Source organism: Medicago sativa, chromosome 1 (genome assembly GCF_051527215.1).
Source record: "Medicago sativa cultivar Bolivia chromosome 1, Bolivia_mono, whole genome shotgun sequence".
Classification (NCBI taxonomy): domain Eukaryota; kingdom Viridiplantae; phylum Streptophyta; class Magnoliopsida; order Fabales; family Fabaceae; genus Medicago; species Medicago sativa.
Window position 1 is genome coordinate 2,500,032 of NC_140749.1, and position 72,089 is coordinate 2,572,120.

At 33.2% G+C, this 72,089-nt stretch overlaps 5 protein-coding genes, 1 long non-coding RNA gene and 1 other non-coding gene across 7 annotated transcripts; 4 read left to right on the plus strand and 3 right to left on the minus strand.

Moving 5' to 3' along the window:
- The first annotated feature begins 7,357 nt into the window (after positions 1-7,357).
- On the plus strand, positions 7,358-12,891 carry LOC146951697 (la-related protein 1C-like). The gene is made up of 6 exons (XM_085754286.1): positions 7,358-8,234; positions 9,120-9,660; positions 9,747-9,891; positions 9,979-10,069; positions 12,048-12,119; positions 12,241-12,891. Exons 1-6 carry the CDS (start codon positions 7,665-7,667, stop codon positions 12,445-12,447), a joined length of 1,626 nt encoding a protein of 541 aa, XP_085610412.1. The 5' UTR covers positions 7,358-7,664; the 3' UTR covers positions 12,448-12,891.
- A 4,445-nt stretch (positions 12,892-17,336) lies between these two features.
- On the minus strand, positions 17,337-19,416 carry LOC146951698 (GDSL esterase/lipase At1g23500-like). Its single transcript, XM_085754295.1, has 5 exons — positions 19,112-19,416; positions 18,635-18,765; positions 18,299-18,529; positions 17,853-18,108; positions 17,337-17,726 (listed from the first exon to the last, which is right to left on the minus strand). The coding sequence occupies exons 1-5, from the start codon at positions 19,368-19,370 to the stop codon at positions 17,476-17,478; spliced, it is 1,128 nt and encodes a 375-aa protein (XP_085610421.1). The 5' UTR covers positions 19,371-19,416; the 3' UTR covers positions 17,337-17,475.
- Positions 19,417-29,262: 9,846 nt separating this feature from the next.
- LOC146951699 (uncharacterized) lies at positions 29,263-31,987 on the plus strand. The gene is made up of 2 exons (XR_015032087.1): positions 29,263-30,754; positions 30,820-31,987. It is a non-coding gene; the product is annotated as an uncharacterized LOC146951699 (long non-coding RNA).
- Positions 31,988-32,135: 148 nt separating this feature from the next.
- Positions 32,136-37,468, minus strand: LOC146951700 (F-box/FBD/LRR-repeat protein At3g14710-like). The gene is made up of 4 exons (XM_085754304.1): positions 37,145-37,468; positions 36,174-37,055; positions 35,783-35,908; positions 32,136-32,675 (listed from the first exon to the last, which is right to left on the minus strand). The coding sequence occupies exons 1-4, from the start codon at positions 37,463-37,465 to the stop codon at positions 32,400-32,402; spliced, it is 1,605 nt and encodes a 534-aa protein (XP_085610430.1). The 5' UTR covers positions 37,466-37,468; the 3' UTR covers positions 32,136-32,399.
- An 11,344-nt stretch (positions 37,469-48,812) lies between these two features.
- On the plus strand, positions 48,813-49,815 carry LOC146951701 (uncharacterized). The gene has a single exon (XM_085749910.1). It carries the CDS (start codon positions 48,934-48,936, stop codon positions 49,603-49,605), a length of 672 nt encoding a protein of 223 aa, XP_085606036.1. The 5' UTR covers positions 48,813-48,933; the 3' UTR covers positions 49,606-49,815.
- A 1,590-nt stretch (positions 49,816-51,405) lies between these two features.
- On the minus strand, positions 51,406-56,251 carry LOC146951702 (GDSL esterase/lipase EXL3-like). The gene is made up of 5 exons (XM_085754318.1): positions 55,918-56,251; positions 53,125-53,255; positions 52,734-52,964; positions 52,181-52,436; positions 51,406-51,821 (listed from the first exon to the last, which is right to left on the minus strand). The coding sequence occupies exons 1-5, from the start codon at positions 56,192-56,194 to the stop codon at positions 51,631-51,633; spliced, it is 1,086 nt and encodes a 361-aa protein (XP_085610444.1). The 5' UTR covers positions 56,195-56,251; the 3' UTR covers positions 51,406-51,630.
- Positions 56,252-70,768: 14,517 nt separating this feature from the next.
- LOC146951703 (small nucleolar RNA R71) lies at positions 70,769-70,876 on the plus strand. Its single transcript, XR_015025213.1, has one exon. It is a non-coding gene; the product is annotated as a small nucleolar RNA R71 (small nucleolar RNA).
- The last annotated feature ends 1,213 nt before the right edge of the window (positions 70,877-72,089 follow it).

A 72,089-nucleotide genomic window follows, 5' to 3' on the forward strand; every position in this document is an offset into this window, starting at 1 on the left:
TCACTATATGGCTTGAAACAAGCTCCCAGAGCTTGGTATGATAGACTAAGTAATTTCTTAATCAAAAATGATTTTAAGAGAGGACAGGTTGACACTACACTCTTCAGAAGGACCCTTGGGAAAGATATTCTTGTTGTGCAAATATATGTTGATGATATAATATTTGGTTCTACTAATGCATCTCTTTGCAAGGAATTTTCTGAGTTAATGCAGGATGAATTTGAAATGAGCATGATGGGAGAGCTGAAGTTCTTCCTTGGCATTCAAATCAATCAATGCAAAGATGGAGTCTATGTTCATCAATCAAAGTACACAAAGGAGCTTCTGAAGAAGTTCAAACTTGAAGATTGTAAAGTGATGAACACTCCAATGCATCCTACGTGCAACCTGAGCAAAGAAGATGAAGGAGCTAAAGTAGATCAGAAGCTGTATAGAGGTATGATTGGTTCTTTGTTATACCTCACTGCATCTAGGCCAGATATTTTATTCAGTGTATGCTTGTGTGCAAGATTCCAATCAGATCCTAGAGAATCTCATATGACTGCTGTCAAGAGAATCTTCAGGTATTTGAAGGGAACAACTAATCTTGGACTCCTTTATAGGAAATCCTTAGATTATAAGCTAATTGGATTCTGTGATGCTGATTATGCTGGTGATAGGATTGAAAGAAAATCAACCAGTGGCAATTGTCAATTTCTGGGTGATAATCTTATATCCTGGGCTAGCAAAAGACAAACAACTATTGCTATGTCTACAGCAGAAGCAGAATACATTTCAGCTGCAAGTTGTTGTACACAACTACTTTGGATGAAACATCAGTTGGAAGATTATCAGATAACTGCTAACAGTATTCCCATTTATTGTGATAATACTGCTGCTATTTGTTTGTCTAAAAATCCAATTTTGCATTCAAGAGCTAAGCACATTGAAATCAAACACCATTTTATCAGAGATTATGTTCAAAAAGGAATTTTAGATATACAATTCATTGATACTGAAAATCAATGGGCTGATATATTTACTAAGCCTTTAACTGTTGAAAGATTTGATTTTATAAAGAAAAATTTGAACATGCACTTCGTGTCTGATTAAATGTTTGCTTGCTCCTGAATAGGATTTTAGGTTCTGAAGTTAGTTCAGAAGCGGTAGTCCATCAGAAGCTCTTTATTGAGGTTCTGAGGAAAACTCGCTTCTGATGATGACATCAGCATCTGAAGTCCAGAAGCTGGATTTGTTGCTTCTGAATAGTTGAATTAGTGGAAACGTTGGGAGTTACTTTTTAAAGTAACTTCTGGCCCACTAACTTGGTAGTTACTCTGTGAACTTCTTACGTGGCCTGTATGTGTTGGTGTATAACTAAAAGGGCAATGATGATTTTAAAGCTTTGAAAGTACTTTTCACGCGCCCCCAATTTTGTCATTAATGTTATGTTTGTTTGTCTCTTTTGAATTGCAATCGTTTTACTTTTAACACTTTGTCAATTCACACACTACTCACTCACAACAAACACATTTGCTCTCAAACCTTTTGCGAAGTAAGCGCATTCCCTCAACCTTAGAACCCTAAAATCTTCATCTTCTTCAAATCTTCGTCAATCATCAAAATGGCATCATCAAGCTCAAAAGTTTCAGAATCTACATCAAACAAGCAAAGCGTATCAGAATCTGGGTCCATCTACAAAGAAAAGACTATGGATATTCCATGGGAATCCTTGATAGTCCAAATAGAGTCACCAGTGGATTTTACTTCACTCAAGAAGTACGAAGTAAACATGGAAGGTTTAATAGAAACACAGGAGCTGTCTGAGTATTTCAGTATGCTAAATGGGCCAACTTATGTGAATTTGGTCAAGGACTTTTGGTTAAAAGCTGAAGTGTACAATGAAAAGCCTGCAAAAGTCGTAAGCAAACAGGCTGGGTCAAAGAAAGGGAAAATGGTTATGGATATGAATCCTACATCTTTTGACAGCTTAGAAATAAGGTCTGAAGTGATGGGCATTCCAATAACCATCACTGAAGAAGTTATAGCTAAAGCTTGTAAAAGGCATGCAGAGGGAAGATTCCAAGAAATAGTCAAGAAGGACGATGTCCTGCTACAAGGTTACTTCAACACTCTTTTGGGTGGGAAGAAAGATGCAAAGCCTTCTGAAATGGAGATTCACAACAGGATGTTGGTGAAATTCAGTAATGATTGCTTCTTTCAAAGAGCAGGAGGATCTGACCAACCCAACAATCAACAGAAGCTGGCAATCTACTTCATGGCTATTTTGGAAAAGATAAACTTCCCAAGATATGTAATGGATCATCTCTGCTGGGCCATAAACGAAAGTATTACAAGAGGAAGAAAACAAGTACCCTATGGAAGATTGCTGTCTGAAATCTTTCATCAAGGAAGGGTGCTGGAGTTCTTAAAAAGGACAAGGAGTGCTTCTGATAGTTGTTTCGAAGTCTCTACTGCTGAAAGGACTATCAGTAGCAGGAGCTTACACTCTATGAAGTTCTTCAAAGAAGCCCCTAAAGATGAAAAATGGTTAGAGATGACCACTGCTGAAACTGAGATAATCAGGGACTTTCCTCACATCTTTAAGGAAAGTGACTCTGACTTTCTAGTTCAATCAGTAGCTGAGTACGTCTTGGAGGAAGCTGCTCACGCTAAAGGGAAAGGCAAGAAGGCCAAGGCAGTTGCTGTGTCAGAAGCTGCTGCTTCTGATGCACCTAAAGGGAAGAGGACCAGAACTAGTTCTGAATCAGAAGCTGCTCCTACTAAAGGAAAGAAGGCCAGAACTAGTACTGAGTCAGAAGCTGCTAAACCTGTTTCTATTAATGAAAAAGGAAAGATGCAGAAGGTTGGTGCTGCTTCTATTCCACAGAAGAGGAGAAAAGGTAAGGCAGACTTAGTAATCACTCAAGAGCAGCTGGATGAAGCTCTTGAAGAAATAGAGAAAGAGGAGGCTGATCCCAAGCTGAAGAAGAAGAAGGCTCCCCTTCAACTTGTGAGTCCTATGGTTGAGATGACTCAAATAAGGAAAAGGATGGCTGATGAACGTGCTGCTGATCTTATATCAGAAAGAAAGGATCAAAAAGCTCAATACATTCATCAAAGAGATGAAAAGCTCAAGGCTTTGGGATTGGAGGACTGTGATAGGTTCTACAAAGATAAACTGGCTGAAGTAAGAGCCATTGCTGGTAAACCTACTAAAGACAATGAAGAAGACGATATGATGCTTGTCTTTGAAAATGCTCCAGAAGAAGGAACTTCAGAAGCAGTTTCTCAATCTGCTGATCCACAAAAGATCACTTCTGAAGCTGGCCTTGCAGATCAGGTAATCCAGATTCCAGTCACCCCTATCCCCATCTCACCCTCTTCATCATCAGTACCTGAACCAATAGAAGACACTTCTGTCTTAGACAATCTTGCTCTCCACTACTCAGGTGAGTTACCCATAGACAAAGCCTCAGAAATAGCCTCTGAAACAACTCCAGAAGCAACTGCTTCTGAAAATGTTGTTTCAGAAAACCCCCATCAACAAACACCTGAACCACATAAACCCACAACACCCCCTCAATCACCAATAGCTATCATTGACCCCCAACTCAACAATCAAACAACAACTTCACCACATCAACCATCAACTGAAACTGAACTTCAATCTTTACCTGAACACTCTCCTGAACCAACTCCCATGGATGTTGACATCTCTCTAGTCAATGTTCAAGCCTCAACCTCCACCTCACACATTGATTCTGACCAGCCCTCATCTTCTAACACACAAACACACCTTACCACTCCAGCTCCTAACCCTATTCAAGATTTAGAAATCAGTGATTCTGATCTTGAAATCCTTGAACATCCACCCACAAACATCCTGGAATCTGGATATATCAATTCTGAGCTTCTGACAATCTTGAGTCAGATGCACAATCTGGTGGATCAAAGAAGGACAATTGATCTCACAGGTGCATATGAAGACTCCTGGGCATCTCTTCAGAACCGGGCAACTGAGCTAATTGAAAGCATAAGGGCCAAATGCATCAGAGTCAAGCAAGCTTCAGTCAGAAGGGTAATGGAGCATGTGAATCAGAGTCTGAGAGTAAGAAGCTCTACACTGCTCCTGGCAAACCAGCCTTTCTTCTTTGAAACAGATTACTTGACCAGAGAAGCAAGGTTGTGTAAGCTTCTGAAGAAACAGATGGCACAACAGCAGCAAGAAGCCAAAGAAAGGGAACAAGCTCTTCTTCAGAGGCAACAACAACTTGAAGAATTGTTGAAGAAGAAGATTGAAGAAATGGAAGAGATGAAGAAACAACAACAAACCAACCCTTAGTTGCACACCCTTGTGTTTTTCTTTGTTTGTTGTTTGTTTTTAAAATTTCTTAGTCCTTGCTTCTGAAATCATCTTGTCTTATTTCTTTTGCTTACTGATTCTGACTGTTTAGCTGCTTCTGACAATTGAATATACATGATTTTTGCTCTGATTTATTTAGTTCATTGCTTAGTATACTCTCTCACGTTTGAGTTTTTCTCATATCTTTTTGTCTTTTGTGCTTAGATTTATTTTAATTTTTTTTGATAATGACAAAAGGGGGAGTATATGTGACTAGTATTTAAAGGCTCTGAGCCCCATTAATGGCATTTGAAATTTTTGAAAAACTTCTATCTTTTTACCTTATTGGTATAAGCTATGAATGAACGAAGGAGTATCAAAATTCAAGTAAAGTTAATTGAACCATTCTTCTTATCTATAAGTAAATTCTTTCATTGATTCAGTTTTGGTTTTAAGCTCTGATAATAATTATTGCGCGCAAAATGAATTTAATTAACCTGGATAGAACTTAGGGGGAGCTTACAAACCTCACCTTAAAGACTATCAGACTCAGGGGGAGTTTGAGCTTACAAACCTCAGATTCTGAGCTTACAAACCTCAGAACCTCAAAGTCAACTTGTTAATTAGATTAACAACAATTGATCAATTTTAAATACTTTTGTTTGTCATCATCAAAAAGGGGGAGATTGTTGGAACAAAATGTGTTTAACAATAAACCTTAAAGAGTTTTGATGATAACAAGGTATTAAAAATTGTAAATTGGACTAGCTAATATTTGTTCAAGTGTACAGGACCATAATTATAAAGTTACATCATCATTGGTTCTAAATGAGCAAATAAAGAGCTATGGAAACAACAAAAATTTGAAGCTTAAGCGCTCCTGAAGTCAAGCTGCTCCTGAAGAAAAAGCGCTCCTGAAGTCAAGCCGCTCCTGAAGTAAGCTGCTCCTGAAGAATAGTGTTTCTGAAGACAAGAGGTCCAGAAGCCACAATATCAGAAGCCGCATCATCAGAAGCTGCAGAAGTCATCTCATCAGAAGCTGAACCATCAGAAGCTGCATCATCAGAAGCTGCCTCATCAGAAGCCATTTCACCAGAAGCTGAGTATCAACTGGATTTGCAAAGAATCAAGAATTGAAGAATTATCAATGCAAAAGCTGTCTATTGGATTCGAAAACACAAACAAAGGATTAGTGGAATTTGCAACGGTCATTTCAAAGATGTTTGAAGGCGTGTGTTTGCAATTTGGACGAAAGCGTTGACATTGTACTTTGTACGAATTGTACAACCACGTTCTCCACTACTCTGTTTTGTGTCTGCGCTTCAAGACAAGAAAACAGCTCCAGAATACGGTCTCGCCTGCATAGATGTTCCTTTGGATAAGGAATGGATTTCAAATTTGTTCTTCATAGGACAACAACCAAATCAGGCAAAAGATCATTGGTGAAAGATCAAGCTTCAACAACGACTCTTTGGTGTGCTGGCAATTTCACAACGTCTCTTTCACACCTCTATATAAAGGAGTGAAGACCTAGAGAATTGGTAATGCAAGAACGCTGAACGAAAGACTCACAAAGATTTTCACAAGTACCAAACCTCTGCTGAAATTGTTCTGCATTCACTTAGAATTTCTGTGTCTCAAAGTCATATCTTAGAAATTCTTAAGTCCATTGAGTCTGTATCTGATTTGTATTGTGAGCACCTCTGATTGTATATCAAGTGTTCAACCTTAAACAATTTTCTGTGTAATTTTGTTTAATTAGGAAGTCTCTTGCAGTTGTGCTTGAGCAGGAAGTCTCTTGATTGTGTTCTTGAGCAAAGGAAGTCTCTTGCTTGTGTGCTTGAGCATTGGAAGTCTCTTGCTTGTGTGCTTGAGCATTTGTAATCAGATATTACTCATAGTGAAATCTCCTTGGAAGTGCAAGGGGGACTGGACTACTTCCGGATTGTGGAAGGAACCAGTATAATTGCTTTGTGTCGTTCTTCTTCTCTCTCTCTGATTTTTTCCGCTGCATTTAGATTCTGATCATCACTTCAGAAGCTGTCTCACTTAGCTTCTGATCAGTGTATTCAGTTATTTAGAGAAACGAAGAATTTTTTTTTCAAAACACAATTCAACCCCCCTTCTTGTGTTTTTCTCACCTTCAAAATGTTGTTGATATATTTATGTTAAATAAAATAGGGTTAATTAAGTTTTTAGTCCCTATAAATATTCACAGTTTTGTTTTTAGTCCCTATAAAATAAAATCACACTTTTTAGTCTCTGTGACATTTTCCTTAAGCATTTTAGGGACCAAAAATGTTGATGGAAATTTTTTATAGGGACTAAAATGCTAATGGAAAAATTTTATAGGGACTAAAAATGCTGATGGAAAATTTTATAAGGACTAAAAAGTGTGATTTTATTTTATAGGGACTAAAAACAAAATTTTGAATATTTACAGGGACCATTTACTTAATTAACCCAATAAAATATTGGTTTTTAAAAATAGAAAAAATAATAAAAATATTGAGAATGAATGTGGAAGTGACACGTGACATAAAAAACCTTACTTTATATATATACTATTGATTGATACTATTGATTGATTGATTGATTGATTGATACTATTGATTGATACTTTATATATATACTTTGTTGAGATATTTATGTTAAATAAAATATTGGTTTTTAAAAATAGAAAAAATAATAAAAATATTGAGAATGAATGTGGAAGTGACACGTGGCATAAAAAACTTTATTTTATATATATACTATTGATTCTTTTATTAGCTCAATCTCATTTCTTTTGACTAAAACTTTTCAAACTTTGACCGATACTTCTTACTAAAGAAAAAAAAAAACCTTGACTGATACAAAATAAATTCCTAAATGAATTTTACTCAAATAAATCCTAAATTAATAATAAACGAAAAAAACATTTTTCCAAAAAAAATAATAAAAGAAATGAAAACATTTATTTACATTTTTATATAACTAATTAAAAAATGAAATAAATCTCTAACTAGAAAAAGAGTAACAAAGTAGGTTTATGTGGTAAAAGACGAGAAGAAACAACAGCGGCGAGAGAGAGGAGCGAGAGGAGAGAGGAGAGAGGAGCGAGAGAGGTCGCAAAATTTTTGTTTAGAGAAAGGGTTTCATCTCTAACTAGAATCATCACATTAATTCTAATTCTAGTTCTAGTTGGAGAATAACCCAAATTCATTCTTATAATTTATCATTCTTTTCTTTTTTCATTTTATTTTTTATTTATTCATTCGTGCTTTTGATTCTATACTAATCAATTTCATCATTTTTTTTTTTGTTGGTGTTTTTGGTTCAAAACCCTAATTATCAATCAATGGTTACCACTCAAAATAATCACTCTCCGACGAGTGTTCCGTCACCGGCGCCGCCGTCTGCTGAAACTAACAACCCTAATTTCATTCGAAAAACCCTCCCTTCACCGTGGGCTCAAGTCGTACGCGGCGGCTCCGGCTGCGATACAGAATCTCAATCACAATCACCCACCGGAATTCATCAATCACTTCCGTCGTCATCATCGTCTTCCTCCTCCTCCTCTCTCACTATGGCCGACCAACCTCCGCCGTCTGATGATTCTCCAAAAGCCGTAGTGGTATCTTCTTCTCCGAAGGCGGTAGTGGTATCTTCTCCGCTTCCGGCTCCGGTGGAGAAGAATTCGAGTACAATAGCTTCAGATGGTGGCAATGCAGGTGGTTCTAAGAAACCTGCATGGAACAAACAACCCTTGAACGGCGTCGTTGTTGAAATTGGTCCTGTCATGGGTGCTGAATCGTGGCCTGCTTTGTCTGAATCCGCCAAAATTCCTGGTAAATTGCCACCTGAATTGTCTTCATCGAAGATTACACCTGTTGCTGCTGCTGCTGATGGATCACCTTCCACTTCTCAGGTTTTGTTCTATTACTTTCCCTAATTTTCTGAAAATGATTTTTTTTCCAGGTATGTTCTCTGTTTACTTTCTAGAGATTAATGAATTGGATCGAAATATGGTTTATGAATTGAATGAAGCAATGATAGATACACTGACATGACACTGAAAACCATGTCGAAACTAGTAATTAAAAAAAAAAAAAGTTCAATTGAACGTAGTTTCGTTAGAGTAATTTGATTAATGTTACTGACTCCCCTTTGTAGGTTAAAGCTTGTTGTTATTGTATTATCTTTGTTTACTTTGTTGTTTTTTATTTTTTTCATTTGAGGTATAAAGTGATTGTAAGAGGAATCCTCTCTGTTGTGTTGCTAAGTCCAGGAAGGAATATAATTGTTGTTGATGTAAATGTTGTTTGTGTTGAATTCGGTATACTGAGAATCCTGTATATGGTAGCATATAGAGGTGTATCGATATGATTGAACATTATAAACGTGGATATGAGAGATATGATAATATTTTATAATTCTGTTATGATTTGTTATGCATAGCACTTATGATGAACCCAGTGTTGTTAATCGTGGATCACAGAAAATAGCAGTTTGTTAATATTCTGCTATGCACTCTAGCTGCTCTATGACGGTATTTTGTACTAAATAGCTTATTGTGGAAAAATAGTGGTTTGTTCAAATTCCGCTATGCCATAGGGCTATAGTGCCACTGTTTAGCAACATTACTTGAGCCCTAGTTGATGATGACAAAACTCTATTTCTGTTTTTGGATTTATATCCAGTATTAGGCTATTGTCAAACAGGGTATGTCTTTGCGAGGAAGAATTTTATATCAACTTTAGTGTGGTAAATGGCGAGTCTTATATGCTTGCATGACCTTTCTATTGTTTTGTAGGGGCCTATAATTTCACACACTCCTCAGAGACAAGGTACTAGTAACACAAAATCTAGTTCTATGGCAAACAATAATGTGCCCAATAGACCAAGACCTATGAGGCGCATAGGTGGCAGTAATATTGGGCCTGGTCCTGCTCAGAGCAGCTTATCCAACCCTCCTACTCCTCCACCACTGCCTCCCTATCCTGTATATCAGCTCCCTCCAGCAGTTAGCTACCCGAATATGGTGCCAAGCATCCCTGACTCTTCTCCAAGAGATCATCACCGGAACAATAATTGGGATGCAAGACCATTTGTAGGGGGTTCCTCTCGCAGGGGTCATTTTGGGTCCCATCCACGAGGAGATGGTTCCTATCATCAGAATAGTTATAGTAGCAGGCGTGATCATGATCGTGGAAATTACGCAAACACTAGAGATGCTCACGCACCCCAACCAAGGATGCCTCCCAGAGGAATATTGAGGCACCCACCACCTAGTACTGCTGCATTTTTGGGTCCTCAAACCATTGGACCCTTCCCAGCCCCTGTTGCTTATCCAGGTTAGTATGCGTCTCTTATTCATCAATTCTGTTTATACGAAATTTAATATTACTAATCCTCATTTTCTGTCATTTTGTCATTTTAGATTTTTATTACTTTCCAACAGTGCCGTTGGATCCCTTTAGGGGTATGCCAGTCTTTCCCCACATGCCTTCTCCTGCAACATTCTTCCCTGCTGCAGAATCTTCTTTGTCCAATGTGATAGTCAACCAGATTGATTATTATTTTAGGTAGTTTTAATATGTTTCTGTTCTTTTTGTTTATCAATAATGTTTGACAGTTGAATTCTGTATTAATTGCTGATTTATTTTTGACAGTGATATTAATTTAGCGAATGATGAGTTTTTAAAGTCCAATATGGATGAAGAGGGTTGGGTTCCAATTACCTTGATAGCAAACTTCCCTCGAGTAAGTTAAATTTACTTTGATTAATCGCTAATATTTTCGCTAGAGCCTTTGAATATGTTATACTTAATGGTTGTTTTTAGTTAATCTTTGATTTGCACCGGTCATTTATTGACAAATCTTTGTTCATATTGATTTTCAGCAATGATGAATTTATACTTACAAAGTTAATCTGAAGCTTACTATCTATATGTAGTTTTACTTTTATTGATTAGATGGATTTTACCTTATACATTATACATTAGAGAGTTGGGGTAACACCTTTAGTAGAAAAGATGGTGGAAACTAGGCCTAGGTGGATTTGGCATGTAGAGAGAAGACTTGTGGATTTGGTAGTAAGGACAAATCATTAGAGATAGAGGAAGACCTAGAAAAACTATAAGAGAAACTATCAATAAAGATCTAGGGATTAATGAGTTGGATAGGAACATAGTATTTGATGGAACATTATGACGTTGTTTGATCCATGTATCTGATCCCACTTGGTGGGATAAGGCTCGGTTGTTGTTGTTGTTGTTTTTGTTGTGCCTTATACACATGGAGTTATGTTTTGTTTTTCTTCTTATAAATGACCTAGCATTTTTCTTGCATTATAATCACACACACCATCAATTTTGGCAGGCATGCTGATGTTTGTTTATTGTTTTTTCAAGAAAAAGAAAGGACACATACAAGAGTTCAAAATTTAGAGATATTAGTTTACAGTATCATCAAGAAAAACAAAGGAAAGCTACTTCTTAGAGTGTATAATGGTACAATCAGGAGATAAATAAGATAACGTCCATCAAATAATTATAAAGTTTTTTAATGGTTGCTAGTAGAAATCAGGGAGTGAAATTTAGATGTGATACTCCCTCTGGTCCTATTTATAAGAAACATTTGACTTGTTTGATTCATTGCATAAATGATGTATTTGGTCTATATTCTAGACAAGATACATTAATTGCAAAATGAATCTAAAAAGTCAACTTTTTCTTATAAATAAGACCGAATGGAGTATTCTATAGCTTGACCACTTCTTCCTTTCTATATGTTCACCAAAATTGTTCTAGGATTCTATTTTAAATTGTTTACTACTGACTATATTATTAACTAACGGAAATCAGTGGGTTTTCCGGGTATTGAATATCGGCGGTTCACTAACCTAACATATGGTTAAGTGCTCTGAGTGGTTTGGGGGGATTGATGACAAAAAAAAACAGTTGTTAGATAAGAACAATTATTAAGGTGAACCTTAACATCTATTTTCATGATTTTTTTTTTTTTATAAATTTATGATAAGCTTTTCAATTATATTGTATGCTGTCAATGGTGTGATGTGATGAAAATGGAACTTTAATGAAATCACCTGGCTAATGTTTTGTTTCTCCTCCTCTTTTGCAATTTTGAATATTGTGAGTAAATTCTTTATCACTTATGCCCCAATTAATACTGTTTATTGTTACTATTCCCATGTACTTGATTATATTTTTTGACTCCTTTTAATGAGAGATGTTAGTAGAAAGACTTGTTACTGAATGTCGTTACAGACATGTTAATTGTGCAACACTTTCAATGGATAGATACAATCTTGGATTAATATTTAGTGCATGACAATTGGAGGTTGAAGACAACATTTATTTTTTGATATAAATGAAATGTGTTATTGTTCCTCTATATGCATGGATGTGAGGCAGTTTGAATTGAAAAATAAATTGAATTTTGTCCTTTTGAAAAGCTGTTCTTTAACAAAACTTTCCTCACACCTGAGTTGTCATGCTCTTAAATCAATATGAATCTCTATAGCACTGCTTCTACTTGTGATACAAGAGGTGTTAGAGGATATACTAGGTTATGAAGTTATCAGTGAGCATTTCATACTGATTTGATTTTGTAATGTGGAAATCAAGTTTTTATGTTTGACATGTGTTCATTTTTCAAAATGCTTAGCAGTAGCAGCACACTGAGTTTTGCTTTTGTTTTATGGAATATCTCTTTGAAGGTTAAAAATTTGACAAGCAATATTCAGTTGATACTTGATTCGATGAGAAATTCAAATGTTGTGGATGTCCAGGTGAGTTTTCAATAGCATTGTGTCACTTTCATGTTATGCTAGCACATTCTGTACATATATCGCTACAATTCACTATATCTATCATATATTTGCTTATTTCTCTATGTTAACTTTGTTGCAGGGTGACAAGTTGAGGAGGCGTAATTGGATGGACTCTGCTAAAGTTCAAGCTGATTCTGGTTCGGTTTCACCAGTTGAATCAAGGGGCAATAGCTTCACTGCTGATTTTCAAACTATTACTTTGGATAAAATAACTAAAGATGAAGGCGAGTCTTCCCGTCAGCCTCAACTCACAAATGGTAGTGATGTTGCCAGTAACATCAATTAAGCTGGTAACATCAATTAAAACTGTAATGGCATTGTCTAGCTTACATGAGTTATTGGCCTCATCTGCTGAGAATTTTAGTGATATGATCCATCTTTTTTATTCTTTTCTTTGGAGGGGAAGGGAGTAAAGGCTGTAACGGTCACTCGATTTTGACAACAATTTTAAATTAAGTAGTGCAAACAAATAAAAATTATCAATTATTACGAACGGTTAGAGATAAAAAGAGTTTAATGGGAATTTAGACATAAACTTGAGTTTTGACTGAGTCGGATCTTATGAGATCATTGGTTTGTATAGGTTATATTTATTGTGGATTTTTTCTTTCTTATTTTTAGATGGTTTGTGGTGGAATATGCTAGTTAAGTCACTTTTTTTGGTGGATGAATTGAATTTTTGATGTTGTATTGGAAATTTTGTTCTCATTGAATGGAGTGTTGTATGGCATATGATTGATGGTTTTTTTGTGTGTAGGTTCTACTCTACATTTTATTTTGTAATTGTTTTCTTTTTTAAAAAGGATTGTTGAATTTTCAATTTTCGTTTTCTGTTTACTATATCCTAGGTTGTAGTTTGACATTTTCTAGATTGTAAATCTTGGGTATTGGTGCTGCTTATTGGTGAAAAATGGTTTTTAAGCACCTCAAAATTGCTCACTTTGCCGAAAATAGTCGGTCGGGAGTTATGGTCTTAGCCACTTTGAGGTGCTGCTTAAAGAGCAATGTGTCTATTGACTGGCTCCAAAGTTCTGTTAACTGTAGTGTTTTTGTTGGATTGTTCTGTTAACTGTAGTGTTTTTGTTGGATTACTGCAATTCAAATATTTATTTTTTATGTAATATTGTTAAACATTTCTTTATACCAAATACATTCAAGTAATTATTTTTATAATTATAACTAAACATATCCTTCGAAAAAAATCTGAACACTATAATCTTCCTAAAAAAACCAAAAACAATATTGCTCAAAAACAAAAACAAAAAAACCACACACAATATAATCCCCCTAAAAAAACTAAACACAATATATTTGTTTCTGTTTAAACTGTTTTTCTAGAACTGGTATTGTTTATAGGTGGCTTCTAGATAGGGGTGGGCAAAAAGTTATCAACTGAATTGTTACATAAAAGTCATGAACCGAGCTGAGCTGCTATTGAACCGAACCTTTTTGAAAAAAACAAAAACTGAACTGGAACCCAAATTGAACCTTTTTGAAAAAAAACAAAAACTGAATTGGAACCCAAATTGAACCTTTTTGAAAAAAACAAAAACTGAACTGGAACCCAAATTGAACCAGTTTTAGCTTCACAGAATTGCTTCATCATTCAAAAACCAGTTCCGCAATTGAACCAAAGCCGGTCTCGTTCTCGATCACAATCTCCACTGAATTACTTCATCATTCAAAAAACGTATTTTGTTCCTTCAATTGCCATTGTTTTCATCTTCAACAACCATATCGAGTTTCCACCATCGCCTCTTCCGCTGTAACGATGCTGATCTCAATATTTAAAATTCAATTGAATGACCTCCAATTGTGAAGAACAGCAATAGATGAATCATCACTGTGAAACGATTGAAGATTTGCAGTTTCAATTTCTCTCACCACAAGCTCCCAATGCAACCTAGACTTCATCTTCTTCGTATTTGTATCCTTTTAGTTTCAATTGAATATGTGTTTCATTTGTATCCTTGTAGTTTCAATTGAATATGTGTTTGATTTCTCCAATTCTACTTTTTCAACTTTGAATCTTAGCTTTCTCATATCAGATGATTTGGAGATGGTCCAATTCATTTTTTTTTTAAAACGAAATAGTTCACCAGTTTAAGAACCAGTTCGGTTTGGTTCTAACGAACTGTCAAACAGTTTAGTTCGGTTCGGACACAGTTTTGGGTCTGAAAAGAACTTTGCCCATCCATACTTCTAGAGTGTTGACTTAATTAAGTTCTTCATTGGTGTGTGTGTATTGTTTTTGACCAATAAAAAGAATAAAATGAAGTTGTTACCAAAATTGTCTTAAATGATTGTTCAGATAACACTACTCTTGAATTAAATAGATAATTCTGATTTGTTAAAAACTAAAAGAGAGAACATCTACAATTACTCACACTAAATCTTGTCTCTTGTACTGTTCCTATTCTTCCCCTCTTTCATAATTTTTTTTCTGAACTTTTTGTTCTATTGTTCATACTCTTCACCCTCTTCTTCATCAATGACTCAGATTTATCTCAACCTTTATCAAATAGAAATTCATATGCAATCACAAGTATCTCCGTGTCAATATTTTCCTCATCACCAACCACATGCTCGTTTCTGCATCATGCCTCTCCAAGAATATGTGTACAATTTTTTTCCTTCCAAAGGATATGATAAATAAAATAGACCAACAAATATAGATTTTCTAAAAATAAATAAATATAGACGTGCAATCATATAACACCACACATATATTTAAGTATGTATTTTAGAAAATAATAATATGATACGATACTATTGTGAAGTATTGCGTATTGAATGACATTCTAAAGATTTTTTTTTTTTACAAAATCTAAAATTTTTTATATTATCAATACATAGAAAAAAATTTTTCCTGTCAAAATTAGTATAATTAATTTCATTATATATATATATAGGGGTTTGCTAGAACACACCCACTAGTTTTTATGTGGGAGTGTTTTAGCAAGTAAATAACTAAAAAGTTGTTAAATACACCCTAAGGTGTATGTTGCTATAACACACCTTCTAACAAAAACAAGTGGGTGTGTTCTAGCAAATCCTATAGGCATTTGCTAGAACACACCCACTAGTTTTTATGTGGGAGTGTTTTAGCAAGTAAATAACTAAAAAGTGGTTAATTACACCCTAGGGTGTAGCTTTGCTAAAACACTCCCACATAAAAACTAGTGGGTGTGTTCTAGCAAACCCCTATATATATATATATATATATATATATATATATATATATATATATATATATATATATATATATATATACATATATATATATATATATATTGTGTGGTAAACAAAATATTATTCAAAAAAAATATTATAAAATTGTATAGTATATAATGTATAGTATTACCTAATAAAATGATTGTTTTATCTTTTACACAAAAATATAGTATATTTTTTTAAACAACAAAAATATAGTATATAAGATGCTAGATTGTTCCTCACAAAGCGCGAAACTTGTTGTGGCGGATATGTCGGGGTTGTATTCCAACTTGGTCTAAATTGATCCAGAGTCATGTGCCATGTACAAATAGATGTCTGTGGTGTGATGGTGAGGAGGAAACAGATTGGCATGCTTTTTTTTTTTGAAGGAGATTGGCATGCTTTTGTTGGTTGTGATGTAGCTAGGGAGAGTTGGTTTTCTTCCGGACTTTCTGATGTGTTGTTACCGCGACTAAGCTTATTTCAGTCTATGTCAGAGCTTATTTTTTATATTTGTCGCAAGGAGAGTGCTGATATGGGTGGTTGTGTCACGGTTCTGTTATGGCAGTTATGGGCAGTTAGGAATGATGTTGTTTGGAACTCTAGTCGTGATACACCGTTGGGAATTGGGAGGTTGGCGTTGAGCAACTGGTAGCAATGGAAACTTGCCCAAGAAATGAACAGTCCGGGGAGGAGTGCAGCTCCTCCCTTGCCCGCGCAAATTCGATGGGAAAAGCCCAATCATGGATGGTTGAAGTGTAATGTTGATATTGCGTTCCATAGGTCCGAAGGGATTTCGACTACACGTTGTTGCTTTAGAAATGTTGAAGGGGTGTTTGTTGCTAGCCATTCGACGCGTAAATCTGCTCTTATATCAGTCCTTGAAGGTGAGGCAATGGAGTTGCAGGAAGCAATTCAAGTTGCAATTGCAAAAGGATGGGATAAGGTCGTATTTGAGACGGACTCTCGTACTCTAGTGGATCGAATTTCAGACCGAAGTAGTGGTATATCAGAGTTTAATGTTATAGTCTCTTCTATTAAGTTAAACGTTTATGCTAGCTTTATTTTCCAACTTTGAGGTAAAGTTTGTCAGGCGTCAAGCGAGCATGGCTGCTCATAAGATTGCTAGTCGCCATGTTTTTGAGATTTGTCCTCCTTGTATTGAATCTTTTTTAATTAATGATATCAGTTAAGTTTGCATTGGTAAAAAAAAAAGATATTAGATTGTGTTAACCATTCAGCTCCCTAGAGAATATAATGTCTCCTAAAAAAATAATAAAATGTGTACTATTATATAATCATATTAAAATTTAATTATCTGGTGTGCATACCATAAAAAAATATAAACATATACGTCAAGTTATTTTTTATCTTGAAATGGTCAACATTAATTTTCTTTTATGAGGATGGTCAATGTTAGTTATATCATACCATCTAGATATTTTGTTACCAAAACAAATACCATCCAGATATTTAGGTACATATGGATTTTAGTCTTTAATTTTATTAAGTATGACTTTTGATTTTGTCCGAATACTTTTGTTCTTACTCTCATACCTTAAAAATATTTTTAAGTATAGTACCCGACAACAATTATTTGAACATCCATATAATTTTTGTATATTCAGTTATTTTCAAGTAATTTAAATTTTGCATTAATTGTCTTATGATACCCGTATCCGTTTTTTAAGTATATCAAAGAATTATATATACTTTTTGTTTTCTTTTTGCAATCAATAGATCGTGTTGCTTCCTTCAAAAAAAATAGATCGTGTTGCTTATTAAAAAAAATTGAAATTTATCATATTATACAAGCCAAATAAATTAATTGTTTTTGACAATAATAAAAAAGTGGATTTAATATAATTTTTTTTTTGAAGGATTTAATATAAATAGCGAGTTATTATTTTATGGGCCAAGAATTTGCGACCGGTAAATAACAAGGAAGGAAAGAAAAGATAAGTAGTAACACATTTCATTGAATAAGATAACAGTTACAAACCAATTGTCCATTTCATTGAATTTGATCTTCTTTTTTATGACGCAAATTCATTGAATTTGTTTGGATAAACAATTAATAATCCATTTGACAAATTATTTAATAATTAAAACTAAGAGTTGATACATTGAAAGGATGAAGAGTTTGGGAAATGTTGTAACTATTAAGATCGTAGTTGTGAGTTTGAAGTACTTGACCAAGAGTGGCTTGATAAGCTCTCTCTGAAGGATGAGCAACATCCCAGAAAAAGTAGGATGCAGGACTTGGACATTGGATCGTTAACATGTTGCATGAAGGTCCCATTTCAAATGTTCCAGTTCCACAACACCCGGTCCACACATTTACAAACCCTAAAAATTAATATATATCATCGTTTATTAATATGCGCAAATATATAATTCTAACAATATATACCAACATTGTCAGTTAAAAAAATATAAAATAATTAATTGAATTTGCGAGTGAGTAAATCAAACCTGATTGGAAAGGATTTTGTATGAGACGAAGCATAGGAGTATAGACATCAACAAATCTAAGATCATAATCAGGAAGGGAGCCTTTAACAGTTGCAAGCCCCTGCTCTAACATGTTATTGTATTGTGTTGCTAACCCATTCTCAAAATCTACACAAACCCTTAATGGTCCTCCCATTGTAGATCTAGCTGCAGGTAAGCACCCTAATGGAAGTGTACTTAGAACCCACACATGTCGTGCTCCCAATTGATATAGACTCTATAATTATTAACAATCAAAGAATATATGTTAGTTAATAAATTTATAATTGAATGAATAAGTGTAAAGCGTGATATTGCAAACTCAAAGACATAGATCAATATTATTATTATTTTTTTATAGGAAGAGTTGTAAAAAGATAATTAATATCAAACAATTAATTTTGGATGAGAAATTGATAAAAACAAACCTTGACGAAACTTTGCCCGGCCGTAACCAACATATTGGAATATAAATTGAAAGGCATAAGGTGCCTTATAGTAAAGGAATAAGCGAATGCAACATCATTGTTTCCTGATGATATTATAAACAATGCTTTAGATATGATATCAGCTGCTCTTTCATTTCCAACAATTCCTCTCAATTTTGTTATGTATTGTTGGAAATTGCTTAGTTGTTGGCCCATTGTCAAAACTCCTCCCTGTAGTGTGTACATAATATTCATTATAATTAAATTATTGATTTGATAATATGTATTTATATATTTATACGTACAATATTGATAGTAGTCTATTTGTATATGTACCTGTGAGGTTGCTGTCAAATCGTCAAACCCTGATCCACCTGATGCAAAGCATACCCCGGTAACAAGGTCTTGTGATGTTAAAGATGGGTTCAGGAATGCTGGCAATGTGTCTTTCACTCCCAATGCCGACGCTACACACAAATTAAACACATTAATTCTAATCATAACACTTCATTTTAAATTTTAATTAGTGACTAATGGGTTAGTTAGCTCTTTATTTTAATAGGTTTTAAGTAAATCAATCGCTAACTGAGTTAGTGACCGACTTTATTATTAGTGTTTATTTATTTATGTATGGTATATGTGATGCAACAAAAGAAAGGAGTAAATCCTTGACCAGAAAAAAGAAAAAAAGAAATGAGTAAACTAGTTTCATTGCATTTACATGCATGGCCAAACTAAATGATGATTAATCATAACAAAATTAAATTAAAATCATGATTAGTTATAAAATGAATTATTAATGTTAAGACTTACTTATCAAATCTGATAGAACTCTGCCGTTACCGAATCTTCCGGTGGCCTTTCCTCCATAGTAATCCCTTCCATAGGGAGGAAAATTACACTTGGATAAAGTTAAAAGGTTGTTATTATTTCCTGTGTCAAAGATTGAGTCCCCAAATGCAAACACTGCAGGAAATGCTGCATTGGTAGTTTGTGCAATTGCAATATTGGATACTTTGCTGCCAAATAAAACAAGAAAAATTGTCAATCTAACCCACATTAAGTTTTCCATCTTATCTTACTATTAGCTTGTGATTTTCTTGCAATATAGTGTCAACAATATTGAGAGGTATTTATAGATACTAAGCTATGTTTCCAGTCATAATTACACGTAATACTGATTAAATTCTTATCCGCCTTTTTAAGGAAAAAACATTAGTTACCAAAATAAAAAAGAAAAAAATATTAGAATATTCATATTAGTCTTCGAGAATAATCTCAATAGGTATATAATTTAATTAAATTAATTATTTTGTTCAAAAGCATATTTTATATTTTTAATTAATATTTATTTTATATTTTTTAAATATCAATTCAAACTTTTTAATTAACCCAATTAATGATTTCAAACTTGCAAGCTATATTTTTATATTTCAAATTTAGTTTTACATATCAATAAAATAAAATTTGTCAAAAAGTCAGTAAGGCAATTTTGTACAAATTAAGCTACTTTTTTATTTCAATTTTCTATGGTTTAATTTAATTTTAAGCATCAGTTATGCATTGTACGAGACCTAATATTACAAATTCATTCAATGTATGTATGTATTTGTCAATAAAATAGTGCAGTGGTTTGTACCAACAAAAAACGTGTAGTGCAGTGCATGGACTAAAAAACAATTTTTAATTAACGTGAATTGATAATCTTACCTATTCGGGAAAAACTTTGACTTCAATTTTCCGAGAAGGTAATTTTGTATCATACAAATGAAGGCATTAATTGATATAAATTATGTCCAAATTTGTACCCCAAAAAAGAACCAGGTTCAAATTTTACATAAATTTCTAATATTTAGCAGTGAAGTTTGTATAGGTTTTGAAGTAAAACTCTTTCGATCTAAAGATAAAATTTATGATGTTCGGATCAACTTTGGATGACTAATTTAAAAAGTCTAACTCGATCTAATTCAATATAACACGGTTTAATTTAGATCAGTTTTTTAATATCAAATTACAAATTGATTTTATTATTATTATTATTATTATTATTATTATTATTATTATTATTATTATTATTATTATTATTATTATTAAATATAGGAATGGCGTAAAATAATAGGTTTTATGCAAACTTTAACATTAGATTTATTATTTTTGTAAAATAAAATGATTAGTAAAAAATTGATATTACATAATAACAATGATCGATTATGTTTGATACATATGAAATAGTAAAAAAATGTATTAAATTAAACTAATAAGTAATATTTTTTTATTAAGTGCACAGATTCATTTATGGGAAAAAATTCTAGGGAACACAAACTTAATCCAATAGAATGAAAAAGAAAATAAAATAGATCATCACATAAATATATCATTTCTATATTCTCGAATATAGTCATTTTTATCATTGAATCACTCTAAGAGCTAACAATACGTATATCAAGAAATGCATTATTATGTTGATCCTCTATTTACTTCTTGGCTTAATTCTAAGTCATATATGTGGCTTGTAACTGTACTGGAGCCTGTACATGAACTGGTTCCTTAATGATAATGAGTTAATATGCCTTTACCACCTGTAATTTGAGCGAGTTATGGTTTACCCCTTGTAAAAAAAAAGTTTAGATTCCAACCTTGTAATATAAAGATTCTTTCGTTTTAGACCCTGAGGTCATCTGACTGGACAAAATCGTTTACATGGCACGTTGACTGTGTAATTTTGATGACGTGGCATGCTGACCGTGTATTAAAAAAATGGAAAAAAATCTGGAAAATACAAAATGAATAATAATGAAAAAAATTCTGGAAAAATTAAAAATAATGAAAAAAATTAATATATAAATATATATATAAATATATATATAAATTTCGAAATAACAAAATTATTTAAAAATAATAATTACATTACATATCAAAATCAAATAAAAAAAGAAATTATTTTTTTTAAGAAATGAAAAATTTTGGAACTCAATTTATTTCAAAATTTTTCAAAATAATTAGAATATATATATATATATATATATATATATATATATATATATATATATATATTTTAAAAGTTCAGATTTTTCTTTCGAAATTAAAAAGTTCATTTTTTATTAATTATACAAAAACAATATTGGAAAATATTTTTCATTAATTAAAAAAACAAAACATTAGATAATATTTTTTGAAAATAAAAAATTTAAATAGTATTTTTCCAGATTTGAAAATTCTGAAATAATTTTCTTGAATTTTTTTAAAATAAAAATATAAAATATTTTAAAATATTTTTCCGGAATTTAGATAATATTTTTGAAAACTTAAAAAAATAGTTAATCTTTTTCCAGAATTTCAATAAAAAAAATTCAGATTTTTTTCCTAAAATTTTATTCCAGAATTTTTATAAAATATTTTTCGAAATTAAAAAATTAGAAAAAAAAAATCATGAAGAATAGAATTAAGGGTTTGTTATTCAATAGTATATCATGAAAAATAGTTAATCATGAAAAATAGTATAACATGACTTATATACCGATGTCAACCAATATCAATATCCATTTTATCCTGTTATTCATCTAGATTAACACAAATTTGATTTTTTTTTACCTCATTTCACCATTCATTCTAAAAAATTTACGAAATTATGAAGGTTTTTTTTAAAAAATAAAATAAAATTCTTGAAATTAATTTTCAAAATAAAATATTAGATAATATTATATTTACAATTTTTTATAATTTTAATTTAATTTGAATTTTTTTTATAATTTTTTCGAAATTTTTTGATATATATTAAATTTTTTCAGAATTTTTTTCATTATTATTAATTTTTTATTTTTCTAGATTTTTTTAATCTTTTTCATTTTTTTAATACACAGCATGCCACGTCATCAAAATTACACAGTCAGCGATTTTGTCAAGTTAGATGATCTCAGGGTCTAAAACGAAAGAATCTTTATATTACAGGATTGGAATCAAAACTTTTTTTTTACAGGGGGTAAACCAGAACTCGCTCAAATTACAGAGGGATAAAGATATATTAACCCTATGATAATTAATGGATTTTACATGTCTTAAATCAGGCTTAAGATGGGGATTTTCTCTCCTAATTTATTGGAGACCCTAGTTTGAGAGTTCAGACACTTCAAAGGGTTGAAAATCATCATTTCCTTTTAACCCACCAAGATTTGATGAGAACCTCCTCTAATGGAATTTTTTTATCTAACACGTGAACTACCACTCATAGAATCTTCATCGATAATGGAAATATAAATATTAATTAATTTTCTTGGACTTACCTTGTGCTCTTTTCCTTTTGTATCTTCATGATATTATTGCTCCTAAAATTTTGGTTGAGTTGCACTACTCAATTGCTTCTTCCTACTATGCCTTTTGAAGAGCATTCAAGGACCAAAATTTGATGGAATATATTTTTGATTCGTTTGCAAAATTTTCTCATGAACCAAAGTGATCTTCATCGTAGATTTTAGGTTTACTGGCCGTTGCACTTGTGGAACCTAAACCATAGACAAATTTTCATATCTTGTGGTAAAATCCATCTCCTTAGGCGAGCAAACCCTCACAGGATTAGAAGCTGGGACACTACCTGTCTCTTTAATCACGTTAAAAATCTCAGTGTTTGAAAAAATACCAGCATTGTGGCCATATTTCCCACAACTAAAACACACAACACGTAATCCTACACATTTAAGAGTAAGAACAAGACCTATTTCAACATACTACATAATGCCTCCCTAAAACGCCAAAGAAAATTCCTATTATAAAGCTCCATTGGAAGATTAGGAATCCTTGTCCATACAATAACAGTCTAGTTGGAATAATCGTTGCTCCATACAAAGGCCTCCAACGTTGAACGATAAGACAATGATCAACAATTAACCACAATTCATAAAAAATAGCATGATTATATTATTTCTCAATATTGAAATGACCATATAGTGATCTTTTGGAAGGTCCACTACTCTGATGCCCCATCCTTAGCCTATAAGTTCTGTGACTTCACTTCCATGAACCGACTTTCCACATTTTTCTTTTTGAGTTGATACACCATTAAAGTATGCTTCCAAGGATAACACCACAATTTAAACTCATCCCCCGTTAGTTTGTTATTAGGCCACATTGCATCTTCTTGACAATTTTCTTAAAATTAGAGTCAATATAAGAGGTCTCAACTTCAAAATCTTGTGCACCAACCATCTCCAAGAGTTTATCTTTGTAGGAACATCTGTCGTTTAATTACGACCTAACTCCTCCCACGGTATCGACTTTACTTTCTTTGTACCTCTAATCAAGTCGAAACCTTCAACCTCAGGGACCCTAGCAGATCTCATGTCGTCCTTTCACTTCTTCGAATTGAAAGATCAGACAAATCGAAATTTTCCTACCAAACGACATAAACAAACCAAATTGGATCAACCCACACCAATTTTGAAGAAAAACTAATGAGACACAAAGCAAACATAATTAGTAGCAAGGGTTGATGGTCAACCCTAAGCCATGTGCTCCTAATAACTAGTAATATAAACAATTGAAAACCAATAACAATAGATTTATTGTTGGAACAATATTTAAAAATAGTTCAAAAAGGTTTTTCAACCACCGAAAAAATTACTAGGATGAGCAGCGGATTAGGTCACTATCTTTAAGATGTTTCGTGGTACTGTCCAAAATTATGCAAGCAGGTTATCAACCATGACGTCCACTGAATAAAACAACCCAGTTACACTTGTATTAGAGTCTTGGTGCATTGTAGGATTTATTCTAGACTTACAAATTCTATACGGTACTTATATCACTCAATATGGTACAAGACCACTCTAACTTCCTAAGGGTAAATCAAATATCAAAGGGACCTTTTCCAAAGTGATAGAAATAAGGAGGGAGAAGTTGACTCGGAATTGTATCGAGAAGAAAGAGGGAGAAGAAGAAAACATGCTAGTTGCTGTGTTTTAAGATAGGGGCTCCTTATGTTGATGATAGGGGTTCAACAGGTCTTGGGTGCTGGTGGGGCGTTAGCTCGGCGGAAGGGTGTGAGGCAGGGGTATGCGTGCAATCTTGTAGCATGTATATGTCGGCATCATCATTCTTGTCCGTCTTTGGTGGGGTTTTTTTAGGGAGTTCTCGTTTTGATGTTCCGTATATATGCGGAGCCTCTTTGTATTTTTTCCTCACTTTCCGCGAGTGATTTAGTGCTCCTTGCGCTAGCTCGTCGAGAATAATATTTGCCATTTCAAAAAAAAAAAAAATGCCAAGATCGATTACAACCGTGTGCATGCTAACGCCTACAAACCACTTACGTGTACCAAAATAAAAAAATTGCAAAAAAAAAATTAATTAAATATAGTCCATACCATTTAAATAAAGCATAAGAAAGTTGAAAATTTTATATACTTTGGATAATTTTAATTATACTTTAGAGACTTAGTCAAAAAATGTTATACTTTAGAGACTTTTAATGTTATAAAAAAGAAGATGATGGATAGGCTTATAGTGGTGATTTGGTGCTGGCGACCAAGTCCTAAGTGAAGGTAACTTTTGAAATCCACAAGAGGTAGAAATTGAAAGTGAAGTAGTACTCTTTTGAAAATTGTGGAAGAGTTGAACAATGAATATGAAAAAAGTTTGAACAATGAATCTACATTTAATTTAAGAATAAAATTAGAATAATCAAATTAAATATAACAATTGTAATAGTCTTGTGTTTATATTTGAGAGCATCATTTTTTTTTTGTTGTTGCTTACATACGAGATTAGAGGAAGTAAGATTAAATCATAAATTATCGCTGAAGGAGATTTACGGAGGAGCAAAATAAGAAGGAAGAGATTCGGAAAAGGATTAATGAGTATAACACTCTATTATCATCCTAACAACGCCAACCCAGATGACCAGTAGGTGGTTAGGTCATCATATGTAGTGTTGGCCAAGCCGTTTTTGTTGGAAGGTGTGAGGCTCGTGGAGGTGGTAATTGCCTTATCTTTGTCTTGGAAGAGTTGGACCCCGTCCAAGCTTCAGGTTTATGCTTGGCAGTTACTTCTCATTCGTCTTCCAACCAGGAAAAATCTCTTTTCCTCCGGGGTTATCCCTGTCTAGGACCCGACTACTTTGTCATGTGGTCTCTGTGAGGGAGGGAAAGAATCGGTAGATGGTATTTTGGCTTAAATGCACTTTTGACCCTCTATGTTTCAAATAGTTGCGATTTTGACCCCCTAAGAAAAAAAAATGGATATTTTGACCCCCTATGTTTTGTTTCTCTTTTGATTTGCTGATTTTGACCAGTCAACGCCCATGTGGCAGGTCACTTAATGATTTGGCAGACAGCTGTGTAATTTTCATTTTAAAAATTAATAGTAATTCCAATCCTGTAAATAGGCAATTAAAAAAATTAAAAAAGGAAAAAATAAGAGAGAGGAGCATGTGATCTTCTTCCCTCTTCTTGTCTTCATCATCTTCAAAACACTATACTCATATAAACCCAAAAAATCAACAATTAAGTTAACCAATGAAACAAAACAAAACCCATAATCCTAATTAACTCCTCCGATCATCATAAAAAAAAAATTCATTTCTCAATACCCATTTGATTAAGTGAATCTCAAAACCCTTTTCTCAAAATCCATTTGATTGTTTCAAAAATCCAGTAAGCATCAAAATTATCAAACCTGCAATCGATTTTATTTATTTTTATATTTGAAGGATTTGTGGTTTTTTAAAGTGGGAAGGTGTTGATCAGAGACACATCCTACCGAGTTAACCCTTTCGCTTCAAGAATCAGCTTGGTAGGTAAAAATTCATTTCCAAACCTTTTGATTCTTATGTGATTCTATGCCCCACTGAATGTTTTGTTTTCGTTTCCTTTTTCTATTTCCCTTCCATCCCCACTGTTGGAGTTGTTGCTGTTATTGGGTTTGTCATTCAAATAAAGAAGAGGCAAATAAGTGGAAGAATAGATGCAGATCTGGGAAATAATTGTCTAGGAAATAGATTTATGAAAAGGAGGGTGAAATGATACAAACATTATTTTTACCTTTCGGTAAATAATTGTTTGAATTTTGTTGTTCTGTGATGTTGAAGATTAGATGGTGTTGATAAGGAGAAGGAAAAGAAGATGAAGTTGTTTGAATTATAAGTTGAAAGTGTTTTTTGTTTTTATAACCCTTTTCTAGTTTTTTTTTTTCATTTTTCTGGGTTGTATGTTGAAGGATTAAGAAGATGAAGAATGAGGGGGAAGAAAGAAGAGGAAGAAGGAGAAAAAATTAGAAGCTCACGTGCATCTTTCTATTACTTTTTTTTTTAATTCTTGAAATACACACATGGCTTTTCTTTTTAATTTTTAAAATGAAAATTACACAGCTGTCTGCCAAATCACTCAAGTGACCTGCCACATGGGCGTTGACTGGTCAAAATCAGCAAATCAAAAGAGAAACAAAACATAGGGGGGTCAAAATATCCATTTTTTTTCTTAGGGGGTCAAAATCGCAACTATTTGAAACATAGGGGGCCAAAAGTGCATTTAAGCCTAATATTTTTGGTCTTTGTCCAATTGCTTCTAGGATATGGTATAGTGTTTGTTGGTGGTTGGGTTGGGAGTAGGTTTTGCAGGAGAGCGTGCTTGGTATTTTTTAGTTGTTTCTGTCTTTAGATGGGAGTGCTAGGATTAGGTGTTGTCTTACTTTGATCTGACATTCAACTCCGTGGACCCTCTGGAATGCCCACAATGATTTTATTTTTGTGGTGGAAACCGGTGGAAGTTGGTCGGGCTTCTAGTGGATATGATTCAATTCCTCTCCTGGAAGTGGTTCTTCGGTAGATACATATCAACGCTCTCTATATGAATTGAGGGGTGGAGCTTTTTCTCTGTTGAAACCAATAGGGAGATGTAGGTGTTAGATATGGATTCAACATGTGTGAAGGGTTTGGGTGGGGTCATATCTCTGAGAAGCTTATGTGGGTGGGCCTTTGTCCCGTTTTCCCCCTCTTTTTGGTGTTCCTTCTTTTCTGGCTTTATTGTTGGAGTTGTTAGGTGTTATTTTGGGTGTGTGGGTGGGGTGCACTTTGTCTTTTGGGGTTTCAGTTTATTTTCTTGATTTTGGTGCTCGGTTGGCGGGTCCATGCGTTGGGCTCTTCCATCTAGAAACTCTTTTTCCAAGTGTTAAAATAATCCTTTTCCATTAAAAAAAAATTATTTTTCTATTTTAACATCTAATGAGTGAAAAACCACTATTTCTTGTTTGTCATCATCTTATCGTAGTTTAGAATATACCGTATAGAATCATTCTCTCATTCACCACTTTGTTTGTTAATCTTATGGCCCTTGTACTAAAAAAAACTTCACTCAACCAAGTTAAACAAAAAAAAAATCAAACCAAAAATAATAATTGATATGATTTGATCAGGAGAAAGACGTTCGTTGTGATAAGCTTGCTGGAGGGATGTACATGCATGCACTCATAGATGCTCAAGTAAGTATATTGAGCAACGTTAAGGGTTAATGCATTCATCGACGCTCAAGTAAGTATATTCGTGCTTGTTGTCGTGCATACAATCATTTCTCAATTGATTTTGACACGTTTGATTGTTTTGAATAAGAATTAATTTTACATCCATTTTTTTAACTTGAATTAATTTTGCCTTTAAAAAAATAGTTTTTTTTTTGTTTATTAGTATAAAAATCATTTATTTCATAAAAATAATGTAATGAAAATGATCTCAAATCAACGGTGAAATTAGTTAAAAATGCTTTGGTGAAAATGTAGTGAATTCAAGGATTGGGTGGCTATGTGCATCCTCTTTTCTTAAAAAATAATAATATCTCGAATGTTGTTCTAAAAATAAAAAAATAAAATCTCGAACCTGGGACTTTAAGGAGGAGCACACTCCCAGATTGCAAGTCAATACCACTAAGCCAACCCAAGTGGGTTTTATAAAATCTCGAATGTTATACAAAATGGAACCCTGTTATGGATAAAAATGTGGTGAATTCGAGGACTGAAAATGAAACACATCATGGGCAATTACTAAAACAAGTACTCCCTCCGGTCACTATTATAAACAAAAAACTATTTTTTAGGTTCATTGAATGAGTGATGTTATAGACCACATACATCATTTATTCAATGAACCTAAAAAGTAATTTTTTGCTTATAATAGTGACCGGAGGGAGTATGTCCTTTGTCTTAGGTAGGTGTAGTTCAAATTGGTGAAAGATTGAATTTGAATTAATAAAATTTAATCAATATGTTTTGGAATGAATTTCAGGCTGACCAAATGAAAATTTTAAAATCCACTACTTTGATTAAAACAAAAAGTGTAAGAAGCATTTTGATTATTAGTTGGTGGTGAGAATTTTGAATCGTTTTTTTGTTGTTGTCAAGTAAGATAGTTGTTAGAAATACACCTTTTTAAAGTGAATAAATGGGATGTCGGGGTTCGAACCTCGACCACTGCATATTATATGCAATGTCTCTATTAACTGAATTAAACTCACAAGGATGAATTTTGAATTGCTTGAACAAAGATATATTAAATATTGAAATGTTTAGTACATGTTTGATGTCACGATGATTTTACTAAAAGCACGATGAGCCGATGTGATTTTATAAAATTTATTGTCATTTTTGCTTTTATTTGTCATTTTATAGAAGATACATTTTGTAGCTTTTGCAAAATGTAGGAGCATTTTTGCTTTTTACATGATGAGTTTGTCTACCCCATCCAAACACACTCATTATAAGAGAAATATTAACCAAGATCAAAATATTAACCAATATCAATTTAAGAGAAGTGGATGAAAATTAAAGTTTGGAATATTTTTTTTGTTTATTCAAAAATCAAACTCAGGTCCTCCCGTATGATTCATTCTAGTTGAATCTCATTAACAAATGAGGCCAATTACTTGGTTAAATATCAGAATATTTAAAAAGGTGGATATATTTTGTTTTGACTCGTAAAACAAAGAAAACAAATGAGTCTCTTGCACAAAAACGGATGCACAGCTCCTTAACCATTCTATCAACCCCACATTCCATTTTTATGTAACCCTTTGGTCACCCAACCCAACCATGATTATCTATCTACCCTATAATCTTTTATAGTTGAACTTTATAAAAAGCTGAGGAAGGGTAGAGTTTGGCAACACAATCATCAGTTCAACAAAATCAAAAGCTGAGAGAAATACAAACACCTTTGGATTTTGATCTTTTATTAATTTGGATGAGAACTGTTTTCCGCACCTTTGGCTATAAAAACAAACAAAGGTGGGAAAACATTTCTCATCTAAACAATAAGAGGTGATTGAAGGGAGGGAGCATTAGCAGTAGATTGTTGCAAGAATTTTTACTGTAAGATAATTTACATATTTTAATGCATATGTAGTGTTGGTATTGTTCTGTTAGTACCTTAGTACACTGTTTTGGTTCTGATTTACATGCCATACCATATTCATGTTCTATAAGTTTACACACTAAATTCAACCATTGTTCTCACTTTTGAGTAGGAATCATGTAGCTGTTTACAGTTTTTTTCTCAAAAGAAAGAATAATGACCAAAGTGTGAAACATACAAGTGGAAAGCAAGGGATGTTATAACAAGAAGCACAAGTTTTCATGCTTAGATACCTACTACTTAATTAACAAGGATATTATGGTAAGACTGATTTTAGTTGGTATTGAATTAATCATGGACCCTGTTTGTGCGCTGCACAACACAACTTAACTAATTTTTTCCAACAAGTTTAAGATCAAGTTGAGTAGTGAAATCAGTAATTAATCATGGACAATGTGTTTATGCACAAATGTGTTTGTAAATGACTTTTCCTTGAATATTTCCTAACTTCCTAACACAAGTAAATAGGATAAATCACTTCAAGTTCAAGAAGAGATCATAAGAGATCTCATTAAATAATTCTGAGTGGCTAAATTCTACCAACAAGTTTAGAAGTTGAAGAAGAAATACTGATTTCCAGGGGATTGTTAGCCTTATCAATCTGCCATAAGAAAGATATATGTACGAGATGGAGTATGTATGTTTGGTTTTTCGGTGGATAAAAGTGAGTTCAATGTAAAATGATTTATGTTTGAAAGTATTTGTGCAAAAGTAGATTTAACAATAAATTTAAGGCTAAAATCTATTATGGAAAGAATCATAACTTCAAGTAAAATCAATTCTCCTTTAAACTACCCCCAAACATGATAAAATCAATTCTATAACCTCTAAAATCACTTTCGACTCTCTTGAATTGAAACAATGTGTTAAGAGTCCCACACCGGTTAGGAGTTGGTCTGACAATTTGTTTATAAGTGGGGGCAATCCTCACCTCACAAGCCGGTTTTGTGGGGTTGTGTTAGGCCCAACCACGATTTCTAAGATGGTATCAAAGCCTCTTCACGATTATGGGCCACCTGTTGTCAGGTTTCCGTTATCGGGCCACCCGTCATTTATGTTCACGCTTCAGATGTGTAATCCTGAGAGTGAGGGGGTGTGTTAAGAGTCCCACATCGGTTAGGAGTTGGTCTGACTTCAGATGTGTAATCCTGAGCGTGAGGGGGTGTGTTAAGAGTCCCACATCGGTTAGGAGTTGGTCTGACAATTTGTTTATAAGTGGGGGCAATTCTCACCTCACAAGCCGGTTTTATGGGGTTGTGTTAGGCCCAACCACGATTTCTAAGACAATGAAACAGTACATGTGTAATATAGTTAAGTGTAATATAGTTAAACTTCAAGTGCACTTGATGAAGGGGAAGAAAAATGATCTGCATCCTGTTAAACTTCAAGTGCACTTGATGAAGGGGAAGTAATATAGTTAAGTGTAATATAGTTAAACTTCAAGTGCACTTGATGAAGGGGAAGAAAAATGATCTGCATCCTGTTAAACTTCAAGTGCACTTGATGAAGGGGAAGAAAAATGATCTGCATCCTCCTAAAAAAATAACACTCTGACTACACAAAAAGCAAAACAAGGACACATCATATTCCAAAGCTTGTGGTGAATACAAAGCCACGCTCTACTCATCATGTTTCGGTATGGTTGTATCTGATCAACCATCACAGTTTACTGGTTACCATATTTAGTCAAGCATACTATTGTTTCTACTTGAAAGCAATTCCACTTTTAAAATGTAGATTCACGGATATTTAAGATGGTAATAAATGCTATGATAAATGAATAATGTAGATTCACGGATATTTAAGATGGTAATAAATGCTATGATAAATGAATAAATGATACTGGTAAATTTTAGTACTTGATAATTCCTTAAACAATAATAGAAATTTGTACTCCCTCCGGTTATTATTTATAAGCAAAAACAATGAAAAGTGAATTTTTGCTCATAATAATGATCTCTATGTTCTTCAAAAAAAAAAAATGATCTCTATGTTGTATAGGTCATATGTGATGGGTGCTCCAAAGCAGGAATATATTTATTAATTAATAACTAGTTTTTTTCGATTTTTTTTGTCAAGTAGCCTAGTGACAAAAAATTCACTTCTTAAGGTGAATAAATGAGATGTAGAGGGTTCAAATTCTAACCCATATATTATGCAAATGTCCCTGCCAACGGGGACATTTTTTTTTTCTTTCAAACTTTAAACACTGATTTAGCTCTTGCTACAAATAGATCAAAGAAAACAGCTTCAAAAAAAGGTCCAATGATGTATTTCATTATGTCATGCTCCAAATTAATTACTAATTCCAATCTGCACAGTTCCTAGAAATATTTGTTGCACTATAATATTCAAATACCATTTTCTAAAATTAGCCATCAATCTCCCTGTAGGTGCCAATCATTATGCACAATGAGAAAGAAGAAGCCGGGGAATGCCGTCGATAAGAAAGAGTCCAACTGAACTGTTTAAGCTTATTTAAACTAAAATCATACAACACAAGAATTGAGGATTGGATGATGCATACAGAAAAACATTATCAAGTTCTCATTTCAAGATATAAAATATGCAATTGTTTTCTTGTTCTCTTCGGTTAACAAAATAAATAGTTTGGCCTCTTATCCACTTTATCCCATTCATAAGTATTATATTGAAATCCCTATTCCTTAGACAAAAAATTGGAGTTGGATAATAAACTACAGAGCTAGGTTCTACTAATTAATATGAAAAACAATAGATAAAGAGAGACCTTTTCTTAAAGGGATACACCATTTCCTTAAATTCTTCTACAACCTTCGATGTGTCTGACCTTTGACTAGCAATGGAGAAACCCAACTCCTCAAGCATCATACCATTTTCCATAAAAAATTTGGCTAAGAACATCTCATGCTTGTCTCCATTTACTTTTTCAAATTTCACAACTTGGAGAGAAGAGACCACACAATGTGGCAAACCAGCAGAATTGAGAAACTCTTCGGCAAAACTATGTATTCCCTGACGATTAATGATCAAGCAAAGTCCATATAAGACTCATAAGTAGAAAACAAAAAGAGGGTGGGGGAGGGGGAGCCATTAACTAGTCACAAAACTACAAACACTGCGCCACACGAAACTCTGGCAAAACTATGTATTTCCGAATGATTAATGATCAAAGTCCAAATAAAACTGTTGAGGATGACTCAAAATTTGGTGTTTTGGAGTTTTGGAGGAACAGAGAAATCGTGACACGATTTCGTGAGCGTGGCACGATTTTGGTATGTCGTGAGCATGTTTTCTGGATGTTCAATCGTGACACGATTTTGGGAAAACGTGACACGATTTTCGGCTTGCTGGGCAAGTTTTCAGGATAAGGTTGGTCGTACCTTGGGTCGTACGTATCAACCGTGTCACGATTTGGACAAACGTGACACGATTTTGACAGATCTGAAACACGTTTTAAGCACTCCATGACCCATTTTGTTGGGTAAGCTTGGTGAATCTCATGGAAACCAAAGGAGGGAACTTTTAGGGTTTTAGATACTAAAGGTTGAGGGTCTTTGGGTGAGGTTCAAAGCTTCAAGATGTGAATCTTGGAGAACCAAAAGAGGGGGCTCTTGGGAAAAGGGTTGGTGCCTTTTGGGGAAGATTCATGGGGTTGGGAAACACATGAGTGAAGAGTCTTTTGTAAGCAACATGGGTGAGTCTTGTGAAACCAAAAGAGAAGATCCTTAGTGAAATCAAAGGCTAAGGGTTGGTTCTCTTTTGGGGGTTAGATTCCAGTGTTGGGAAACAATTGTAAACACCTTGGGAGAGTGAAAATTCATGAGTGTCTTGTTCATTGGTGAGATTGGGAAAATGGGTAGAAATTAGGGTTGTTCTTTGTGAGCTTGTTGAAGCTAATTTCTTGTAACCCATTTGTATCTCTTTGTAAGAACTCATTGATAGTGGATTGGAGAGATCAATCTCTCCCCCAGAGTAGGTCAAGTTGGACCGAACTGGGTGAACATTTCTTGGTGTTGTTATCTTTTCTTTACTCTCTTTATCTTGTTTATTCCTTGGTTGGATTGTGGTTTTGCTATGCACTTGGTTTATAGACTAGGTTTATATTGTTGTTGGTGCTTGTGGTTAATTTTGGTCGTTGGTTGCCATTGATACTTGCTCCACACATCATAGTTTGTATTGGTGTGAAATTTGAGTCCGGAATTCACAACAATTGGCGCCCACCGTGGGGCAAGGGGAGAAGTTTGTCAAGTGTGCACCATGGGTACCAAAGGTTACATCTTGAAGATGGAAGCAAGCATAGTTCAATGGAAGTGTATGGAAGCATTGAAGGTTGAGGTTTCGAAGCCGGTCATCCTAACACAATCAAAGAAGGAAAAGTATGAAGAGAGGAGGTCATGATGGTGATGTCGTGGCGGTGATGTGTGTGTTCCCAATTATCAAGTTCGGCTTGGAGAGGCGGTGTGAAGAATACTCGCGATCAACCTTTGAGGTGGAGTGGCAAGGTGGAAGCATAGTGTGAGTACGCATTTGGAAGTTGAGGTATAGAAAGCTCAACTTGAGGTGAAGTTGATGACACCGGGAATGGTACGACTATGGAGGCCTTGGGTGCTATGCTCTAGTTGTGAGCATGTGAATTCTTCAAGAGGACGGAAGGCATTCCGGGGGTTGAAGAATGTTTGGCATGGCTTGTGGAATTACCGGAAAAGGCCAATGGTAATTGGAGGCAAGTGAATCTTCGGGAGGACGGGTTTGATCACTCCGTGGGCCGAAGAGGTTATGGTGTAGGCTTGTGGAACTACCTAAAAATCCTAGTGTAGTTGGATGCAAGGAACTTCAAGAGGGCGGAAGGCATTCCGAGGATTGAAGAGGTAAAGGTGAATTCTTGTGGAGCTACTTGGTGTAGTTGGATGCAAGGGAAAAGAAAAGGGAATTGATGGTTGATGGTTAAAGTGGCATCACCACAAATTTAGAGTCAAGGTGGAGAATTGTTGAGGATGACTCAAAGTTTGGTGTTTTGGAGTTTTGGAGGAACAGAGAAATCGTGACACGATTTCGTGAGCGTGGCACGATTTTGGTATGTCGTGAGCATGTTTTCTGGATGTTCAATCGTGACACGATTTTGGGAAAATGTGACACGATTTTCGGCTTGCTGGGCAAGTTTTCAGGATAAGGTTGGTCGTACCTTGGGTCGTACGTATCAACCGTGTCACGATTTGGACAAACGTGACACGATTTTGACAGATCTGAAACACGTTTTAAGCACTCCATGACCCATTTTGTTGGGTAAGCTTGGTGAATCTCATGGAAACCAAAGGAGGGAACTTTTAGGGTTTTAGATACTAAAGGTTGAGGGTCTTTGGGTGAGGTTCAAAGCTTCAAGATGTGAATCTTGGAGAACCAAAAGAGGGGGCTCTTGGGAAAAGGGTTGGTGCCTTTTGGGGAAGATTCATGGGGTTGGGAAACACATGAGTGAAGAGTCTTTTGTAAGCAACATGGGTGAGTCTTGTGAAACCAAAAGAGAAGATCCTTAGTGAAATCAAAGGCTAAGGGTTGGTTCTCTTTTGGGGGTTAGATTCTAGTGTTGGGAAACAATTGTAAACACCTTGGGAGAGTGAAAATTCATGAGTGTCTTGTTCATTGGTGAGATTGGGAAAATGGGTAGAAATTAGGGTTGTTCTTTGTGAGCTTGTTGAAGCTAATTTCTTGTAACCCATTTGTATCTCTTTGTAAGAACTCATTGATAGTGGATTGGAGAGATCAATCTCTCCCCCAGAGTAGGTCAAGTTGGACCGAACTGGGTGAACATTTCTTGGTGTTGTTATCTTTTCTTTACTCTCTTTATCTTGTTTATTCCTTGGTTGGATTGTGGTTTTGCTATGCACTTGGTTTATAGACTAGGTTTATATTGTTGTTGGTGCTTGTGGTTAATTTTGGTCGTTGGTTGCCATTGATACTTGCTCCACACATCATAGTTTGTATTGGTGTGAAATTTGAGTCCGGAATTCACAACAAAAACTCATAAAAAGCAAATAAATTATTGAGGAAAAAACTATGTAAATATGCAACTTGTATGAATACAATGCAGCCAAAGTTGCATTTATTAAATACTAAGTACTAACCTTGAGAACTAGCGTCTTGAGAATCGGCGAGTTTTGAAGTAAGGTTATAAGAACTTCAACAGTAACTAAGCCAAGCTCCAAATTGCTCAACAAGGAAAATACAGGTACATTAGCTTTTTTCAGTACCTGGATGACATAAAGAACGAAACTAATTGTTATTGCAACAAAAAGAATACAATTTTGAGCTCAATTGAGAACCAACTTATGAATATACATGTTACTGATTTAGGAAAACTTACCAAATTGAAACTAATATATTTACGTGTGCCGGTGTTTAACTAATTATCTAATTACTTATGCGGGAAAGTATAAAATAAGTACCAAGATTTGGCATCAACATAGCCAGTGTCAAAAAAGGTTAAAGAACACACACACACACACGCGCGCTTACCTCAATATTCAAGTCCAACCCCTCAAATTTGATAGATTTCACGCGATGAAATTGATTTAAAAGGTGAAGGAGAAAAGGAATGCGTTTTGTTTCAGGAAATCTTGGCTTACAAATGATTTCAGCTGAATCAAAAGACAGGAAACCATGATCGAGCAAATGAATTAGCTGTGCTATACCATACCCAGAGTGAGTGAATTGCTTGAGATGCAAAGCATTGAATTTGATGGATTGGCTACATAGGTCATGGAATACCAGATTATAAAATTCAATGTCTTGTTCTATGGAAACAATTTCAAGTAGAGGAGCTTGTACAATAAGATCTTTTCCACCCGACCAATTGCAGTTTTTGATATCAAACTTTCTAAGAAATGGTAAACTTAGGGTCAAACAGTCGCTAGAGGGATCAATGTTAAAAAAGATTCCATGCAACTTGAGGAGTTTTAGGTGTCCAAAATGAATAGAAATGCTGGGAGCTTTTATGGTGGAGAACACATGGAGCACCAATTCTAATTCTTCTAAGGAGGTGCAGTTGAAAAGATAATGAGATGTAAGAGCAGAAAAGGGGAGCTGATAAAAAGATGAATGGATCCGAAGATTTTTTACTCTCCGATTCAAGATGCTAGAGATCCAAGTATTTTGAAGGGATACATCACGCTTGTTATTGATCAGTAAAGAAAATCTCTCCAACTCCATGCTTGAGATCGAAGTAAGGAGAAGTGCTCTGCCAACAAAATTTACAAACTGCTGCTCTTTTTTACCGGATTCTATTTTCATCCCGCTCTCAAAATCTATCTCCACACGCCTTTCATATACTTCTGCATCTCGCACAATGAATTTATGATTGCCGCCGACATGACACCTTTGACATATAGTCAATTCATACTGCATCCAAAATCATCAGAGTTGCTTAATTTATCATCAATGTTTTAGGGTGGACTATCAAATAAGACAACAAGAGGGAGAAAACTAACCTTATCATAGTCATAGCAATAATCAGTGCAAATTTCTTCGCAATAAAAACACACTGGATTATAATTGTATGATAAATCAATATCATCTATATCGAGCTTGGTGATGGATGATGTCCATCGATTCATCCATCTCTTGGACAACACACAAGTCCGAACAACATCTTTTGTAGGGAGGAAAGACAGAACGCGATTTACAAGTGATTCAGGTAGCTTGCTGTTGATTGTGTCTTCTTCAACTATACTTGCCATTTGAGTACACTTGTGAAACTTACTTGAACCAGCATCCATGTTACTTACTGCAGTTTCAATAACAGTTAGCATATATATACATACTATCATTTGAGTACTCTAGAGATCATTTGCATATTATGTTCTACAATATGAAGCACATAAACTCCACATATTATATTATATCATTTTATCGAATGATTATCAATGTTGATGTGTCAATGTCCACGCCGTGTCTGGTGTCGGTGATTCATAGTCTACAAATCCTCTTTTAATTCTAGAATTAGGTTATTTAATAAAAAGAGTTAACTTATTTTGACCTATCGTTGGTTGTGCTTCATCATACTCACAAAGTCCAGGCATTCCATCAATGTTATGACATCTAGTTTACGTATGTAATAATCAACACATGCTAAAATGTAAAAACGAAAGAAACTACCTTTCTAAAGAGTAAGGTAAATAAATAAAGCAAGAACAAAAAAATCAAAACACTTTTCCAAAACTGCAGAATGATTTAAAGGTCAATATACCTGGTCAGTCATTATCGTTCAGAATTTGAGTGGCTGCCTGCCAGGCTTCAGAGCTGCGACGCCGCAGGGTTGTGTCTTGCGGTGGGTTGAGACTTGAGAGACTCTATTTTGTTTTGGTAATTTCGTTTTCCTAGAAACTAAAATAAAACCGCTTTCAATTTTGCTCATTCCCCACTTCAAACTCCTTAACATAATCATCTGCTGCCAACGGTGTGCTAAATAAATCCCCTCCCATAAATAAGTTTGAATTATACTCACCTCTCCTCTTAAAATATACAATTTCATCCCTTGAAAAATAAAACTTATACTCTCCTCCCATGAGATGCTTGAATTACAACATTGTCTCTTAATAATTAAATATACACTACAATTTAATCTATTTTAATATAAATAAATATTTTTACGATATCTACTAATTTGAAAACACCATTTTAGAAAAAAAAATCATTTATTTGTAATTTAAATGTCAATGATGATTAAATTTAAATATTTTGTTATTAATTTTATAACATAGAATATAAAATTCATTTTTAAATTATCATATTTTATCGACTTTAGTAATTTTTCACTCATTTTAATTTTATTTTGTGTTGTTTTATAATTTATAATAGGGTTTAAAACTAGATGTATATTTTATAATTTATAAGAGGGAAAGGAAGTGTATATTTTAACATAAGAGAGGAGAGGGGTGTAATTCAAGCATCTTTCAAGGGAGGGAAGTGTAATTTAATCAATAAAATTAGGAGGTAAATGCCCTTTTCAAGGCCTCTTTGCGGTGAATGTTCGATCAATATCAACATAATAAAATGACTTGAATATCTTCCGCTTGGTGTAAGATATCATCAAGTCATTGAACCACAAATCGTTGATCATGTTTGTAACAATATTTTCTCACCGGCTTACAAGATTATTTTACTAGCTTATTGACATGACCTGACAACTAGTGGAATTCAACTTTTGTTGATGTTAGTAATAACTTTGGTGCACCTACTATTGTTGAAGATAAATTCATTAATGAATAACACTTGTTAACAATGAGATGAGTGATTTGAGTGCATTTATACTTTGGTGCACCTACTTCTGTTGATGTTTTCACTGGTTAACAATATATATATATATATATATATATATATATATAGTTCATTATGTGTTGATTACATATATTGATGAAGTGCAAGTTATGCAGGATCATTGACAAGTGCAGCTTCTCCAAGTGTGATTTATCAATGATCCACAAATCAGAAGTTAAAATCTGATTTATTATGCCATGTTGTAGAAGTGATTGTAAGTTTTTTTAGGTATGAAATGATTGTAAGTTGTAAATTGATAGTATGTCATTTTGTCTGATAAGTTATTATGAATAGTGATTCAAATTTTGTTACCATAAATTAAATGAGCAATGGAGTATATGTAGGTTTTGATTTCTGAGTATTGAGTATTTGTTTGAGTGAATGGTATAATAGTTCATAGTTAGGGAGAATTATTCTCGTTAAGTCACTTCAAGAATTTATTCTAAAAATTGATTGTTGTAATTCTAAAAATTTATTCTAAAAGTTGACGGATTCTTGTTTAATCCATTAAATGAATTTGTGTGTTCATGCTTTGTTACATTTAATCTGTAGGAGTGGTTGATTTGCATTCTTGTTTTACTTTCACCAGCATTTTATATATGGATGTGTTCATCTTTCCTTTTTTTTTTTTTTTGTATTTTTCTTCCTTTTTCTTTCATTCATTTATTTTCTTCTTCTTTCATTCATTGCTTCTACTGTTCTACATCAATTTAAATGTTTGAAGCACATTGATGGCTTTTCAATGTTTTTGTCTTTGAAGCACTTACCCAAAAGTCCTAGCTTAATTTAATATTATATGTCTAGAATAAGTAGAAGTGGTAAGAGAATGCTGGGAGAGGGACACAGGATCTCTAATCCTGTAAGCTGTGGAATATAGTAACTGCTGGAATAGAAGTTATAAGTTTCACATATATGTATGCATGTAAATTAATTTCCCAAGGCTTTGTTGGGAGTTAGAGGGGAAAGGTTTTGGAGGTGAGGTTGGGAAATTGAGGGGTAGCCATCACCTTGTTTGGGAGTGTTTTTAAAATATTTGTTGCTTTTTTGAAAATCTGAAATTCAAAAATTGGTGCGTTTTTGAAATTTGATATTCAAATTTGGTATTTTTTTTTTTAAATTTGAAATTCAAAATTTTAACACATAGGAAAATAATTATAAATTTAAATATTTTTTTAAAATAAAATACATTCCGAGTACAAAGTTCCTCGGAAACGCTAGTCACTTTTGTGTCAGGCTCCGCAGATGCGCCAGTCTCTGGTGCAACTGTCAAATTATTATTTTGAGGACATTCTTCCATGGAAACAAAAGTTCCTCGGATATTTCCTCGGTAATAGGATTGCAACCAACTATTTTTCAAGGACGTGAGTTCCTCGGAAAAAATTGACATTCCGAGGAGATATGAACGATTTCAAAGGAGTTTTGTGCCTCGTAATTTCAGTGCTTTCTTGTAGTGAAATGCCTTGGAACTTGAAATGAAATTTCATCATCTTGTATTGTCTTCAACAACCTTCTAAGAACCATTGATCTTCAATCTTTATATCCTTGATCCTTGACGTGATGTCTTCTTTTGCCGATTTACATGATTTCTCATTAAAAACACTCAAAACACTTATAAAGTTGCATGATTTAGGATAAACATGAATTACAATGACTCGAATGAAAACAATACAATTTTTTCCTCAAATCATTGACAACTCCTCTAAATTACCTCTTATTTGCCTTCAAATGCAAAGAAAACTACTAAAAACATAGTCTAAAATTTCATATGATGTTCCGTCATCAGAAATGATGAATTGTATGATTGGTTTCCATTTTGACAAGGTAAAATTGATTTTGATACATTTGAGTGTCACAAAATAAATTTAATTTTTACATCTCAAAATTATTATTCAATTCTTTTTGTGTGAATATATCGAAATACACCACTTCACATTCAACTTCTTTTTAACTAAAATAAATTTTATATAGTAAATTTATTTAAAATTAATTTTTTTTTCCAACCACGGTACCAATCACAACAAAATTGTTGTTGAACACAATTGGCGGCACAAAATCACAACAAAATTGTTGTTGAACACAGTTGACGGCACAAAATCACTAAAAAATTGGGCAATGCATAATTAATAGGAGAAATTGGGCATAATAAGACTAAGAGCTCATTTTCTTTCAAAAAGATAAAAATAAAAGAAGACCAAGAGCTCATTTGTTATAGTTTTTTTAAAATCATTTTTGTAGTATTCATATTTTTGCTATGTTTTTAATAAAATAATTTTCTAAAGAAAACTTGAAATGAGAAACTGGTTTAAATAACCTCTCATAAAAAGTCATTTTCATCCTTTTGGTGCGACTATGTTGGATAAAAAAAGCTTAAAATGAGAAGCTATTTTTTTGTAGCTTCTCATAAAAATCATTTGAAAGATATCTTTACTCATAAAAGTCATTTGAAATATATCTTTTTAATAAAATATGTATTTTATATATTATGTTAAATATCTAGATTAATAAAGGTCAAAATTATCCTTTTAATTTATAACAAATGAGTTCAAAATAATTTCTACTATTTTAAAATACATTTTCATAAAAAACACTTTTAGACATACAAAAAAGTAATAATTTTTTTAATCTATAGCAAACGAGCATTAAGTTATGCTTTTTGAAAGTAAAGTATTGGACGTAAATGTTAAAGTTCATTACCTTTGTTTTTTATTTAATATTCTTTAAGCTATTACTTTTTTCACCCTCCATATTTCTCGTGCACTCTCCGGTTTTTGACTAAAATATCCCACCATTTCTATTATATGATCTGAATCGAAAAAATAGGATTCAGTTATATAAGCAAAATCAGAACATCCTCCCTTTTAAACAATTGTTAAATTTGCTTTTAAAACCATAAAAAAAACATAGGCAATGACATATAATCAAATTTCACTTGTAGAGCTCAAGTGAAATTTTCCTCTTTTTTACTAGTGAAAAAAGCAAACCCGATATTATATGTCCTCTCAATTGAGGTCAAACCAACAATCTCAAACAATGACATTTTGTATTGATTGGTTTTATATGTCGAATCCATCACCAATACAGTAGAAAATGTGTTAAACAATTTCACAGATTCATGATGTGCTAAAAATATATGTTGTACAGTTTTTGACCCACATACCGTTTTATACTTGAAAATATAGTTGTTTTCTTTAAAAATTTTGAACATGTTTTGCATTTATGTTCTCGAACCTCTGATGCTCAATTCGTATATAGGACATACATTGTAAATTTGATTGGCAACTGCATATTGTCTTTGCATCTACCTTTCAAATCCTACAAACTATTTTTTGGCTTTATAAAATTCCTTGTCATACCACCAACAATATTTGTCTCTTTTGCAGTTAAACGACCAACCAACATATGACCTTCAAACTTCAAGTTGCCAAAAAAATCACAAGGTTTAAAAGAAAATTCAAGTTGAGTGCAAAATAACTTTGTAACAGTATGATTGCTCATACATATTGATTATTCCGGGAGTTAAGTACCGAAGCTACGCGACCGGGAGTTATATCCTAGATGCTCCAGTAGTTGTTATCGGACGTGTTAATAAGGGCAAATTCAGAATTTCATAGGCCTAAAGAGTGGGGGGTGCTAAAAATAAAACTTCAATTGTTTTCAATATGGGCCAGCCTTGCTAACAAATAAGCAGCCCAACAACGTTTTTTTATAAAAAAAATACCCTATATTTGCGGGCGAGCTTCATTGCATGCATTACACTTTTGCTTCAGCGGCCAGCTTCCAATTGCACGATGGAGGAAGCAACGGCGCTGTCATTGGACTCCGTATTCCCACATGAACTATTGATCCAAATCATATCAAGAATTGATTATGATAATCCACTTGAGCTGAGGTGCATTTCTAAGTTATGGAAATCACTAGTTGTTGATCATGTATTTGTGAGGAATCACGTTTTCAGATCATTAATCAACTTCAGTGATGTAAATCATAAGAACAGTAAACGCTTCCTTGCTTGCATACCGCTTATTTCGAATAACCCGGCTGTGCCACAAGAAGAAGAAGATGAAGACGAAGATGAAAATGAAGATGAAGATGATGATGAAGAAGAAAAAAAAGAGAAACAATTTTTGGTGAAATTGTTGGCTGAGCGGGATAATCTTGATGAAGAAGAAGTGGAACAATGGGCGATAAACCGTGCTTCAATGATTATTAGGTTGTATAAGGCTATGGGATTTATCAGAAACATTAGGCCGGTTGTTACGTTGCTTGATGATATACGGATTTCAAATGAAAACGTGGAGGCAATGAGAGCTGATATGGAATCAATGGAGGTTAGAGTGAAGTGTCTCGAAAACTTTATTCGAATTTATCTCAAGCACGGATCTATCTCAAGTCAGTAACATCTTCATATTCTCATTTATGATTAGTATCAATGCTTTCGTTTTGCTAGATTATCTTGTATGGTTGCTTCTTTTTGCTTATTTATTTAAAACCAATGAAGGATTAATGTCGGTTTTCTTTATGTTATATTGTTTGTGTTCAAAGATAACGATTCTTCCTCAAATGGGTTGAAAATGATTGGAGAAATTTCTTAGCATCACATATGCTTGAAACTGAATTTTTTTTGTATTGAAAATATGATTTTGGTGATCAAGAAGTGTTAACTAGATGGGAGGAAAGCAACATTTGGGTGTAATGAGAGATGGATCTGTCTATAAAATAGTGTACTGAAAATATGACTAAAACAATATGAATGGGTAGCGCAGCTCCTTCAGGACGTTAGGTTAGGAAATTGAATATTTAATTGAAAAATGATTTGAAAATTTTGCATATGCCTTGTATAGATATTATTTGAATGGTTTTTATGTAGCTATCTTGGATTAAGATTGATTGTACTATATAATATGAAAATGGTAACTGTTGCGAGAGTGACTCAAAATTGAAGAAATTGGAGTTCTGATGCTGTCAAAATTGGAGTACGATTTGAAAAATCAGAGTACGATTTTTGGACCAGAATTGGCAATTCCCATTCGTAAAAAATCGGAGCACGATCTGGCAAAATCGGAGTACGATCTTGCGCTGATACAGAAAAACAGAAACATATTTTGGGCCTGATTTTGTTCCAATTTTTTAGGGATGCATTCACAATAAATATAAACCGTGTATAAGATGAATATTGTGTAGAAAACAGGGTTTAGAAGCCAACAAACAAACTTGGGTTTATAGAGAATTCTCTTGGTAACAAACACTAGGGTTGAGATTGTTTTGATTCACCTTGAACAAAACACAATTAGGATTGAGTCTCTTGGTCACGGGAAGAGATTGAGACTAGGTAGAATTAGGTTTGAAGACTGATTCTTGTAACCCTGAATATCTCTTTGTAAAGAAACTCATATCATTATAGTGGAACGGAGAGCTGCTCTCTCCCCTAGAATAGGTCATCATTAGACCGAACTGGGTAAACAGATTCTTGTGTTCTCCTTCTTCCTTTATCTCTTGCTGTTTATTTTTGTTGAATTATTTTGTCACCCGCTTGATTTGATTACTTGGTATTAATTTGCTCCACGCATCAAGTTTATTATTGGTGTGTTTTTTACAACGAATTCACAACAGTAACTTTGTTAGTAATATGATATTGATTATGTATTGCTTTCCTTCTCTTTTCTTTCATTTGCAGGTAGATTGATAGATTAGCATCATTGCGTCTGGTGGAGAAAGAACTCAAGGAAGTGTGTTTTCTTCAATGGTTGAACGAGTGAATGCTGAAATTCAAACTCTTATCTTGTCTTTAACTTGTTTTTGATAACATCACCATTTCTTGTTGCATGTCCTTCATTATCAAAGTTTGGAATTTAAAGTATGAACACCTTTGATGCTTATAACATTTTCAAAATTTATCTTGATGTTAACCTCGTCCTTGCTAGTTTCATTTCCTGCATTGGGTTATTTGTTTGTTTGAATCTGAAAATTTCTCTTCGATGTTTACCATTTAGCGTTGAAGATTTTTTTCAATTAATCATAGTTATTTTGTGATTGATTGTAAGCTATTTTTGCCTGACCCTGTTTTAAAATTTGCTTGAAACTTTAGTGTATTAACTTTTGTTTAGGGGGCTCTATGAAGTGGTTAAGGTTCTTTATCTTTTAGTCTTTAACTAAGTTGTACCGCCTTCAGTCCCCTATTATTAGAAAAAAATTACTTCTTAAATGATTCAATAAATAATATATTTGGTTTATATTCAATGAACCTAAGTCAGAGTGAGTATTACTCTTTTTCGTGTCTTGTAATCTTTTACGATTAACTTTGTGTATGACTTGTACTTGGTTTCCCCTTATTTTAATAAATTATCTCCGTTTAAAAAAAATAAAAATAAATCTATATAAATAACACACTTGTAGATAATAGTATCGTATTTTGAAGACAATTTTTTAAATTATCTACGTATTATAAATTTTTTATTCTCCGTATTATAATTTTTTTATTCTACTGAGTCAATGAAATTATTTTATTTAAAAAATGAAACAGCTTTGTTTAAAAAATTCAAATGACTTTTTTTTCATAGGTTCCATTCAAACACTATATAATAACATGATTTTTAGCTAAAATAAATTAGTAATTCTACATTCATCTTAACCCCTTTTTCAATAAATATTTTTAATTGAAATTTATTTTAATTATTCATAGTTCCATTATTTAATTTACAACATATATAAGTGATGTACATTATTTTTAGCATGTTTAGTGCTAAACACAACAAATTTTTCATCACAATAAAAATATTGCTTCTACAAAGCATAGGAAATATGGGGAAATACTTCCATGACATAGTTTTGGTGCCATTGGGGAAATCCTGGCCATTGATGTTTGTGGATGTTTGTGGGGATGTGTGTGTGTGTGGTGGAGATTCAAGCTATGGCACCAATGGCACCAAAGCTATGGCACCAAAGTGCTACTCGGAAATATGTATTTGGCAAAACTGAAAATTGTGTATGAACTGGTGTGTCGTTTCATCTTTTCTTTGCATCCATTGTGTCTATTATCATCTATTATTAGTGCAATTGAGACCCTATTTTCCTGATTTTCACATATATAGGAAGCATATATACATTTTTTTTTTCATTTCAATAAAGTCAATTGAAAAGGATACATTAAAAAATATTTTCAAAGTAACCTAAATTAACAAAAAAAAAACTTAAATGAATAATTAAGCATGTTAAAATAAATTCTATAGTAATAGAAATGTTATCTAATTTATATTTCCTCCTTTTTCTTAATTAATTGTTCAACCTTTATTTAAATTATTTTAATTCTTATTGTATATATTAACTTATGTTTTTCCTAAGCAAACTACTCTAAATGTATAATGTGATTGATGAAATAATTTTATGACCTAATTAAAATATGAATGGGTGATCACCAAAAAAAAAATGAATGAGTGAGAAGAGTGATGAGGAAAATAAACATAATTTTTTTTTAAATAATAGAGCAATAATAATTAATAATATATAGTTGAAATTGACCATCAAATCTACATAAAAATAAAAACCTAGGGAGACACCAATGGATAGAAAAAGAGACATAAATATTAGCTTATCACACCATTTCAAAGAAACTCTTGTGGGTGAAAAACATTAGTAGATTGATGAAAACAATGAAAAAAGCAACTTTATACATGTATATATATATACATTAACCTGCATGTAAAATTAAATAGAAAATGCACACCTTATTGAAGAAGAACATTCTCACACATATTTATATCTAATTTCATAACATTGATTGATATCTATTGCAAATAAATTCATTCTAAAAGACATAATCCACAATCATGAGGTTGTCCACTAAAGATAATGAATTAAAAGTGTTGAACATAAAGATGATATAAATTTTATCATATAATCATGGTTTTTTTTTTTTTATAATATAAAAGAATTGTTCCAGGATATACCTATCATAGACAATCAATATAAATGAAATGAGATTATGAGTGAAAAAAGATATAATTTTAGTTGATTGATTCTACAAATAACCAAAAATCATATGACAAATATAAAAACCGAAAGATGAAATGGAATTGAAAGAATTAGCAACATAGCTACTAATTAATTGAGGGAAGATTTATTTGAAGAAAGTGGCGATCACCCAAAACCAAAATTTATACACACAATGATCATGGATCTAACAATAGCCCCAAATAAAAATAACCCACCAATTCATTAACAAAAGTGCAGAAAAGTATATTTTGCTAGATTGATATAAGATATTGTGAAAATATTAAGAGATTGAGTGGAATTATAGGATGGAGTAGAAAATTAGTGTGAGATAAGTTGTGGTTATAAATAATGGGGTGTTAGTGTGAGATAAGTTGTGGTTATAAATAGTGGGGTGGATCTGAAAAATCACTCTTTAAATTTTTCTATTTTGTAGGTTATATTTAGATGAATGTTAAGAGATATATCCAATGGTGTAAGAAATTGGGGGAGTGTTTTAGTAGTTTGTTAGATACATGAACCGTTAATATTAAATTATTAAAATATGGCTATAATAAAACAATTATGATTATGTTCATTTATTTAATTTTGTAAGAAAAAAATTCATTTATTTATGTATCGTCTTTGTTAAAGTTATTTCTACGGTGGACACGTAAATAAAACATTGTGGCTTATGAATAAGAGAGGATTCAAAATAATGATTTAAGTAAGAAATGTGAGGAGTTTTTGTAACTTAAACAATTAATGGAGGATGATAGACTTTTTTTTATTGTTTTGGAGAGTAATCGATGAATGGACCTGCATTCATGAAGGTTTAGTCTTTTTTAAGTTATGAGTCTTTTAGAGTTTTTGTAACTTAAATAAATTATGAGTTTTAATCTTTTAAGTTTAGAAGTTGTAAAATTTAACTATAATCGCTTTGGATGTTTAATTAGAGATGAGAAACTTCTCTAAAGCATGCCACATCAGCACAATGGAGGCTTACAAACGACTCAAGATTCAATTACAGAGATAGATAGATAGATAGAGATAGATAGGTGTATATTTGACAAAAAAATATAAAATAAGTTTTTTTACGGTGTTGATGCAACATTGTATTTTGGGTCATGTTAACTTGTGTCCTTAAGACACAAGTTAAGAAGTTTAAAATTGAATAAATCAATAAATGCACATGTTAAAAAGATACTTAAAATATAAGAGAAATGTAACTTGCTGCCTGAAGACACAAATTAAAAAACCAAATATAGAAACTTAATTTTGAAAATTGTGCATTCAATAACCGTAAAAGTTAAAAACTTATATTTTCAATATAAAGTTTATGTTTTAATTCTTTTTTTAGATTACTTGTGCTCTTAGCATGATGCAAAATATAAAACTTTTAAAATTAAGAATACACAATTTTTAAGATTTATTTCTATTTTTGGTTTTTTAACTTATACCATAAGGAGTCCTCATAACTCGACATTCAGTCGTGAACTAAATATAATCTGACAACAAAATATTCGACCCAGAATCGAATTTGGTTCATCCAAGATTTTTTTTTTCTTCATTTGATAGAGCTAATTAATCATTGAGTTTAATTAAATTTATTTCAATCTTTCCCTCAAATTACAATTGTGGACACAATTTAAAGTCCTCTCAGTTCTCACATGCATTCATGAGTCATTACGGGAGGGGATTTCCTCCAGTGTATTTTTCTCCTGTTTTCTGCAGTGTGGGAATCTACACCATTAAATTTATTATCTCTCATAATTTCAAGTTTTAAACATTTAGATTTTCAAGAATTTATTTTGATTTAAAGGCTGAGATTTCACTGGACCCTCCAGTCACTGGAGAGGATCCATTCCCAGTCATTACAATTAACACTCTCACTCTTCCATACTTCTAAGTTATATCTATCTTCTCTAATTCTATCAAAACAACAAGACAGTTTCTCTTTTCTTACCAGCAGCGGCCACTTCTTTCACGTTTTCCTATGACAGAAGCAACGGCAATGTCACTCCCGGATGAAGTGATGATCGAAATTCTTTCAAGAGTCGATTCAAGTAATCATCTTGAGTTGAGGTGCGTTTGCAAGCTGTGGAAATCATTAGTTCTTGATCCACTTTTCATGAAGAATCACTTTCTCACTTCGATCACCGACCTCGCTTCTCTATGTCGTAAGGCCAATGAACAATTCAATGCTCTCAAATCGAGTATTCAGGAAGAACAAGAAAAAGAAGATGACGACAACGAGGAAGATCTTGATCTTGATTTTAATGGTGCTGCTGCTGAAGAGGAGGAGGAGAAGGAAGAAGATGGTGATGTTGATGCTGAAGAGGAGGAAGAAGAAGAGGAATATTCGAACAAGAATGTGGTTGCTGAGCTAATTAAATTTATGGAAAAAGAGAAACAATTGGAGAAGAAGGGAGAAAATCTGGATAATCTTGACGAAAAATGGATGATATTTAAGGTGGCTGTGTTGGATAATTCTTTGCTGTTTGTTAGATATATCAAAAACTTTACGCTGAATTTTCTCGAGTCTATCAAGTCTATGGAGGATAGAGTGGAATTAAAAGGGAACTCAGAAAGTATCAGAGTTGAAATGCAAACTATGGAGTATAAAATGAAGTGTCTCGAAATCTTTACACAGATTTATCTCGAGTAAAATTTCTTGCCTTGTTAATTTCATTTTCAAAGTTTGAAGAATGAAAAACTCTGTCTATAATATTCTGAAAATTTTGCTCATGATGTTAACCTCTGCATTGCTAATTTCATGTCCTGTATGGTAGTTATTCAGGGAGCAAAAAAAGTTTCGGTTCATCTTATAAACATGAAGTAGGGTGGTTTTTATTTCTGTTTATATAGAAAATGAATTAGGTTGGTTTTATAACTATGTCTGGTTTCCTGCCACTCATCTTCAAAGTTTGAAGTATGTAAAACTATGTCTGTTATATTCTGAAAATTTCTCTTGATGTTATCCACTGCCTTGCTAATTTCATTTCCTGCTTTAGGGTATTTGTTTGAATCTGGAAATTTCTCTTAATGTTAATGTCTGCCCCAAATTTTTATGTGGAATCAATGGACAGTTTAAGCTATTTCCAATTGCCTGATGAAGTTTGGTTTTTGCATATTTAAAAACCAAAAGAGTGAACTTTGTCTTTAAATCTGCACTACAATCAGCTCATTTATAAACATGTAGTTTGCTGGTTTTTATTTCTCTATTTAGTTCAACATTTAATAAAAATGAATTAGGCTGGTTTTTATCTTGTTTTTAATGTAAGTTTTGAATTTAATGTATGAAAACGTTGTTGGTTAACATTCTGAAAACTTCTCTTGATGTTATCGTATGCCTTGATAATTTCATTTCCTACATTGGGTTATTTGTTTGTTTGAATCTGAAAATTTCTCTTGATGTTTAACCCCTGCCTCAAATTTTTCTGTGGAATCAATGGATAGTCTAAGAGGCTTTAAGTCAGACGACCATTTGGTGTTGAACTTGAAGATGTTTTTCAGTATATAGAATTAATACCACACTGATTTCTTTCTTAAATTTCGATGAGTATACAAACTGTGATACTTGATTGATTCTACTCTATTTCGTTCTTCTACTTCAAAACCATGTCAGCAAAAGGAATATTGCTTACTTGGATGCCTCCCTACATGATGAATAACTATAATATCTATTTCTAGTTCACCTCCCTTTGATGCCGAACACTTTGACTTCCCTTTCTCCAAAGCTGGAATGTCCTAGGAAGGAAAAATATATATAGTTTGACTTAAGATGGTTAAGATGACATTTAAGTTAGTTTATGTAAATTTTAATTGAGCACATAACTATGATGATTCATATTTCAGTTTAAGCACATGATCTTATCATGATGGTTGTGATTATAATCTAATATGCAAATCCAATCAAGAATGTGAGAGAGAGCTCTGCCAGCAGTTGAGAACCTCCAGAACAATTCAAATATATATATAGTCAACATTGATGCGGGATGTTTCTTAAACGACAGCACATGTTGGGGTTTTATCATGAGAAATTAAATCAGCTTGGAATGGTTGAGTTGGCTGTTACTCACATAGAGAAGATCAAACCTTCTCCAACATTGGTTGAAGCTATGCGCTGAGATGGTGCATTAGCTGGATCCTAGCTTCAAATCACTTGGAAAAATTGGAGAACATTATCCAAGATTGTAAGAGTTTTTTTTAGTCTTTCAATGTAACTGTTAAGTTTATTAGAAGAAGCAAAAATGTTGCTGTCCATGAGTAGTCTCTGTTGCTAGAAATCTAGGTCTGCAAAGATTGTCGGTAAAAGATGCGCTCGTAAATTCACATATTTAAGATTTCAATAACTAATTTGTTTGTTCGCTCTTCTAAATGATGTGATATATATGATTGGTCCTCAACATAAAACCATTGTACATTGTAATTTGTAAACACATAAAAATTAAATTTTTAAACTCAATTATTAATAATATCAATTTTACTAATCAATTGCCAAATAGAAAGAAATATTTCATAGGACAGCCCTTGATTTTTCATAGGACATTTCCATTAAACAATCACCCTCACCAATGAAATACTTAAACAATCAAGTAAGAAATTCAATAAACTCATCAAAATACAAATTTGGATGCACCATAGAAATATGATAAAATAACTTTGAAGTCAAATTAAATTAATGAAGCTCTCATATCAATCTGCTCAAATATCTTTCAAGGACTGAATCTACGAGCTTTCTATATGCTCGTTCTGTAGGATGATAACTATCCCAAAAGACGTATTCTGAAGCATCAGAACAAGTAGCATCTAAAGGGTTGCATAACACTGCAACCTCTAGTTTCCCTGTGCCACAACAACCTCTGTCCACAACTTTGAAGCCTGCAATTCAAAAAATAAATACAATCTTTTTTATATAGAATATAAGACAATTGATAAAAAAAAAAATTGCTTTTTAGAGTTTTTATCTGTTTATGATAAAAAAAAGGAAAAAAATGAGAAACTAAAAGAAAACAAACTGAAAATTCTTTTAAATTATGAGTTGAGTAGTTATTTTGCAAAATAATTTATTGTAACTGATTTTTACTATGATAAACAAACACAATATATTTTTTTTAAAAAAATAAATTTAAAAGTATATCTCTAAATTATCGAATGTCAAAAGTCAATTTTTTTACGATTTGTAACTCTAAATTTATCCTCACAATTCTATGACTAAGTTAAGATATAATAGGAATTACCATATTTTTGGTAGTTGACAATGATATCAAGTAGAGGAGCGTAAACATCAATATAAACTATCCTGCTATTGGGTGAGTTCTGACTAAGAGAATCAAGCTGCTTTGAGAGTTTTGAGTTGAATAACTTTGCTGCATCATTATACTTTTCTGCACACTCTCTTACTATCCCTCCTGCAAGAGTTCTCTGTGATGGCACACATCCAATTGGTGGTGCACTCAGTACAGCAATTCTACGAGCTCCAAGTTTATATATTTCCTATCCATTTTATTCAAGAGGGAAAAAAAATCATATAATTAAATTAAAAATTGAAACTATATCGGAACGTATCTTCCAATGATTTAAACTTATCGAAAGATATGTTTTGATCGACATTTTTTCATCGGAAGCTATCTCCCGATCAGCTTTTTCAAGTGTTGAGCAAACTAGAAGACCTAGAGAAAACCCTTCTTTTAAATATCTTGTACCATTTCCAAATGGGAAAAACCCATTTCTATAAAATAAAAAGCCCATCTTATCTCCTTTAGACACTATAGTAGTTAGTTAGTTAGTTACCTTTACAAAATTAGTGGCTGAGTTGGACATAAGATCAGTGTAAGCAGGAATGTCATATTGCAATCTGGCATGAACAACATAATAGGTGTTGGCAATGTCGTCACTACCTCCCACCAACACAAAAAGACTATTGGCCAGTATGAAGTTTGTTCTTTCCTCACCAACAATTCCTTTCAACTTCCCAATGTATTCTTTGAACATGTCTAGTTGAGCAGATAATGGTATTACTGACTGATTACATTGTACAAGCAAGTCACAAAACAATGGTCAATAACGCGCAATTATCAATTTCCACCCACACTAGGGTCAATTTTAACATCAAATTGTATAAAGTCCTATTAGATGCACCTTATAAATTTTAAATATATCTCAAATATATGTTTTTATATACCGCTATTTGTGGTGTCAAAGGATCGTATCCTGAAGCTCCAGAGGCAAAGCCTACGCCTGTAAGAAGATCACTGGATTTGAGATTTGGATCCAAATATGCAGGTACATACTCCTTGATACCCAATTGTTCAGCTGCAAGTAAATTGATTGCAATGAGAATATGATCTATTTTGAGTCGTGTTAAAGAGTCGCACCTTAAATGACATACATATGATATGAATATGTGTTTGTAAGTGGTCAAGATTTCTACGTTACAAGTTAGAATATCTCATCTAATACAATACCATACTGATTTTATTGATAGCTGCAAATATAGGAAATTCTATTTTAACTTGCATTATTTTTGTTTGGATTCGTAAAATTTCTAAAGTGTATGTTCTGATGTGACAACAAACATCCAAATCGTGGACCTCGTGTTATAAGTTGGAGTTCCACAACATTCCTTCTTCTTCTCCCCTCTCTTTCATACCACCACCCCTCTTCTATACCCTACCTAGATATAAATGTGACAAAAATTTCAAATTTATGAATCATTTCGTCATTTGTTTTTTAAATTTAAGATTGAATGGTCAACCATTACAATTTCATGAACTAAATTTGGCGAATCACTCTTAAATACACATACTTAAGAGCTAGATCTAGGGTTTAGTCTATTCACATTGACTGAAGTAGCTACTAGTAAGTTAAGAACCTACTAAATCTAAGGTGTACAAAGTATTATGGTTTTGTCAATGATTAATCTCTGCGGAAGAACATGATTGACCATATTCATATGGGTCTCCTATCTCAACTATATTGTTTCTATCTAGCTACAAGACAATATAAGGTATATATATATATATATATATATATATATATATATATATATATATATATATATATATATATATATATATATATATTGCAAACACTTGAGGTAGGATATTTGTTTTTAAGGGTCGAGTAGCCCTTGTATTTCAAACGCCAGTAAGTATTATATATTTGTTTCTGACAGATTATCTAAGGTACTTTCAAAAAGAAATTAAAACTAAATAGCCTAAATTATATTTTCGTCATTCTTTTTTGACAAATATTTTCGTCTTTTATCTTTTAACCAATATTCATCTTGGTCCTTTATCATTTTTTGATTCGACTTGGTCATTTACGAGTTCGGGTATGCTCCATTTAGGCTAAGCTCCATTTACTCCATTTATGGTTTGGATGCAAGACATGTGGCAAAAAAATATCTAACGGTTGAGATTTTAAATTAAAAAACAATAAAAGGTTGTTGTGATATGAGAGAAGAAGGGAACATGATTTTGTTTGTTATTATTATTATGTATCTTTATTAAACAAATATTTGTTTTTTAATTTAAAATCTCAACCGTTACATATTTTTTTGCCACATGTCTTGCATCCAAACCCTAAATGGAGTAAATGAAGCTTAGCCTAAATGGAGCATACCCGAACTCGTCATTTACCCTCTTTTGATTCATTTTAGTCCTTTATCATTTATCTAATATTTGTTTTAGTAATTGCTCAAATAAAAAAAATACTTGTTTTAGTCTTTAATAAAAGAATAAACTTGTAGTTCACAAAAAAAAGGAATAAATTTGTATAATTTTGCAAACGATAAATGATTAAAACAAATATTAGGTAAAAAGATGAAGGACTAAAATGAAAGATAAATGACTTAAACGATTTTAAAAAAAGATAAACGACTGAAATTAAAATTAGGTAAGGATATAGGATGAGAATTATATTTTAGTGTAAATGTTTAATGGTTAAGATTTTTAATTATAAAACATCATAGTCGTTGGAAATAATTTTATTGATGGTATTAATTAGAGAAATTATAAATAAAAAATTTAAATGAAAAAAATATAATTCTGAATTACTAATGTCCCTTTCACATGAGAATCGTAGGGTTAACATAATTTTTTCTCCAAAGTATGAAAATATAATTTCATAAAAATGGTCTTTGTATTTTTTTGAAAAAATAATTAAAAGTTTTTTTGGAAAGAAAAAAAATAATTAAAAGTTGAAAAGAAAAAATTATTTAACTATAATAAATTAAATAAATGATTTTGCAGCTCAATTTAAAAAAAAAAACACGAGAATTGATAATTTATTATACATTAAGGGTTCGTTTGATGGTCATGATAGGGAGACATGATACTCCATTCGGTTCTATTTATAAGAAACATTTGACTTTTTTACTCATTGCATAAATGATGTATTTGGTCTATATTCTAGACAAGATACATCAATTACTCAATGAATCTAAAAAGTCAACTTTTTTTTATAAATAGGACCGGAGGGAGTATGATATATTAATCATCTCCTTAAATATCATGTTTGATGCAGCAAAGAAATAGGATAAAATAAATCATTTTCTTGTCCTATCTTATCCTCTCCAATAATTTTGTCTTCCTTCTCAAAATTTCTACATTTGGACCCCTGCTATAAACAATTTTTTTCCATGCCACAACTATCAATTCACACTCGAAACGAAATATGATATGGCGAAAGAAAAACGGTACAAAATTAAAAGATCTCATAACTAGACAGAAAAGAAAGTTTCTAAATTTGACCATATAGCTGAACCGTTATTTTGCTTTGAAGTTTAGGAATGAGATAAAATAGAAAGGAAAATGTTATAATGACATCAAGAGAAACTGAGTCTTTCACCAAAAAAGTTTTAACCTAGAAAAAAGACAAAGATGAAAATGACAGTGAGTGTATGTAATAGAGAGAGAGAGAGAGAGAGAGAGAGAGAGAGAGAGAGAGAGAGAGAGAGAGAGAGAGAGAGTACCAAGTATATCTGAGGGGATTTTTCCATTGCAAAATCGACCAGTTGGGACACCACCTTGAAAATCTTTGCCATAAGGAGGGAAATTGCATTTGACCAAAGTTTTGAGGTCGTTATTGTTTCCTGAATCAACTATTGAATCTCCAAATGCTATCACTGCTGGAACTGTAACATTTGGTGGAAGCTTTATCAAACCCTTCGTTTTGTAGGACAATGCAAATAATACAATGAAACGGATCAGAAATGAAGAAGTCATTGGAGAAGTTGTGAGCTGCACCATACTAGCTAGCTCCTCCAACAAACACTTCTTTCTTCCTGTGACAGAAATTATAAGTATGATATAATGCTTTAGGTATGATTATTATATACACAACAATTGGGATCATAAAGTAAATGCATCTGCATGAGGTCTTGTCAAGTTAATGTGGGTTGTCATAAGCACATATTGTGTTATAAACGGCTCTCGTGCAGTTGTTTTTATTTAATATCAGTATAAGCCGTTGGATACTTAAGTTACTAAATTGATGGAATGTAAATAAATAAATAAATAAATAAAAATGAACAAGTAAAGTTTGTCTACTAAGGACTTTTAATAGATCCAAAGATGGGTCCTTACTATTTTTGGTAACGAAATAAATTTTAATAATAATAAAAAAAGGGAAAGAATATTAAAATTAATAAATTTTAATAATAAAAATTTGCTAAAAAGTAATATGTGCCACGTTTAAACTTTTTTAGAGGTCCATATGAAATGCGGACTATTACAAAAATAGAATAGTTAAAGTATTTTTTTTTTTTAACACATCCTATATATAGTTAATTAAAGTTGTTGGTTGGGAGGGTAAGAGTAGAAGGTTGGTCACGTATCCAAGAAATTATTTTGGGTTATTATCTATGTATTAGTTAATAATAATGATAAAAATAATAATTAGTTTTTATATGAAAACTTTTTTTGGATAATCAAATGTATAAAGGGGTTCATATTAAAATTTATTGAACGAACAAATTTATGGAACAGTTAAAGTATTTGAGTGGTGAAACTTTTATTTATTGGTATAAAAAGGAGTTTTGCAAACATTAAAGGTTTTTTGATCCCTTTCGATCATACTCCTTCATGCAATGTTAGTTGTATGCTAAGAGTTTGATTTTATAGTCTTATAATCACAAATAATAAAGTTTGAATCTATTTGGGGACAACTCCTTCTTTCTGAACTAAAAAAACTTATGTGGTTACCCTACTACTCGCATATCAAACATCTATACAACTTACACTTTTTTAAAATAATCTTTTTACAAGTTAATGTTGCAATTTGAGTTTTTTTTTGTTTTTTAATTTAAAATGCAATTAAGTTGACCTGTATAAATAGGTGTAATATACGTGTATATCACACATCTATTAAAAATAATTTATAGAAAATTGCAACTTCAGCATTTCATAAATTAATATAATAGGTGTAGCATACGTTCAGGGCCGGCCCATAGCCTGTCGAGGCTGGGCTATGTCACCGGGCCTCGATTTTTTTGAGGCCCAAAACATTTTTTTTATATGTAAGACAGTTAATTAAAATATATATAGAGGTAATGCGAAAATAATACAAACAAATCTTAGTGTTTCAATGACGTGCATGTTCGTGATAAAGTGTGGGGTTGAGGTTTCAACTCTCACTAGAGTAATTTTTATTAATAATTTTTTGGGCCCAAAATTTAATTTGTTTTTGTCAATCCCTAAAATCTAAAACGGGGCCAACAAATTTGTTAAGACGGCCCTGCATACGTTTATAAAAATACACATAAGTAATAAAATTTTGATCGCTAGAATAAAAAATAAAATAAGGTTTCTGAGTCACCTATTTGTGTTAGTTGTTTTGGTTCCTCCTTCCAATTCTATCCATATACAACTTACCTTTTAGTAAAAAAAAAAAAACTTACCTTTTATAGTCTCAGTATCTTTTTATCTGTGACTTATATTCATAGCAAAAAAAATCTATGACTTATATTAGTTTGATTAAAAAATCATCGACACTACCAATTCTATAGTCTCCGTATCTTTTTATCTGTGACTTATATTCATAGCAAAAAAAATCTATGACTTATATTAGTTTGATTAAAAAATCATCGACACTACCAATTCGGTTAGTTATGAATGCAATCGTCCCATTTTGATTAGAAAAACGCAACTTTTTGTCAAATAATAAATCATAGAAAATCTATATCCATATATATATACAAATTTGCAAAGAGCAAAAGTGAAATAAATCATGTCTAAAGGTAGGTAAGGATGGTCGGTCATGAAAGGAAATTAAAGGCATACGTACCCGAGAGTGTTGGAATAGTAAATCAATACAACTATGTTAGGTGGCATTTCACATATGGCCATGAATGTGATTTCTGATTTGTACTGTTTTTCTTACATCTGTCTCACTCATCAATTAACACAAAGCCTTTAGATCCCTCGCTTTCAATTTGGTGTAGTGATGAAATGTTAAGTTTCACATTTTATTTGTTGGATCAATCTGGCACATTTATAGTCTAATTTTTTGAAATAGTAAAATCTATTTTATAAAGATGAGTTAAACTCGTTAATATAAGAACTTATAGGGTCATATTAATACGTATCTTAAAGGTATATGTATAAAAATATAAAAAAAATAAAAAATTTGTATTAAAAAAAACAAGTTTTAAACTTTAAAGAAATTGAATGCATGGTCATTGTTATTTGTTACAACTTAATGTTTGGATGGTGCAATCTTAGTAGTGATGAACTTGTGCACTATAAAAATCTAGACAAAATTTGTAAAAAAAAAAAAAATCTAGACAAAATTACATTTTTTTAGTTCTTCAAGTATCAGTATAGTCCTTTTTTTTTTTTTTTTTTTTGTCTTTTTGGTTCATTTACATATGAATTTTCAAATTTCAAATTCATGACTTTGTTTTCTTATAGCCTCTCAATCTTCGAATATATGGTTTTTCATCTATATTTTTAGTGAATCTTAAATTTAAAGCTTGAAAATCCACCTTAAAATGAAACAGAAGACAAAATTGCAATAAAATAAAGGACAAAACCGTTACTTAAAATTAAGTTAAAGGACTACAAGTATAATTTTGCCTTTTTAATATAATACTAGATTACTAGTGAATGATATATATTTTCACCTTCTAGCTGATATTATATTAAGTCTAGCTAGAGGGATTGAGGTCCATTAATAATAACGTACTGTGCTGCAAACACTAACGACAAACATTAACTAAGAGATTCGTACGATTATTGTTAAATCGATTTGAGCCACACAACTAAGAGAAATAAGGAAGAAACATGTGGCCTGTACTATAATATTTGCTGTTTTAAATTTGGTCTCTGTCTGAAGGAACAGAACCATATGTTAATTATAGATCTATCTAAGATAACATACTTCATGAAAGGGCTTGAAGACAGAGATTGTAGAAGGTGAGAGACTGGGGCCAGTTGAGTTAAATCAAGTTACATTAAGAAAAAATTTAACATGTGGATGGATGATCCATATTAAGAGTTTGCTAGCTCATGATATATTGTTATCTCCGTAACTTATACTTCTGTAGGCCCTATGAAACTCGAAAACAGACACGATGATGATTGAAGCTTGGGAAAAATATCGTCTCGTAATTTGGAGAAAGGGCAAAAGTTTCCCACCATGGGAAAGTTAATATTAGCCACTAGATCAAGTATCTTATCATACACTCTCAGCACCAAATCATTTTGTCAACTGTCTTCCACCCTCTATCCATCATCTTTCTCCTTCAATATCATTCATATTCAATCTTAAACACAGAAAATAAAACTCTACAGTTCAGAAATTAAAAACTCTTCCTCACATGTGACCCATTAATCAAATTAAAACCATGCCACTCATACAAATGAAACAGATCTCAGAAAGAGAAATATGTCCAGAAAATGGAAGAATTTAATTTCATTTATTCTAAATCTAATTAAATGAAGAAACACGTTTTCACCAAATCAGATATGGATGGGAGTATTCGAGTTTTTAGACTATTTTCAGACCCCATTTCCAGCCACTTTGAACATGTTCAACAAAAACATACATCAGATTTGTGTCCTTTATCATGATATCTTTCTATTATTTTACTTCTTGCATTCTGGGTACCTGCGCCGGAGAGCCACCGTGCACCACCGCCGGCGAGTTCCGGTCACCACTTATGGTCTGAATTAAAGAGCGAAATTAAAACCCAAAAGGGACGGTGGATTTGATTGGTGGTGGTAGTGAACTAGGCATCAAAAAAAAAATATGGCTAAACAAAAAAAAAAAAAAACCTTTTAAGTTTTCCCGTGTCTTTCTTCTGGAAAAAAAATTGGGTCCAAAGATTTGATGTTGGTGGTGGTGGATTACATGAAGGAGAAACAGTGTTGGAAAATGGTGTGGAAGAATAATAAGGTGTTGAAAGGCTATGATAGTTTACTTGATCTAATGGTTAATATTAACTTTCCCATGGTGGGAAACTTTTACCCTTTCCCATGTTAAATGCCACCTATTGTTAAATCGATTTGAGCCACACAACTAAGAGAAATAAGGAAGAAACATGTGGCCTGTACTATAATATTTGCTGTTTTAAATTTGGTCTCTGTCTGAAGGAACAGAACCATATGTTAATTATAGATCTATCTAAGATAACATACTTCATGAAAGGGCTTGAAGACAGAGACTGTAGAAGGTGAGAGACTGGGGCCAGTTGAGTTAAATCAAGTTACATTAAGAAAAAATTTAACATGTGGATGGATGATCCATATTAAGAGTTTGCTAGCTCATGATATATTGTTATCTCCGTAACTTATACTTCTGTAGGCCCTATGAAACTCGAAAACAGACACGATGATGATTGAAGCTTGGGAAAAATATCGTCTCGTAATTTGGAGAAATCGTGACGCGAATTGGTTCAGGTTTTGGCTTGACAATTTTTGTGGAACGAAGAGGAGAAATCGTGACGCTATTTTGGGTAACAGGCAGTTTGTACTGTGTAAGAACTCACAAATCGTGGCATGATGGTATTGAAGCGTGACACGATTTTCACGGGACCTATGCACTATTTAAGGCCTCATTCTTCACTTTTTTGGAGAACTTTAAGAGAGAGAAACTTGTGAAATCAAAGGAAGAAACTTTAGGGTTAGGCATCTTTGGTGAGAGTTTTTTCTTGTGTTGGAAAACATTTGTTAACACTTTGGGTAGTGAGATCTCATTAGAAGAAGAATCAAAATTAAACTTGAAAAATGAGTACAAATTAGAATTTGTTCTTTGTGAGCTTTTAAGCTAATTTCTTGTAACCTATTTGTATCATTCTTATTATAGTGGATAGGAGAGTTGCTCTCTCCTCTAGATTATGTCGTTTTGTGTACAACCCGATTTTTCGCTAGATTTATTTTACTTATTTATTTATGTGTGTTATATGTGCTCTTATGTGATTATTGCCTCTGTGTATATTTTTGGTTGGGAATCGTAGAATTCGGTATTAAAGGGGTATTTTAGTCATTTTGGGCTCAGGGATATTTTGGTCATTTTACGTGTGAGGGTAATTTTGTAACTTTGTTGAGAATTATTTTTAGTGCTTAGTGAGAGTGGGTATTTTACTAAGTACTAGAGAGAGTGTAGTAATTATTTTATTTACCGTTAAGTAACCGTTAGTGTTATATTTTACCGTTAAGTGAGTAGTAACATTTTTGAGGTTAAAATAGAAATCGGTTAGGCCCATTAAGGTTTGTGAGATAAGCTCAATTAAGTGAGCCTTTATAAACTAATATTAGTAGAGGAATAGGGTTCCTTCACCAACATCTTTCATTTGAGAAGAGAAGAGTTAGAGGCTAGAGGGAAGAACAAGAACAAGGGTTAGAGGCAAGAGGGGATTCATCATCTAGGAGCTAAATTGAAGCTTGGGTTAGAGATTCTTGGTGCTAGAGGTAAGAGGGTTAGGTTTCAACCATAATCCCTAACTTTTCATTTTTACCATTTTGTGAAATTGATGAATTGAACCTAATTAATTGTAAATTCGTGTTCATGTTTTGATGCAATGTTTGGGTATGTAAATTGAATGTTAATTGAGTTGTTGATGATGAAATTACATGCTTAAATTGTGGTTATATATATGCTTTGCATTTTTGTCCAAAAATGATGATATGAGGTGTTGTTGTGATGAATTATTGATGAATTCATGATGGTTAGTTGCTGTTGTTGTTGAGAGATGTTGTTGTTGATGATTAAAACCTTGGGTAATCATAATTGTGGAGTTTGCTATGAATTTGTGTTGTTTTTGAAGTTTTGATGAAAAATGGGTCAAGTGATGATTTTTGTTAAGAGAATGTTTTGGGGAAAATTTTATATGGATTTGTGTGTATTTTCATGTTTAGAAATGTTTGGACAAACTTTGGGATCAAATTTGGGCATTGGGGAGTCAAAATTGGGGTTTTGGAGTGAAAATGGCTCTTTTTCCCGAAACTATTGTCATAACTCGCAACCGTACTCGCAATTGCGAGTTGGATGTGAGCAACAGGGGCTCCCTAGAGCCAACTCGCAATGGCTAGTGAATTTACTCGCAGTTGCGAGTTGCACAGGGCAGAACCCCCTGTTTCGCATTCTTGCACCTTTTTCCCTCGTTTCTGTTTTGAATTGGTTTTCGGTGCAAACATGAAAATTGTAGATAATATTTTTAGCTTTCCAAAGGCGTTGGTTTGACTTGAATATGATTTTTGGTTTTCAAGTTATGGGGAAAATACTCTTGAAAAGTTTTGTCGAAAAATCCCGCATAACTAGTTCTAAGTCGACCCAAACCTTGTGGAATGTTTTTAATCTTTGAAACTTGATTTTTATGAGTTCAACTAAGGTAGTTAAACTGTGATGTAGTGAACCTATTTGTTTTTCTTTGAAAATGAAAATTTTTGTGAAAAGTGACCAAGTGAGACGAACTTCGGAATTTTTGATAATTCTCCATATGTGGCCGATGAAATGTTTATGTAACCTCTACTGCACGTATAAGTGACTTGTGAGGGTACATGTCATAGGCAATTGAGCTTGTAGAATTGGTTTTGGTTCATAACCTCTAATTATTTTATGTTGTGACTTTGAGAGACAAACTTTGTTGAATATGACTTTAAGAGCTAATTGTCTTGTGAATCCTTTATGGATAGTTGTTATAACTTATGTGAAGATGATTAATGGTGTATGTATGTGACAACTTGATAAGTGCTCAAAAGTAATATCTTTCATGTGTTAAACGAGGCATTTTTAGTGACTTGTTATGCAAGTTATCTACGGAAAAGCTATCAATTGTTGTAATTATACCATTTATGCTTTATATGCCTGATTCTACCCAATTTATGCAGGAAATGACAAGCAAGGACCAAAACTCAAGTGTGTGAACCAAGCAAAACTCGCTTAAGCGAGATCACCTCGCTTAAGCGATATTTCTCCAGTAAGCATCTGAACATCTCGCTTCCATCTCGCTTCCAAGGTCGCTTGTGGAATTTAGAATCTCGCTTACACGAGATCATCTCGCTTACGCGAGATTTCTCCAGGGAGCAAATGGGAATCTCGCTTCCAAGGTCGCTCAAGCATGTTTCAAGGCGGTTTAAGTTTGAAGCAACCTCGCTTACGCGAGTTCAACTCGCTTACGCGAGATTTCTCCAGGGAGCATCTCCAGGAACTCGCTTATGGCTCGCTTCCAACTCGCTTACGCGAGATGCAACTTCATCAGGGATCAGGGCTACGTGGCAAGACTTCATTGGTCATTATTGGATATTTAGGCATCTCGCTTGCGCGAGATGTACCTCGCTTAAGCGAGATTACACGAACTTAGCCCATTTAAATAGAAGTTTTACCTCTCTTTTGGGGTATTCACTATTCCATTAGATATTTTTACATTCTAAGAGAGAGGTTAGAGCTATTTCAAAGAGAGAAACACAAAGCAAGTGATTAAGGAGTAGATTCAACCCTAGATTCATTGAGACATCAAGGATCTTGGCATGGAATCTTCATCTTTCCTTCATCCTTTGCATAGTATACATGTCTATGTGTAGCTATCATCTACTTTGTAGTATTGAGGTAACAAACAAGCTATTATGTAATCTTTTGATCTTTTAATGTATAAGGTTCTAGCTTAATGATTCAATATTGTTGTTATTCTTATATTTAATGCTTTCAATGAGATTTAAGATGATTTGGACACGAACTCTTGAATCTAGAACTGGAATAACAATCTATCTTAAGTTATATCATTCTTGACAAGTTTGTAAACCTTTGATAATTACTTTTAATCAAGAATTTAATGCTTTTGGATACTTAATCAGGCTGGACACGGTCGATTAAGTTATCTGATCGACTTTGTTATCGTTTAAGGGATTTGGACACGAATGTTTAAACGCTAACTTAGAAATAACGATATCGCTTTGGACACGAAGGATGTTGTAGAAATGATTGTGATAATATTGGTTATAAAGCTAGAGTCTGTTAATTGATCGAGAGATTGCTGCTGTTATGCTTGCTCGTTATCTTATACTGCAAGCGAAATAGTTCGATCTCCTCTCGTTTTTACTTTTATGTCATCTTTGGATATAGTGTTACAAACAAACATTTTATAAAGGATACCTTAATGTGAAAGATTGTGAAAACTCTTATGATTTAACGCAACTCCCTGCGGAAAACGATCCTATATATACTCACGTGTACATAGTTATATGACATGTAGAAAATCTACATCACAACTACATGTTAATTGGAATATGAATGTTGTTGGTGATTGTATATATGTTATGTGGTGGTGAATTGTTGTTGATTGCATATATACTAAGTTTTGGTGATGTTGAGGTGATTTGTATGTGTGAGCATATGCATTTGGAGTTGAGTCATATGTTCATGCATTCATGACTGATGGTGGTGGATCTTATATCCAATTGAGATGATTACAATGTTTTTGTTGCATCGGAGCTGACGACCTTGAGGTGATTTGGTACCACATGCATCTAGATGAGTCTAGAGCCATTGCATACTTTGTTGGTGAATTGAAATGCATTTGAGTTGTGAATGATGATTGAATTTGTTAATTGTTGATTAACATGGTTGATTTTGTGATGTGTGTATGATACACTTGTGGATATGAACTTGAGATGATGATATTGAATGATGTGAATGTTAAGAATACCTGTGAGTACATGTATAGTTTGTTATTCATCGTTCTTAAATGTATCTTTCATCCTCAAAGTTTCTTGTTAATTTTAATTGGATTATGATGATGTAACGCTACCTTTCCGTATGGACGGGTAGATGGAGTGCAGGATGCTTAGACTTGTGTTGATGTTGCTGAGGAGCGGAGTTCCTCTTTTTATGTGCAAGTGTCTAGATTAGGGCTCTGATCTAGGGTAGTTCTTGCACGTTGGATTTCTATTTGATCATGTAGTTTGGTGTTGAGATATTATGTTGAGATTTGAGATATTATTGTATCTGAGATTGGAGGATGTTATTTTTGTATCTTTATTCTGAGATTGTAGTTGTTATGGATTATATATGTGTTCCGCTGCTATGTGTTGTAACATGATCTTTATGCATGTATGTTTTAATTTGGAAGACGTAGCATCTATTTCTAGAATATATTTGTATATTCGCGCGTTTTACCGCTTAATAGAAGTAGGGTGTTACATTTTGGACCGAACTAGGTAAACAATGCTGGTGTGTTGTTTCCTTCTCTTCTTTCTTATCTTTGTTGCTTTGATTATGCTTTTGGTGTTGCTTTATACTTAGATCTAAGTCTGTTTGTTGTTGTTATTGCTTGAGAATATTTTGATCATTGATTACTACTTCCTTACTGATAGAGCCAAACCGCAAGCGCACGGCCTATCGAAGTAATAGTAGTAAGTAGAGTATCGTTCCGCTAGGGAGTTGTGAATCCAATTAGCTTTTAGAGAATGATTAGAAGAGAAGAAAGATTATGAAATAGGGGGTTAATTGCTGAAGATAAATAACAATAATAATAAAAGAGCCTTGGGATTATTGGTTTATCATAATAACAAACCCTTCACTAAACAAGACTTAAACATCTAATTTCATGGTTTACACCTTAATTTCTAAAGACCGGTTTCCCTTAGCCCCTCACCTTTCCGATGAAAGTCCGGTGAGAGTTTACTTCTAGTAACCAAGCCTATTTCGCTGACATGATTACTAGAAGATGCATAGAGGATTGAAACTACTCTTTGTCTCAATAATTGCAAAGACTATTTCACTGTTTTGCAATTATTGTCTAGGTTCACTTGTTCCAACATCAAGACTCCGCTCTCGCTTTATGAATTGATGTTTGGGATGATGGATTAACGATTATCAAACCCTCCGCTTTCGCTTCCACAGTTTGATAATTGTTAATCCACGTTAAGACGGTGAATCTAGATTAGAAATTAGGGTTACATAGAAATTAGGGTTTAAGCTTGGTTTGTTTAGGATTATGTCATTAGACTTACCAACAATCCCAAGACAAAGAAGTGTCTACTCACTAACGTTCATTGTAGACATAGGGGAAGAAGAGAGAAAGCAATAAAGTAAAACAACAATAATATAAAAGTGAACTTTTATTCTGAGAACAAAAGATGAATGTTTATGATGGAGTGCTACTCTATTTATAGCTTTACAATTGACTTAGAAACTAAGCTACTATAAGGGCAAAACAGTAAAGCTGCAACGGAGTAACTTGGGCTTGAAGAAAAGCAGCAAAAGTGGTCCTGGAGGGTGGCACGGCCGTGCCACATGTTGGCACGGGCCGTGCCAAGCTTCTGACTTGGTAGAGACATATTTTTGTCTCGTATCTTCGTATTCTTGTACTGTATTTGCTCCAGTCCTCTTTCTTTTGCTCCAAGACACCTTCCACCATATATTCGTTCCTAAAATATAATAAAAGACAATTTAAAGTAAAATATTCTAAAAGGAAATAAAATGCAATAAAATCAAATCAAATCTTAAATAAAACTAAACTAAATAAAGCAATAAAATAGACTATCTATGACTCATCAAACTCCCTCACACTTGAATCTTTGCTTGTCCTCAAGCAAAAGGCAACAGACATAGCAGCAACAAAAGATTTGATTATGGCAATATTAAGAACAAATGTCTCAAAAGAAAGGCTTTGCTTCAAGTACACTAATTACAACTTCAAACACTTCTCATGAACCTATTCTACCCAACATCAAGTCTCAAGTGAGTGTGTGTGTGCAGTCCAACCCTTTTCTTGCTCCTGTATAAGACAGATATTATGAGGAATAGGTTCTATCCTTAATGCTAAAGTAACCGAGAAAAGTCCTTTCTTCATTCCATATAAGAGTGATGGGAATTTAAGTTAAGATTGAATTAATTTAACAATTAAGCACAAGGGGCTGCAGATGCTTAGGGGCTATCTATCCTCGTAGGAAGTCTTCTCGGATGTAATTGTCCTTTCCCCCTAGATTCAAAATCACCCTAAGCAGTGCTGCAAAATTATTTATTTGTTTCATCTCCGCGTAGGAAGTCTTTTTGGATGTAATTGTCCTTTCCCCCTAGCATTGATGAATTTGTTTCACTTTAAGTTCAAATTAAGGAGTCACCACCACAATTAGGAAGTTAGGATGTAATTGTCCTTTCCCCCATATGTTGGTGCCATTCTCCCGCCCCATTTAACATTAACAAATTAATAAGAATATAACAATTAAGAACAATTTGATTAATTTTCCCACACAAACTTATACTACTTTTACTCTTAAGACTTTAAAGGGTCTAAGTTAACACTAAAGATAGAACGTGTTCCTTAAAATACCTATTCATACACTTGCTCAAAGATTGCAACTGAGTGCTTTTCTCATTGGAGATTTTTCACAATAAAACAAGATGTGGGTATAGCAAGAACACAAGAAACACAAGAAACTACTTTCATGTACAAGAAACAACTTTTAAAGAAGAGACAAAACAAAAATTTTTATGCCATATTTTACATTAAAGACAAGCTACTAATCATGCCTCTTGCTATAAAAACAAAACAAAAGAATAAAGTTCAAGGGAGTTTGGGAACACTACGACTCTAGACACTTTATTAGGCCCCCCCTACACTTAGGAGAAGCATTGTCCTCAATGATTCAAAAGAAAAGAAAAGAGAAGAAGAAGAAGAAGAAGATGAAGAAGAAGAAGAAGAAGAAGAAGAAGAAGAATTAGAATAGAGAAGAGTAGAGGAAGAGGAAAGCTCACAATTTTATTGAGGTCCATAGTGGACTTTGGAGGTGAAGGTGTTGCATCATGTTTCGGAGCATTTGATTGTTTTCTTCATTTATTTGATTGCTCCTTTGGACATTGGTTCTTTCAACACCTTGTCTTTGTTGCTCGGTGCTTTATTCTGTGAACTTTGGTTTGCATCCATGCCCGCCGTTCATCATTATAGCTTCCACCGGCTTCTTGTTCATGGTGCAAGTTTGCACCTACCTCCGCTTTATCACCACCATCATCACCATCATTATGTACCTGTGGGTTAGTACCAACATAAAGCAAATTTTCCACCACCTCCGAATTATTTAAGTCCGGATTAGATAGAATAATCAAACAATAAGCTCTAATAATTTTCCATTCATATTGGTAATTGTGGTCATGAGTTCTAAGGAAGGACAAAGTAGTATATAAGTCTAGATAATAGTTCCCCCCTATCCTCTTGATCCTTTAATTCATACTCACCCCAAACTTCCTAGCAATAAAAGTGATGATTCCACCTACCATTATATCACTCTAATCATCCTGTTTCTTTTTAACAATTGAAACAATATAATCATGCAAATAATAGCAAATGTTAATAGAATGGTTATAAAGCATAGCCCACAACAACAGCTCATCAATCCTCTTCATTCCTACCTCTTTCCTACTTTATATGGTGCAAGCCATAACCCTTTGAAGGTACCTAAGCACAGGGTTGTGTTATTCAACAACCTAATCATATGTTCATCCATTCCTAGTCTATCCATAACATTAATCAGCAGGGTACCTGCAAGCATAGATAGTTCTAGAGATTAGAGAATTGTACCTATTTCTTTGCTTGGAATCCTTGATTTGGATCCCATGATTATGAGTTGTTGATTGCTTCTTGGTTGCACCACTTCTGAAGCCTTCAGTCTACTTACCTTTCTTCTTTGATTCCAATTGACCTTAGTTGATTTGGTGTGGATTTTGGGTGAAGGTTGGGGTTTTGTGTGCGAAAGGTTGGTTTAGTGATGGGGTTGGGGTTTAAATAAGGTTTTTGAGTTTATTGATGAAGATTGGTGGAGAGATTATGGTTTGGTGAAGTTTGAAGAGAGTTATGGAGGTAGAATGAAAGAGGTTGTTTTGAATAACATAAAAAAATAAATAAAAAAAATAATTTTTTTTTTTTCTTCAAATTTTTTTTTTTTTTTTTTTGGGTGAAAGGTTGGCACGGCCGTGCCAACATTAGCACGGGCCGTGCCAAGCTTCTGTAAAAAGAGGGAAGAAATTATTTTTTTTTTTTGAGGATTTTTTTTTTCTTTTTTTTTTTTTGGTTTTTGGTCAATGGCTTCAACTTTCTTTCCCCTTTTTGCATCATATTTGGACAAATACCTACAAAACAAATTAAAATAACACAAAACAAAAATAAAAGCAATAAAATTCATGGGTTGCCTCCCACGAAGCGCTCGTTTAGAGTCATTAGCTTGACGGTTAGAAAGTGGTTTATCTATCCTATACCCAATCTTTCAGAAAGGGACAATGGCATCAAACTAACATTCTCTCCCAAATCACACATGGCTTTGTCTATAGTTTCAGATCCTATGACACAAGGTAGGGAAAAGCTTCCTAGATTCTTAAGTTTAGGTGGCAATTTGTTTGGAAGTATTTCAATAATATTCATAAACTGCTCATCTAACTTGGACTCATCAAACCCTTGTGTTAATGGAATTTCATGCTCATGAGATGGTGAAACGAATGGCTTTTCATTCTCTCCTATGGCTTTCTCACTTTGAGGCTCATCACTCCCTATCTCTCCTTTATTGTTCTTAATTTTCACAACGGGGTCCTCTAATTGTTTACCATCCCTAAGAGTAATAGCACTTATATGGTTTTTGGGGTTGGTTTCGGTTTGGTCTAGGAGGACTTCGGAGGATTGTGAGGAAGTAGCCACCTGTTGGGGTACTTGAGAAGTCTGAGTCTCATGCATCTTACTGTGAGTAACTATGGAGTCTTCTGTTGATGTAAGTTTGGCAATAGAGTCCTTCAAAAATTCAGTTTGATTTTCAAGCTCTTGGAGCTGCTCGGATTGATTTATACAAAAATTTTCTAAAAAAAGTTCCAAGCTGGATTTTTGAGGGACTCTTTGGTTGTTTGCATAACTGGGTGGTGTTGTTTGTTGTCCAAAAAGATTTTGAGGGGTTTGAAAAAAAATTTGGTTATTTTTAAACCCTTGATTATATTGAGCATAGTTTACTTGCTCAGGACTTCTAACAACACTACCTAGTTGGCAATCAATGCCAATATGGCCAAATACACCACAAACTTCACAAAGAGGTGATACAGGGGGAGGTGTGACAGCACTAGTATTTATTTTATCAAATTTTTGTGTGAGTGCGTCAACTTTAGCAGCTAGATGATCAAGGGAAGAATTTTCATACATACCTACCTCTTTCTGAGAGGGTGAAGGAGCAACATTAGTGGTGTCCCTTCCGTAGGTCCACTGATAGTGGTTTTGTGCCATGTCCTCTATCAAAGCATATGCTTCTGTGTATGTTTTGTTCATCAGAGCTCCACCTGCAGCTGCATCAACATAAATTTTTGTGGGATACAAAAGGCCATTATAAAAAGTGTGAATAATAAGCCAATTCTCTAAACCATGATGGGGACAAAGTCTAAGCATTTCTTTGAAACGCTCCCACGCATCGTAAAGAGATTCTCCATATTTTTGAGTGAATTGTATGATTTGTTTTCTTAAGTGAACAATTTTAGAATGAGGAAAGAATTGGGCAAGAAAAGTTTGCCTCATTTGTTGCCATGAAGTGATAGAACCAAGTTTTAATGAATTAAACCAAGCACTAGCTCTTCCCCCTAAGGAAAAAGGAAAGTAGTGCAGCCTTACGACCTCTTGGTTTGCATTCACGGTTCCACTGAGTCTTAAAAAAGTTGAAATATGAAAATTCGGATCCTCAGTGGTTGATCCGAAAAATTGATTTTGCTGAACTAACTCAATAAGTTCAGGTTCTATTTCAAAATTGTCATCAACCGTTGGGTACACAATAGCATCGTATGACTCATTTGAAGATGGGATTGCATACTCTATGAGAGTGCATTCCTTAGCCATATCGTTATTATCTTCCCAAGAAGTTTAAAGGCAAAAGAAGAAATAGAAAAAGATTTTTTTTTTTTTTTTTTATATAAAATAAAATAAAATAAAGAGAAAGATTTTTTTTTTTTTATATGAAGTAAATAAAATAAAATAGAATCAAATAAAGATTTTTTTTTTTAGAAAGAAATATAGAAACAATAAAATAAAATAAAACAACGAAAAAGATTTTTTTTTTTTTTTTTTTTTTTAGTCTAATCACTATTAAAAAGTTAATCAAATTTCAACAACTCCCCGGCAACGGCGCCAAAAACTTGATAGAGCCAAACCGCAAGCGCACGGCCTATCGAAGTAATAGTAGTAAGTAGAGTATCGTTCCGCTAGGGAGTTGTGAATCCAATTAGCTTTTAGAGAATGATTAGAAGAGAAGAAAGATTATGAAATAGGGGGTTAATTGCTGAAGATAAATAACAATAATAATAAAAGAGCCTTGGGATTATTGGTTTATCATAATAACAAACCCTTCACTAAACAAGACTTAAACATCTAATTTCATGGTTTACACCTTAATTTCTAAAGACCGGTTTCCCTTAGCCCCTCACCTTTCCGATGAAAGTCCGGTGAGAGTTTACTTCTAGTAACCAAGCCTATTTCGCTGACATGATTACTAGAAGATGCATAGAGGATTGAAACTACTCTTTGTCTCAATAATTGCAAAGACTATTTCACTGTTTTGCAATTATTGTCTAGGTTCACTTGTTCCAACATCAAGACTCCGCTCTCGCTTTATGAATTGATGTTTGGGATGATGGATTAACGATTATCAAACCCTCCGCTTTCGCTTCCACAGTTTGATAATTGTTAATCCA

Bases quoted from the DNA above. Each gene is read 5' to 3' on its own strand.
- LOC146951697 (XM_085754286.1), top strand. From the start codon at position 7,665: ATGGTTACCACTCAAAATAATCACTCTCCGACGAGTGTTCCGTCACCG. The intron at 8,235-9,119 runs GTTTTGTTCTAT...ATTGTTTTGTAG, and splicing joins GATCACCTTCCACTTCTCAG to GGGCCTATAATTTCACACAC. The intron at 9,892-9,978 runs GTAGTTTTAATA...TATTTTTGACAG, and splicing joins CAGATTGATTATTATTTTAG to TGATATTAATTTAGCGAATG.
- LOC146951698 (XM_085754295.1), bottom strand. From the start codon at position 19,370: ATGGAAAACTTAATGTGGGTTAGATTGACAATTTTTCTTGTTTTATTT. The intron at 18,530-18,634 runs GTACATATACAA...TACACACTACAG, and splicing joins ATTTGACAGCAACCTCACAG to GGAGGAGTTTTGACAATGGG. The intron at 17,727-17,852 runs GTTTGATTTACT...ATTAATTTTTAG, and splicing joins ACAAAATCCTTTCCAATCAG to GGTTTGTAAATGTGTGGACC.
- LOC146951700 (XM_085754304.1), bottom strand. From the start codon at position 37,465: ATGCTAACTGTTATTGAAACTGCAGTAAGTAACATGGATGCTGGTTCA. The intron at 37,056-37,144 runs GTTAGTTTTCTC...TTTTGGATGCAG, and splicing joins ATTGCTATGACTATGATAAG to TATGAATTGACTATATGTCA. The intron at 32,676-35,782 runs GTTAGTACTTAG...ATTAATCGTCAG, and splicing joins TCAAGACGCTAGTTCTCAAG to GGAATACATAGTTTTGCCGA.
- LOC146951701 (XM_085749910.1), top strand. From the start codon at position 48,934: ATGACAGAAGCAACGGCAATGTCACTCCCGGATGAAGTGATGATCGAA.
- LOC146951702 (XM_085754318.1), bottom strand. From the start codon at position 56,194: ATGGTGCAGCTCACAACTTCTCCAATGACTTCTTCATTTCTGATCCGT. The intron at 52,437-52,733 runs GTAACTAACTAA...TAAAATGGATAG, and splicing joins CAGCCACTAATTTTGTAAAG to GAAATATATAAACTTGGAGC. The intron at 51,822-52,180 runs GTAATTCCTATT...TTTGAATTGCAG, and splicing joins TGTCAACTACCAAAAATATG to GCTTCAAAGTTGTGGACAGA.